The following is a 71,658-nucleotide window of genomic DNA, read 5'->3' as shown; positions in this document are numbered from 1 at the left end:
TTCGAGAACAATGTAGACATGACCGAGACACGGCTCCGGTCAATAACCAATAGCGGAACCTGGATGCTCATATTGGCTCCTACATATTCTACGAAGATCTTTATCGGTCAAACCGCATAACAACATACGTTGTTCCCTTTGTCATCGGTATGTTACTTGCCCGAGGTTCGATCGTCGGTATCTCAATACCTAGTTCAATCTCGTTACCGGCAAGTCTCTTTACTCGTTCCGTAATACATCATCCTGCAACTAACTCATTACTTACAATGCTTGCAAGGCTTATAGTGATGTGTATTACCGAGTGGGCCCAGAGATACCTCTCCGACAATCGGAGTGACAAATCCTAATCCCGAAATACGCCAACTCAACAAGTACCTTCGGAGACACCTGTAGAGCACCTTTATAATCACCCAGTTACGTTGTGACATTTGGTAGCACACAAAGTGTTCCTCCGGTAAACAGGAGTTGCATAATCTCATAGTCATAGGAACATGTATAAGTCATGAAGAAAGCAATAGCAACATACTAAACGATCAAGTGCTAAGCTAACGGAATGGGTCAAGTCAATCACATCATTCTCCTAATGATGTGATCCCGTTAATCAAATGACAACTCATGTCTATGGCTAGGAAACATAACCATCTTTGATCAACGAGCTAGTCAAGTAGAGGCATACTAGTGACACTGTTTGTCTATGTATTCACACATGCATCATGTTTCCGGTTAATACAATTCTAGCATGAATAATAAACATTTATCATGATATAAGGAAATAAATAATAGCTTTATTATTGCCTCTAGGGCATATTTCCTTCAGTTTTATTCCTATGCATGTCAGTTATTGTACACAATGGAACTGAACATGTAGAGCAAACGAGACAAGTCTTGCGTGGCAATAAAATTTCATGCAGACGTCGCTCCATGGTGGGCGCAAATGTAGCCCCCTCCACCCATTTCGGATTGTAATCAAGAGGAAGATAACTGTTCTGAGGGGGATTCAGAAGGAGAAGACCACTCTTATTTACCCCCTGAGGTCTTCGCTCTAACTTGGCATGCTAATGTTGGTAATATCATGCATATGGTGCCTTGCATTGCTTACTTTATACATCAAATATGTCATGTGCTTAGTTTAGACATGCTTTGTGTGAATGCCATCTGTTTAGTTTCTTTATCGTATATGTGCATCATGCAATGCCATCTTGTTTAGCCAGGCATCATATATGTGAATTTTGCAATGCCACCCTGGTTAGCCAGTCATCTTATATGTGAATTATATCATGCCATCATTTTTTATTACGTATTAAATTTGTCAACAATTTTAGTACATTCAATTACTCTTCCTGTGCATCAGCCATTCGGCACGGTCATGGAAAAATCTGGAGTGGAAACAAGGTCTTCACAGCATACAATGCTATCTGACGAAGCGCGTGTCTTGCTGGTTATGGATAGCTCCTCAGAGGAGGATTCAGAGACAGATGACCAGTCCTATTCCCCCCCCCCCGAGGTGCATGCTCTAACTTGACAGGGTTATGTTACTCATATCGTGCGTATGGTATCTTGCATTGCTATGTCATTTGCTTAGTTTAGACATGCTTTGTGTGAATGCCACATGTTTAGTGTCTAATTACCATATATGTGAATTATGCAATGCCATCTTGTTGCAAGACATTATATATGTGAATTATGCAATGCTATCTTGTTGCAAGGTATTATATATGTGGATTATGCAATGCCATGTTGTTTAGCCAAGCGTCATATATGTGAATTATATCATGCCGTCCTTTTTTTGTATTTCTCATTGCATTTGTCGACAATGCTTGTATATTCCACTGCTCTTCCTGTGCATCGGCCATTTGAATTGGTGATGGAGAAATCTAGAGTGAAAGCAAGGTCTTCAAATCAGACAATGCTACCTGCTGAAGCAGATATCTTGCTGGTTACAGATAGCTCTTCAGAGGAGGATTCAGAGGCAGATGGCTAGTCCTATCTGTTGGGGAACGTAGCAGAAATTCAAAATTTTCTACGCATCACCAAGATCAATCTATGGAGTGATCTAGCAACGAGGGGAAGGGGAGTGCATCTACATACCCTTGTAGATCGCGATGCGGAAGCGTTGCAAGAACGCGGATGAGGGAGTCGTACTCGAAGCGATTCAGATCGCGGTTGATTCCGATCTAAGCGCCGAACCACGGCGCCTCCGCGTTCAACACACGTGCAGCCCGGTGACGTCTCCCACGCCTTGATCCAGCAAGGTGAGAGGGAGAGGTTGGGGAAGACTCCATCCAGCAGCAGCACGACGGCGTGGTGGTAATGGAGGAGCATGGTAATCCCGCAGGACTTCGCCAAGCATCGCGGGAGAGGAGGAGGAGGGAGAGGGGTAGGGCTGCGCCAAAAGAGAGACTTTCTCGTGTGTCTTGGGCAGCCCAAACCTCAACTATATATAGGGGGGAGGGGGCTGCGCCCCCCTTAGGGTTTCCACCCCCAAGAGGAGGCGGCCAGCCCTAGATCCCATCAAGGGGGGGCGGCCAAGGGGAGGAGAGGGGGGGCGCCCCACTAGATGGGCCCTAAGGCCCATCTGGACCTAGGGTTTGCCCCCTCCCACTCTCCCATGCGCCTTGGGCCTTGGTGGGGGGGCGCACCAGCCCACCTGGGGCTGGTACCCTCCCACACTTGGCCCACGCAGCCTTCTGGGTCTGGTGGCCCCACTTGGTGGACCCCCGGGACCCTCCCGGTGGTCCCGGTACATTGCCGATATCACCCGAAACTTTTCCGGTGACCAAAACAGGACTTCCCATATATAAATCTTTACCTCCGGACCATTCTGGAACTCCTCGTGACGTCCGGGATCTCATCCGGGACTCCGAACAACATTCGGTAACCACGTACATACTTTCCTTATAACCCTAGCGTCATCGAACCTTAAGCGTGTAGACCCTACGGGTTCGGGAACCATGTAGACATGACCGAGACGTTCTCCGGTCAATAACCAACAGCGGGATCTGGATACCCATGTTGGCTCCCACATGTTCCACGATGATCTCATCGGATGAACCACGATGTCGGGGATTCAATCAATCCCGTATGCAATTCCCTTTGTCTAACGCTATGTTACTTGCCCGAGATTCGATCGTCGGTATCCCTATACCTTGTTCAATCTCGTTACCGGCAAGTCTCTTTACTCGTTCCGTAACTCACATCATCCCGTGATCAACTCCTTGGTCACATTGTGCACATTATGATGATGTCCTACCGAGTGGGCCCAGAGATACCTCTCCGTTTACACGGAGTGACAAATCCCAGTCTCGATTCGTGCCAACCCAACAGACACTTTCGGAGATACCCGTAGTGCACCTTTATAGCCACCCAGTTACGTTGTGACGTTTGGCACACCCAAAGCATTCCTACGGTATCCGGGAGTTGCACAATCTCATGGTCTAAGGAAATGATACTTGACATTAGAAAAGCTCTGAGCAAACGAACTACACGATCTTGTGCTAGGCTTAGGATTGGGTCTTGTCCATCACATCATTCTCCTAATGATGTGATCCCGTTATCAACGACATCCAATGTCCATGGTCAGGAAACCGTAACCATCTATTGATCAACGAGCTAGTCAACTAGAGGCTTACTAGGGACATGGTGTTGTCTATGTATCCACACATGTATCTGAGTTTCCTATCAATACAATTCTAGCATGGATAATAAACGATTATCATGAACAAGGAAATATAATAATAACCAATTTATTATTGCCTCTAGGGCATATTTCTAACAGTCTCCCACTTGCACTAGAGTCAATAATCTAGTCCACATCACCATGTGATTAACAGTCATAGGTCACATCACCATGTGACCAACATCCAAAGAGTTCACTAGAGTCAACAATCTAGTTCACATCACTATGTGATTAACACTCAATGAGTTCTGGTTTGATCATGTTATGCTTGTGAGAGAGGTTATTAGTCAACTGGTCTGAACCTTTCAGATCCGTGTGTGCTTTACGAATATCTATGTCATCTTTGTGGATGCTACCACGCGCTACTTGGAGCCATTTCAAGTAATTGCTCTACTATACGAATCCGGTTTACTACTCAGAGTCATCCGGATTAGTGTCAAAGTTCGCATCGACGTAACCCTTTACGACGAACTCCTTTTCACCTCCATAATCGAGAAAATTCCTTAGTCCACTAGGTACTAAGGATAAGTTCGACCGCTGTCATGTGATCCATTCCCGGATCACTATTGTACCCCTTGACCAACTCATGGCAAGGCACACTTCATGTGCGGTACACAGCATAGCATACTGTAGAGCCTATGTCTAAAGCATAGGGGACGACCTTCGTCCTTTCTCTCTCTTCTGCTGTGGTCAGGTCTTGAGTCTTACTCAATACTCACACCTTGTAACACAACCAAGAACTCCTTCTTTGCTGATCTATTTTGAACTCTTTCAAAATCATGTCAAGGTGTGTGTTTTTTTTGAAAGTATCATCAGGCGTCTTGATCTATCTCTATAGATCTTGATGCCCAATATGTAAGCAGCTTTATCCAGGTCTTCCTTTGAAAAACTCCTTTCAAACAACCCTTTATGCTTTCCAGAAATTTTACATCATTTCGGATCAACAATATGTCATTCACATATACTTATCAGAAATGTTGTAGCGCTCCCACTCACTTTATTGTAAATACAAGTTTCCAACAAACCTTGTATAAACCCAAAAACTTTGATCACTCCATCAAAGCGTATATTCTGACTCCGAGATGCTTGCTCTAGTCCATGGAAGGATCGCTGGAGCTAGCATACCTTTTAGCATCCTTAGGATCGACAAAACCTTTCTGATTGTATCACATACAACCTTTCCTTACGAAAACTGGTAAGGAAACTTGTTTTGACATCCATCTGCCAGATTTCATAAATGCAGCTAATGCTAACATGATTCCGACGGACTTAAGCATCGCTACGGATGAGAAAATCTCATCGTAGTCAACTCCTTGAACTTGTGGAAATACTCTTTGCCACAAGTCGAGCTTCATAGACGGTAACATTACCGTCCACGTCCGTCTTCTTCTCAAAGACCCATTTATCTCGGATTTCATGGCTCTTAACCATTTGTCGGAATATGGGCCCACCATCACTTCCCCATAGCTCGTAGGTTCATTGTTGTCTAGCAACATGACTTCCAAGACAGGATCACGTACCACTCTGAAGTAGTACGCATCCTCGTCGTCCTACGAGGTTTGGTAGCGACTTGATCCGAAGTTTCATGATCACTATCATGAGCTTCCACTTCAATTGGTGTAGGTGCCACAGGAACAACTTCCTGTGCCCTGCCACACACTAGTTGAAGTGACGGTTCAATAACCTTATCAAGTCTCCACCATCCTCCCACTCAATTCTTTCGAGAGAAACATTCCTCGAGAAAGGACTCGTTTCTAGAAGCAATTACTTTTGCTTCCAGATCTGAAATAGGAGGTATACTCAACTGTTTTGGGTTTTCTATGAAGATGTATTTATCCGCTTTGGGTTCGAGCTTATTAGCTTGAAACTTTTTCACATAAGCTGCGCAGCCCCAAACTTTTAAGAAACGACAACTTAGGTTTCTCTAAACGGTGTCGTCTCAACGGAATTGCGTGGTGCCCCTTTTAAAGTGAATGCGGTTGTCTCTAATGCCTAACCCATAAACGATAGTGGTAATTCGATAAGAGACATCATGTTATGCACCATATCCAATAGGGTGCAGTTATGATGTTCGGACACACCATCACACTATGGTGTTCCAGGCGGTATTAATTGTGAAACACTTTCCACAATGTCTTAATTGTGTGCCAAACTCGTAACTCAGATACTCATCTCTATGATCATATCACAGACATTTTATCCTCTTGTCACGACGATCTTCAACTTCACTCTGAAATTACTTGAACCTTTCAATAATTCAGACTTGTGTTCCATCAATTAAATATACTCAGCATCTACTCAAATCATCTGTGAAGTTAGAACTTAACGACATCCACTGCATGCCTCAGCACTCATTGGACTGCACACATCAAAATGTATTACATCCAACAAGTTGCTCTCTTGTTCCATCTTACTGAAAACGAGGCTTTTCAGTCATCTTGCCCATGTGGTATGATTTGCATGTCTCAAGTGATTCAAAATCAAGTGATTCCAAATGATCCATCTGCATGGAGTTTCTTCATGCATATATACCAATAGACATGGTTCGCATGTCTCAATCTTTTCAAAAACGAGCGAGTCCAAAGATCCATCTACATGGAGCTTCTTCATGCGTTTTATACCAATATGACTCAAGTGGCAGTGCCACAAGTATGTGGTACTATCATTACTATCTTATATCTTTTGGCATGAACATGTGTATCACTACGATCGAGATTCATTTTAGGTGCAAGACCATTGAAGGTATTATTCAAATAAACAGAGTAACCATTATTCTCCTTAAATGAATAACCGTATTGCGATAAACATAATCCAATCATGCTCAACGCAAACACCAAATCTCGATGGTAGAGGGAGCATGCGATGCTTGATCACATCAACCTTGGAAACACTTCCAACACATATCGTCATCTCACCTTTAGCTAGTCTCCGTTTATTCCGCAGCTTTTATTTCGAGTTACTAACACTTAGCAACCGAACTGGTATCTAATACCCTGGTGCTGCTAGGAGTACAAGTAAAGTACACATTCATATAATGTATATCCAATATACTTCTGTCGACCTTGCCTGCCTTCTCATCTACCAAGTATCTAGGGTAGTTCTGCTTCAGTGACCGTTCCCTCATTACAGAAGCACTTAGTCTCGGGTTTGGGTTCAACCTTGGGATTCTTCACTAGAGCAGCAAATGATTTGCTGTTTCATGAAGTATCCCTTCTTGCCCTTGCCCTTCTAGAAACTAGTGGTTTTACTAACCATCAACAATTGATGCTCCTTCTTGATTTCTACTTTCGCGGTGTCAAACATCGCGAATAGCTCAAGGATCATCATAACTATCCCCGATATGTTATAGTTCATCACGAAGCTCTACTAGCTTGGTGGCAGTGACTATGGAGAACCATCACTGTCTCATCTGGGAGATTAACTCCCACTCGATTCAAGCGATTGTGGTATTCAGACAATCTGAGCACATGCTCAACGATTGAGCTTTTCTCCCTTAGTTTGCAGGCTTAAGAAACTTGTCAGAGGTCTCATACCTCTTGACGTGGGCACTAGTATGAAATCCCAATTTCAGTCTTCGGAACATCTCACATGTTCTGTGACATTTCAAAAACGTCTTTGGTGCCACAATTCTAAACCGCACTGAACTATCACGTAGTCATCAAAACGTGTATGTCAGATGTTTCGTAACATCTACAGACGACGTTGAGGTTCAGCACACTGAGCGGTGCATTAAGGACATAAGCCATCTGTGCAGCAATGAGGACAATCCTCAGTTTACGGACCCAGTCCGCATAATTGCTACTACCAACTTTCAACTAAATTTTCTCTAGGAACATATCTCAACCAGTAGAACTAAAGCGTATGACATAATTTGCAAAGATCTTTTGACTATGTTCATGATAATTAAGTTCATCTGATTAATGAACTCCCACTCAGATAGACATCCCTCTAGTCATCTAAGTGATACATGATCCGAGTCAAACTAGGCCGTGTCCGATCATCACGTGAGACGGACTAGTCATCATCGGTGAACATCTCCATGTTGATCGTATCTCCTATACGACTCATGTTCGACCTTTCGGTCTCTTGTGTTCCGAGGCCATGTCTGTACATGCTAGGCTCGTCAAGTCAACCTAAGTGTTTTGCATGTGTTCCGAGGCCATGTCTGTACATGCTAGGCTCGTCAACACCCGTTGTATTCGAACGTTAGAATCTATCACACCCGATCATCACGTGGTGCTTCGAAACAACGAACCTTCGCAACGGTGCACAGTTAGGGGGAACACGTCTCTTGAAATTTTAGTGAGGGATCATCTTAGTTACTACCGTCGTTCTAAGCAAATAAGATGCATAACATGATAAACATCACATGCAATCAAATAGTGACATGATATGGCCAATATCATTTTGCTCCTTTGATCTCCATCTTCGGGGCACCATGATCATCTTTGTCACCGGCATGACACCATGATCTCCATCATCATGATCTCCATCATTGTGTCTTCATGAAGTTGTCACGCCAACGATTACTTCTACTTCTATGGCTAACGCGCTTAGCAATAAAGTAAAGTAATTTACATGGCGTTATTCAATGACACGCAGGTCATACAAAAATAAGACAACTCCTATGGCTCCTGCCGGTTGTCATACTCATCGACATGCAAGTCGTGATTCCTATTACAAGAATATGATCAATCTCATACATCACATATATCATTCATCACATCCTTCTGGCCATATCACATCACATAGCATACCCTGCAAAAACAAGTTAGACGTCCTCTAATTGTTGTTGCATGTTTTACGTGGCTGCTATGGGTTTCTAGCAAGAACGTTTCTTACCTACGCAAAACCACAACGTGATATGCCAATTTCTATTTACCCTTCATAAGGACCCTTTTCATCGAATCCGTTCCGACTAAAGTGGGAGAGACAGACACCCGCTAGCCACCTTATGCAACTAGTGCATGTCAGTCGGTGGAACCTGTCTCACATAAGTGTACGTGTAAGGTCGGTCCGGGCCGCTTCATCCCACAATGCCGCCGAAACAAGATAAGACTAGTAGCGGCAAGAAGAATTGGCAACATCTACGCCCACAACTACTTTGTGTTCTACTCGTGCATAGAAACTACGCATAGACCTAGCTCATGATCCACTGTTGGGGAACGTAGCAGAAATTCAAAATTTTCTACGCATCACCAAGATCAATCTATGGAGTGATCTAGCAACGAGGGGAAGGGGAGTGCATCTACATACCCTTGTAGATCGCGATGCGGAAGCGTTGCAAGAACGCGGATGAGGGAGTCGTACTCGTAGCGATTCAGATCGCGGTTGATTCCGATCTAAGCACCGAAGAACGGTGCCTCCGCGTTCAACACACGTGCAGCCCGGTGACGTCTCCCACGCCTTGATCCAGCAAGGTGAGAGGGAGAGGTTGGGGAAGACTCCATCCAGCAGCAGCACAACAGCGTGGTGGTGATGGAGGAGCGTGGCAATCCCGCAGGACTTCGCCAAGCACCGCGGGAGAGGAGGAGGAGGGAGAGGGGTAGGGCTGCGCCAAAAGAGAGACTTTCTCATGTGTCTTGGGCAGCCCAAACCTCAACTATATATAGGGGGAGGGGGCTGCGCCCCCCTTAGGGTTTCCACCCCCAAGAGGAGGCAGCCAGCCCTAGATCCCATCAAGGGGGGGGGGCAAGGGGAGGAGAGGGGGGCGCCCCACTAGATGGGCCCTAAGGCCCATCTGGACCTAGGGTTTGCCCCCTCCCACTCTCCCATGCGCCTTGGGCCTTGGTGGGGGGGCGCACCAGCCCACCTGGGGCTGGTCCCCTCCCACACTTGTCCCACGCAGCCTTCTGGGGCTGGTGGCCCCACTTGGTGGACCCCTGGGACCCTCCCGGTGGTCCCGGTACATTACCGATTTCACCCGAAACTTTTCCGGTGACCAAAACAGGACTTCCCATATATAAATCTTTACCTCCGGACCATTCCGGAACTCCTCCTGACGTCCGGGATCTCATCCGGGACTCCGAACAACATTCGGTAACCACGTACATACTTTCCCTATAACCCTAGCGTCATCGAACCTTAAGCGTGTAGACCCTACGGGTTCGGGAACCATGCAGACATGACCGAGACGTTCTCCGGTCAATCACCAACAGCGGGATCTGGATACCCATGTTGGCTCCCACATGTTCCACGATGATCTCATCGGACGAACCACGATGTCGGGGATTCAATCAATCCCGTATGCAATTCCCTTTGTCTAACGGTATGTTACTTGCCCGAGATTCGATCGTCGGTATCCCTATACCTTGTTCAATCTCGTTACCGGCAAGTCTCTTTACTCGTTCCGTAACTCACATCATCCCATGATCAACTCCTTGGTCACATTGTGCACATTATGATGATGTCCTACCGAGTGGGCCCAGAGATACCTCTCCGTTTACACGGAGTGACAAATCCCAGTCTCGATTCGTGCCAACCCAACAGACACTTTCGGAGATACCCGTAGTGCACCTTTATAGCCACCCAGTTACGTTGTGACGTTTGGCACACCCAAAGCATTCCTACGGTATCCGGGAGTTGCACAATCTCATGGTCTAAGGAAATGATACTTGACATTAGAAAAGCTCTGAGCAAACGAACTACACGATCTTGTGCTAGGCTTAGGATTGGGTCTTGTCCACATCATTCTCCTAATGATGTGATCCCATTATCAACGACATCCAATGTCCATGGTTAGGAAACCGTAACCATCTATTGATCAACGAGCTAGTCAACTAGAGGCTTACTAGGGACATGGTGTTGTCTATGTATCCACACATGTATCTGAGTTTCCTATCAATACAATTCTAGCATGGATAATAAACGATTATCATGAACAAGGAAATATAATAATAACCAATTTATTATTGCCTCTAGGGCATATTTCTAACACTATTATCCTCCTAAGGTGTATGCTCAAACTTGGCAGGGTTATATTACTCATATCATGCATATATTGTATTGCAATGCTTAGTTTTTACATGATATACACAATATTGGATGCCATCTCCTTAGTTGACACATCATATATGTGATTTCTCTCTGCTCACTGGCTTAGTATATAAATCATATATTTGAATTATATCATGCCATGATGTTTACATAGACAGCATGTATCTGAATTATGGCATGCTAACCCATTTTCTAAAGACATAATATAGTTATATCATCTCATCCTGTTTACATAGTCATCATATTTTGAATTATGTCATTCTATCCGTGAATTATATCATGCCATCATGTTTCCATCGACGGCATGTTTGTGATTTATGGCATGCCAACCACTTTAATAGACACATCATATAGTTATATCATGTCATCCTGTTTACATAATCATCATATTTTGAAGTATGTCATTCTATCCTATTTAGTTAGCCATCATACATGTGAAATTGTGTCATGTTATCCTGTTTAATTAGCCATCATATATGTGGAATTATGTCATGTTATTCTGTTTGGTTAGACAACATAAATGTGAATTATTTCATGCCCTGTTTTCTTCCCTACTATCCATTGCAACTGTCTATCTTACAATGTCTGTATATTCAATTACTTTTCTTGTTTATCAGCCATTTCAATTGGAGGGGGTGATGGCAGTATCTGTGGGAGTAAAAACACGGTCTTCAGAAAAGATCGTGCTACCTGTCGATGTAGATAGAGCCACAGTTGTACTTGCCCAAGAACCAGCCCCACCACACATAACCCAGACTCACGCAGATTGTACCCCTACCCAGTTGGACAGAGAACCAGCTACACCCCTTCTAACCCCAACCCCAATAGATAGTAACCCAGTTCCAGTTGACACAGCACCGTCTCCACCACAGAGCACCCAAACACGAGCAGTTAGTAAGGCAACTGCAGTGCCCAAAGCACGAGGACCACCACTCCGAACCCCAAGTCAACGCTTAAAGCAGAAGAAGAATTGTTCTTAGGTCAGGTTCCGTAGCTATGGTTCATACTACTTTGCTATTGCATCACTGTATTCACTCATACCAACTAATTTCAAACTTGAAGGATGCAACTGAAACTCCAATGGCGCAACAGGTATGTTTTAAACCTGTTTCTTTAACGTGTTAGCTATTGTAACTTGCTCTATGTTGATTCCAGTTTCAATTGAATAAACAGTTATGTTCTCATGCCATCCACATTACAAGTTTTGTTATTGTTGTGTAGTTTCCCACACTTATATTCTTTCTATGCTGCTTTGTCTTAAATAGATATGATTTGAACTGTCTTTATCTTGATTTGGCAACATAAACTAGAATGATATAGACCATACAGTGACCATACTACATAGATATATGTTTGTTTCATGTTGTTATCCTGTCCACCTTACTACTGAACTGGTTTACCAAAATGAGTTTCATATACAACATGGTAAACCTGTGATGTGTTTGTTTGTTTGTTTCTCTTTTAGAACGCGGATAAAATATTGGAGAAGAGTACCCCGTTATGCAATGGTAAAGGAAGTAATGCAGATAAGGTTCAAGATAGTGAGACATCCTTGTTGGTCTCCAAGAAAGATGATAAAAATTATATTGAAGACACTGAGACAACCCCAAAGTCTTGTCTTGATGTAGTCTTCGAGTTACTGGATACTACTGCTGGCACCAGCTCTTCGAACTCACTGCCTGAATCAATTCGGCTTCTTGAGTCTCAACTTCAAGTTGAAAGACATCGATCAGATGTTATGCGACAGGAAGCCGAAGGACTGAGGAAGTCCCTGCAGAATTCAGATGCATACTTTCTGGTGCAACAGCAAGTGCTGGAGGATTTAAGCGCCAAACAAGAGAAAGTTAATAAGCTTGCTAAGCATCTTGCCAGCATTATGGGTACCCAGGATATTGTTTCTTGAGCTCAGTTCTGGACTTGTTTTGCTGCGGCGTTTAGTTGCACTGGTCGCCAACTTTGACAACCAGTGTATATGATATGCTGCTTTGTTCCCTATATTTGCACTGGTGGCGAACTTTGATGCCCAGTGGATGTAATATGTGTAATAGCCGTGATAGCCTAGCGTAAGTTGCTTGCTTATTTATTTCCTTGTTGTCTTGTTTATTTGTTTGCTTGTAGTCAGTGCAGTTCTTTTTCCGCGGTTTGCTAGTGGTTGCAATAACCTAATTTTTAAAACTAGGCCACAATAACCATGGGCTACATATTTACTGTAGTTACCATGGGCCTCCTACGGGCCGTAGAAACAATGGGCCTTCTAAGGGTCGTAGGAACAATGGGCCTTCTATGAGCCGTACCATCAATGGGCCTTCTACGGGCCGTATGATCGATCGGCCAAACATGGGCCAATAACAGACCGCATTATGGGCCATAAACGGGCTAGATTTGGAATCGTCCGTTCATGGGCCGACCATAATGTGTCGTCGTTAATCGGCCATATTTGATGACGCTATGGAAACGGCCCAACGGTTTAACAGGCCGATTGTAACCACGAGCTAAATTTGGCCCACAAGCAGAAAAGGCCAGTAACGGGCCGTAAGTAACCGAATGATGAAAATGAGGCCAAGAATAAATGGGCCCTGAGAAGGCCGAAAGATAACACGGGGTGGAAACGGTCCAATGGAATAATGGGCCGTTAATGGGTATAAAACGGTACACTATTCATTGCTGGCCAGATTCACCACGGGTCGTTAATGGGCCAAGAGTTACAAATGGCCTTGTATGGGCCGAAAGACATCATGGGCCATACATGGGCCGGAAGTTACAACGGGCTGGAATCATATTGGACGGCCCAGATGAAGCTACTGGGCTTAATTCCGATAGGCCGTAACGGGTCGTGAGTTAGCGGGCCGTAAATGGGCTATATACGAACAGGTTGTTCTTTCCGTGGGTCGGTCCGTTACCTTTTGACCAAGTCAAACGGGTCGGCCTTTTCACTGGAATGGGCCTCTGTTGGGCCGTGCCACGTGTCGACGTATCATAGGTGCCTCATGTCCAATTAATGGATGACATCTGTCCCAACGGTGAGCCAACACGTGTTTCCTCCGGCCAATGAGAATTTTACACGTGGATAATCCTCATTGATCCGGGCTGTTAACGGGTTATCCGATCCAAAACCGGACCCGATAGCTTAACGGTGACCCGTTACGATGGATGCCACGTGTCGGTTACCCTTGACGAAAACACTTCCATGACGCGCCATTTATCCTCATGGAAGTGGACACTTCCGTGATGATAATTTTGGTAATGTCATGGAACACTTCTACGACAGCACAGGTATGACTATCTTGATTCTGTCATAAAATCATCATGGATGTACATGCATGACAGAAAACATGACCTACTGTGACAAACACGTATCATTACGGAAGTGTATTTTTTGTAGTGTGGGCGGGCGGGGGGCGGCAACAGTGCGGCTGGAGGTGGGAGGAAGAAGAAGTGGGTGCGGGGATGAAAAGAAGAGCGTTTGGCGGTTGGCGCGCGGCCGCCAGTTTTACATCACCTGAAGGTGGAGGTGTTGTATGTTACATCTTTTGGAGGAGGTAATGTAAAAAAATTGTATCTACATCATCTGTTAGGGATGGTTTTTTTTTTGCCTCACAGATGCAAAAGTTAGTTATTTTGCATCTACATCATCTATTGGAGATGCTCTTACCCCCCGAAATAGGTAAGACTCCCTTCGCCCTCCCTTGCCTCAGCGGCGTGGTAGGTGGGCTCACATGTGTGTGATGGGGTTGGTTTTTTTTACGGGTTCTAGCAGGTGAGGAGCAGTTGTTGACGTCGCTGCCTTGGCGACTCCATGTCTTCCCTTCTCGTGATTCTCTTGGTGTCTTAGTGGTGTGGTTGCTGGGCTGACACGTGTGTGCTATTTTTTTAATTTCTCGCTAAGTGAGGAATATATGTTGTTGTTGTTCGAGGCGCTCGTGGGACTCATCCCATTCAAGTTGTTGGATGAGGGGGAACTCAACAAAGTTGAGGTATTTGCTCTACAAACTCGAGGTGTTCAGAACCATGGATTCCTTTGTTCTGGAACTTTTGATCCACATATTTCCACTTTGACATGTTTTTTGTTTGCATCAGTACTTTCAAGCATAACATTTCATCGGCACTTCTGAGTCGTCTCAGTTTGCTTTCCTGCTGGTTACAATATAAGCTTTGCCTCTTTTTTAGAACTTTCAGTTTTATGACTTACCTCTACTCTACAGATTCTCAATCTAGCAACTGCTTTGATTTGTACAGTGCTATAGAGAAATTAGTTTTACGGGTACTTTTGACTCGTTTTATCCTCGCCAAAAAGGTGCCACCTTTTGTGCTAAAACCCCCACTCATTCTTTCATCGGTACTTCTGAGTACTATATTTCTCCTTATTTCTGAACACTGTCCTGGCCATTCGAATTTATTTGAACTAGTTCCATAGTTTTGCTAGTTTACAAGCAACCGGTGCTTCCGAGTCTTAGTTACAATTTTTTAGTAATGGCTAGATTTTGATATCCCTCTATATATATTCTCTACCATACCCTTTTTGTGGTTCCAATCATCCATTCCCTCACAACCAGTCCACCACACTTTCATTGCTAGCTAGCCACCCACATCACATTCCACCCCACTCAAATCCACCTACCATATAGAGATAGGAGAGAATTCCTTATTTGGCCCTTTCTTAAAATTTGCTTCCCTATTTGACCCAAAATAAAAATTTCTACCCTATTTGACACCTAAAGTAAATTTTGTTCCTTATATGACACTTCTGCCCATTTTAGGCACTAAAGGTGTTAAGTATGAGGTGAAAAGACCATTTTGCCCCTAGTGCATTTTGTAACTATTCTGGATGTAATAAAAAAGCAATCAGTTCATCCATGTATTTGTACAAGCATATCTATGATCAATACAGTACCATATTTCGATTAGTGTTTGATGAATTTTTTACGCACTAAACCCAATTATTTATGTAAGCCGTGATGGACCAGCAAACAAATAAATACGAGTGTATATATGTGAAAAAAATGTAACTTTGATCTAGCAAAGTACTACTGTATGATGTGTAGGTACCACGTGTTGTTAGAAAATTTATGAGTGAGAGAATATATTCAATATTGAACTTTATTTGTAGAGTTCATCATGTAAAATAGAGTGCTCCAAAAAGATTGAAGTTTTACACTTTGATCTAAGAGAAATAATTGCTAAAAGAGATACATACGTGCATGCAAAACTATACAAGTTTATAATTGGCCTGCATGCATGCACCAATGTATACTCCGTATTTGCACCCAACGGTGACTCAACAAGCCAAGGCCCAAGTTACCTATCAGCGATCGATAAAGCCTCCCGTCCCGTGCAGCTGTGAGGGAAGACACGCAGGCAGACCGCCAAGCTCGGCTCGGAGGAGATGCACGCACACGCGCCGCCAGCCTCCACGCCGCAGCTCTTATCCACGCACGCCGAGGCTCCCCTCAACCCGCACGTCATGGCGCCATGTGCGTGGACGCCCAAGGCCGAGACCGCCTCAGCGCCGTGGGCTAATCGGCCGGCGAGACTAACCAAAATATGGTATATTGCACTGTACTTTTCTGCGAGTGTATATGGTACTGTACTTATTCGTAAAAAAAATATTGTACTGATATATATGCTAGTAAAACTTCTACGGATATTTTATATGCTTTTACACGCACAGACTTACCTAATGAACAAAATATTAGAGCATACACATATATGCGCAGCATCCATTAAACATCCCTAAAATATGGGTGAGCTGGTTGCTTTTTTTACTATATCCATGATAGTTACACAATGTACTAGGGGCAAAATGGTCTTTTCACTTCACACTTAAACCCCTTAGTGTCTAAAATGGACGAAAGTGTCAAATAAGGAACAAAATTTACTTTAGGTGTCAGATAGGGAACTTTTTTTATTTTGGGCCAAATAGGGAAGCAAATTTTAAGAAAGGACCAAATAAGGAATTCTCTCTAGAGATAGATAGCTCCATGGCAAGAAAAGAAGAAAAGTGTTGGGTGACTCTATGTTCACTTATTGATTCTTTAATAGCCAAGACCCCCCCCCCCCCTCTATTGAATCCCTAAACCTCCAGTTCATCTCTTTGACCACAAATCCTATCCTTGCGAGATAGTTTTTCTATGGATTCTTAAGAGAAGCTTTGATTGCAGATCTTTCAAGGAGTTCTTATATTAAGTAACATTGTTTTGCTTATTACTCTCGGATGGTGAGAGCATCCTAGATGGTTAGGAGTCTCTTGTGATCCTATCAAGTTCTACGTGTGAAGGACACAAGAGTTTGTACGGGCCAAGAGATCACCCGGTCACTCATTTGGTGAAAGATTTTATCCTAGCGGGGCTTCTAACTGCAAGCATGACGGAATAGGTCAGTCGTGCTTCGTAGGACACTTGGGCATCACAAATGGAATTATTGAATCTTAGAATCATTTGGCTCGAAGCCTCCATCAACGTGGATGTAAGATAGTGCCAACGATCTGAACCACAAACATCCCTGTGTCAACAAATGTTTGCATTCTCTACTCTACTCCCTTACTTCCATGCAAGTTACTCTATTTTCACTTCTCTACTCACTGTGATTACTTGATTTTTCAACTAGCCTCTTGTGCTTAAAACTACCCAATTCGAAAACTTGCATCAAATTTTATATTATGTCTATTGAACACCCCCTTGTAGACCATAGACCAAATCTCATGCATTGAGATTTCTATGAAATTAGCCTAGATATGGATTCAGGAATCGTGTCTCCCATTCGCCTGGTCTTCAATATATGTTGATTGCCATTTGGAGTATACCTTTTGGTTTGAACATGGATGAGAGTTAGGCCTTGTACAATGCTAGGTGCTTAGGGAGGTGCTTAGAAAAATAAACCGGTTTTTCTGAAGCACCGGTGCCTATTTCTAAAAGCAGAGACGCCTAATTAAGCGTCTACCCCATACAAATAAGCACTTGTGCTTAAGGAAAGCCTGGTTTATTTCTCTAAGCACCTCCCCTAAGCACCTTGCATTGTATAAGGCCTTATACTTTTACCCTTTCTCTCAAAAGTGGATATTTATTTTGGTGCTATCGTGTTTTGTTTACAAGATAGGTTTTCCATAAGAGAAAAGATAGCTATAAACCTATGACACTAATTCAAACAAGTTATGTGTCTTCTATACAAAACTATAAATTAATGGTTCTGATTCCTGGAAAATTATGTAAAAATAATTTGAGTGAATTCCCTAGATATTTTGTGCCTTTATCATTTTAAGTGAAAAAAGAGAGAAGTTCATGGTAATTGCTCTTGGAATTTCATGATACTAACCTCACGAAACGTACCCTTCCAAGAAAACCCACAATTTCATGATTTAATTCTAGGAGCCTAATGTCACAAAAGGTGCACTTAATCATTACAGTCAGAACGGGTTTTTCCTAGTACACATGCTGGTAGATATTAGTTCTCGCTTGCATTCACGCAGTCTAGCAATGATATATGTTTACGAGATATTAATTCCGATATGTATTCACTTGGTCTTGATATTACTGGCATGTATTCACTTTGCCTAACACGGGACCACACATTTCTAATATGTACCATTTAAGCCGAATTAACCGAGGATCAATGTATATAGTCATGTATTTAATATGTATAAGCTGGAACTGCCGGGGTTTGGACAACCTCAGACAGTTCAAGAGTTGGTGTGCTTGGTGAATACTCATTGTTGTCTTCTTGTGTGAAACAAGGCAATGCGAGGAGATGGTAATGTGAATAAAATGGAGGCTTGGACTCAAACACTAATTGACCCATAATGGCAAGTGAAGAAGGAACAAAGACTCAATTAAAATAAACTCTTGTCGTATGATTCCTCCCATGGTTCTCGAGTTAGATCTAGTTGTTATTGGTGGGCTCCTACCTTTCTTCAGCCATGTCCATCTAGAGTCAGGGGACTCGCTGCCGATTTTGCTACCCTGCTTCTCCTCTCGGTCATTCTTGACTCGGGCAACCCTCCCACCGTCTGACCTCCTACCTCTCGTCGATTCTATGAGTCGGGTGATGAGCGTTGAGTTGTGGTCAAGATATGGTTTGATGTTGGTCGCTTTATGGTCGTTGGTCCTTGGTGGCTGGGTTTTGTGTGAGTGACTTTGTTTTCATGGCAGTTCGCCCTCGCCTTCTTTAGTCGGGTTGCCTTAGAGAGCGTTGCACATCTCTTCCTCGCTCATTTGCCATGCTTGACCATTGGTTGTGACTGAAGTCATCTTCCTTGCTCGTGCGCGTTACATACTCCCCTCTATCCGCATCCGCGCCCCATTGGCATTCCTACTATGGCCTGGGTGACGGTCGTTCTAGTTTCGTTGGGCTTTGGCCTCGTTGCGCGCAGTGATGGCGTCCTTCATTGTGGAAGTGGAGTTGTCTTTGGTCGTCCTGGCGGCGGCACTCATATGCTCGTGCAAGTTGGATCTTTTCGAGCTGGTGGTAATGGCCATTTCGAAGGAGGTGTGCTTTTGTTGTCATGGTTGTTACTCTCCGATGATGCTAGCTCCTTCGGCGTCTGGTCATTGCTTTCATGCTTCTTTGTGGTCCTTACTTGTACTTGTTTGACCTCTAGTGTTATGTCTAGGTCGTTTGTTGCCGACGCTTGTGCCCGATCCTTAGTTTCTCAATGTTGTCTAGGTTGTGGTTTTTGTTGTTTGGGTCGTGTCATCTTTGACGTTGTACGGTGCCTTCTTGACGTTGCACTCTTCTTTCTATCAAATGAAACACATGCGGCTCTCCTGCATGGTTCTAAAAAATTCCGTAATCAACTAGTCCGATACAAAGGCACTTTGATCATGTGCATAATTTATGAAGAATTTGTTTTAAGCGAATTGCAAGTATCTTTGAAACCAACTTGCACACTACGGAGTACATTACAAAGACTGATTCGCCCTAAAAAAAGGCTGATTGGTCTAAGATCCTTACCTATGCTCGTTCATTCACTCGAAAAAAAAAACTATGCCCGTTCACGTGCTCGACGCTGTACGTTTTTTTAGGGTTGACCAATTCCAGGTCTTGAGGTGATGGGCCACGTCATTGTGAGACTCTTATTCCAGGCCCAGCAAGGACGGCCCACAGCAGAGCAGCCCGCTACGGCCCACGGAACGCGCGAGGTGGGCCCTGCTAAACCTCTCCACGCCGCTCCGCCGATATAAGCCGAGCCCTAAAACCCTGGCTGCCTTCCTCCTTCTCCTCACCCCGCGCGGCGCCTCTTTTCCTCTCCTCCCCTCTCCCCTCGCCGCCGCCGCCAGCGCCTCCTCCACCACAGCTCGTCCTCCTATACACAGGTAAGGTACAAGAATCCCTAGCGCCGCCGCCTCGGCGGCTCCGCGGCCTCCCTTCTCCCCGCTCTCGCGGTGTCCCGTCGGCGTGGTTGGTGTGCTGACGCGTTCGTGCTATGGTTGGGGGTTTTGCCGGCAGGTGCGGAGGAGGAGATGTTGGTGCTCTTCGAGACGCCCGCGGGGTTCGCCCTCTTCAAGGTGCTGGACGAGGGGAAGCTCAGCAGCGTCGAGGTATTGGCTCCGTTCCCTCCGTCTCCCTACCCGTGTACGGCCGTGCTCGCGTATGGTCAAAGGCGTTTGTTTTGTTTAGTCGACTCATCCTTGCCGTGCTTTTGGTTCGCAGGATCTGTGGAAGGACTTTGCCTCGTCGGACAAAGCAAGAAAGGTGGGATGATTCATGGCTCTGTCTTTTGAGTTACTCATGGGTGTTGTGGTTTGCTCTGACTTATCACGGTTCCACTGCCTTGTTATTGAGTATTGTACTGTGGTTGTTTTGGAATCAGGCATAGCATCTGTTAATGCAGAAACATGTGTATGTAGTATTATTGTGGTGGCTGCTTTGATAAAGTTTCAATCTTTACTGGGTCCCCAGATGTTACCAGTGAAAATTACAGTTTTTCCAAGCCAGTTATTACATAAGATTAGTTTAGTATGCTGTTGTACTAGATATGTGAGAGGCTTAGTCTGTGGGTCCTTTGTGATGTATTTTTTGCATGTTTCCTGTTGAACGATCAATGGTGCTTGTTGTTTTGTTAAGATTCTTCAGCATTGTCTTATAGGGCTCTCTTTGTTGGTTCATGTTAAGGGTGCTTACCTGGATTAGTATTACTGACTTGCCGTAATGGATTTTATATCAGGTGGTTGAGCTGAAGGCTTTCAACAAGTTTGAAAACACTTCTGATGCTCTTTCAGCCGCAACTCTGCTAATTGATAGCAAGCCCAGCAAGGGTCTGCGCAAGTTCCTGCAGAAGCACTGTGATGGTGAAACATTGGCTGTTGCTGATTCTAAACTTGGGAATGCCATCAAAGAAAAGCTGGTTGGTTTGGAGACTCGGCTGTTCCATTCACATGCGTTGATCAGTATTATTGTATAATATTGTGATTTTGCAGCAAATTGATTGCCTTCACAACTCTGCTGTTATGGAACTGATGAGAGGGCTGAGGAACCAGCTCACTGAACTTATGTCTGGACTAGCTGAGCATGATCTAGGTCCAATGAGCCTAGGATTGTCCCACAGCTTGTCTAGGTATAAACTCAAGTTCAGCCCTGAAAAGGTGAGCTTTCTACTGCTGCAAAGCACCCAGGATTGTGATGCTTACTCTGAAATTATTTTCATGCTTCGTGCTCGCTGTTACAAACTATGCTCTATATTTTCTAGCATGCCTTCTGGTTATGCTCTTCTTTTGGCTGTGTGTTCTTCATTTTTTACCTATGCACAAGTAAAGCTACACTAATTCATGATTGTGCCCATTTACGTAGGTTGACACTATGATCATTCAGGCCATTGGCTTGTTGGACGATCTTGACAAGGAGCTTAACACTTACGCTATGAGGGTCCGTGAATGGTACGGTTGGCACTTTCCGGAGCTCACGAAAATTGTTGCAGATAACATCCATTACGCGAAAGCTGTGAAGATGATGGGCAATCGTGTTAATGCAGTTAACCTTGACTTCTCTGAGGTAAACTGTGTCCACATGTCCAAACTTGTGTTGTGCATGTGCCTGAAACCTGGCATTAAGTGATTGCTTCTGCTTCTTTTAGATACTGCCAGAAGAGGTGGAAGCAGAGCTGAAGGAGGCAGCTGTAATTTCCATGGGAACAGAAGTCAATGATCTTGACCTCTCAAACATCAGGGAACTGTGTGATCAAGTCCTGGCTCTTTCTGAGTACAGAGGCCAGCTCTATGACTATCTAAAAAGTAGGATGAACACCATTGCTCCCAACTTGACTGCACTTGTTGGTGAACTTGTTGGTGCTCGCCTTATTTCCCATGGTGGTAGTTTGATGAATCTGGCGAAGCAGCCTGGCAGCACGATTCAGATTCTGGGGGCAGAGAAGGTTTGTTGAATTACATACAGTGTATTTCTGTGAATTTTTAAATTCCTCTTTCTTTGACTAGTTGAACTTGATGTTCTGGTAGTTGACCACTGTCATGCTTCTGTGGTTGAAGTTACCACTTTCTTTTGCTGCAACTGAATTTGAGCTCCAGCCCCAGGGACTTAAACTGGTTATTTTTTCTGCAGGCCTTATTCAGAGCTCTGAAGACAAAGCATGCCACACCAAAGTATGGTCTCATCTATCATGCATCATTAATTGGACAGGCGGCTCCGAAGCACAAGGGAAAGATCTCTCGCTCGCTTGCTGCTAAGAGTGCACTTGCCATAAGATATGATGCCCTTGCTGACGGTGACGATAACTCCATGGGTCTTGAAAGCAGGATCAAGGTACCTGTTACCGTGGTGTAGAGGCAATTTTTTGACACCATAGATAAGATATTGTTCTCATATTTGAATCTTTGAACAGCTTGAAACACGGCTTCGAGTTCTTGAGGGTAAGGAACTTGGGAGGTCTGCTGGTTCCACGAAAGGAAAGCCCAAGATAGAAGCGTATGAAAAGGACCGGAAGGGTGGTGGTGCTCTGATCACTCCCGCTAAAGTAAGTTGTTTTTCGCTTGCTCTATGTTTCAAAGTGTAGGCCAGTTGTTAAACCTTGTCATTTGTCAAAAACAGGAGAATTCTCATTTAACTGGAGGATGATTTTCAAAGTGTAGGCCAGTTGTTAAACCTTGTCATTTGTCAAAAACAGTAGAATTCTAATTTAACTGGAGGATGATTTTTAATTGAAAGATAATTATCAGGATGTTACGACTTTGTTCTTATTGGTCAAGATCCGGGCAGATCTAACAATTGCAAAAACGAAACTTGCTGTTAATTAAGAGTGTCCAAGTGAGCACGCTGCATATTCTGTCACAGAGCATGTGTTTAGCCAACAGCTTTTGGATTTCCCAGTAATGATCATCTATACATACTGTTGTTGAACAAATAGAGTTTGAAATTTGCCTGACCTTACTTTGTTTGTCATTGTCAGACTTACAACTCAGCAGCAGATCTAGTGCTTGGACAAACCACTGAAGAAACGCCAAAGAAGTCAGAAGTTGCTTCAAAGAAGAGGAAGCACCAAGAGGAAGAACCTACTGCGGAGGCAGCTGAACAGGACGGCGAGCAGGAGAAAGAGAAGTCCAAGAAGAAGAAGAAGAAATCCAAGGACATCGAGGAGACTCCAGCAGCCGTCACCGACGCTAGCGAGAAGAAGAAGAAAAAGAAGAGCAAGGAGGCCGAGGACACCCCTGCAGCCAACACCGACGGTGAGAAGAAGAAAAAGAAGAAGAAATCAGACGCTGAGGACGCCCCCATGGAGGTTGACGTGTCTGCCAAGAAGGAGAAGAAGAAAAAGAAGAAGCACGCTGACGAGTGAGCGGCATGGAGATACGCCGGAAATTTGTGGTGTAATGCTGTACTATCATCGTTGTCTGAAAGTTTTGGGACTTGCCGTTCATGTAGAATGGAATGCCACATTAGGATTAGCAGCGACGAACCCTACAATTCGAAACTTGCAAGTGGTGAGCAGTCACTTTAAGAGGCCCAATGCTGTGCTCTCATCTATAACATCTGCCAGTATGTTCATTCTGTCGAGTAGTAATATATTTATCTGTTGTTAATTGCCAATTTTATCCCTTATCTAGTCAGCAGATTACACTTACTGCGCAGGGATGGGAACAACACTCTTAACTAGATTTTTGACTTTGATTCTTGTTGTTGCATGCATGACATTGCTGGCAGGATCGAACCAAATTAAAACATTCTCCAAATCTTTCTCGGCTGTTCTTCGTTTGCTTCTTCTTGCCTTCCAATGTAGAAGACCTGTTTGGATTGTGAGGGGGTATTGATGCATAATCCAACACTTGATCCGAGGGGTGGCTTGAGCTGTCAGTATGATGTCATCTTTGCAACTGAATCCATTAGAAAACATATCATATGATGAAACCTTGAAACATCCTGTGGATGAGAAGGCATTTATATTCTGATGATATGCCTTGTTTTCTTCTGACATTTTTTAGTAATGCGATTGTTTTGAAATAGTAGTCATTTACATTATAAAGGTATATGTACCGCAATTGAAGCCAATGATGATTAGCTTTATGTTGGAATTACCGTCATATAGCGATATTTTTGCGGCTTTCTGAGGTTTATGATCAATAGCTTAATGTCTTATATATTTGTTTATATTGTTCATTTCTCTATCTTTAATTATGCCAGTGAGGATTCTCAGACCATAGGAGCGGCTCTAGTTTTGTTTCTTTGTTTCACCGGCCTTGCTGACCCTATATTTTGTTTCCCTATATTTTAAGATCAACATTACTAATTAGCCAGAGGTTGACCTAAACCATTAAAAAGGAAAAAACAGTATATGGTTCAGGTAGGTAACCTCTCCCTCTGTCTCAAATCCATGATGCAAACATGCAACTAACCTGCTACTAATAGCAAATGCTGCGTCGGTGGGGTGCATGTAACTGAGAGCGAGCGCCCTGGCGAATCATTTCACTACGTTGCACAATTTGACAGCTCTGGGCGTTCTTGTCTGTCATTCTCCTAGGCTTATGAAGCACTTTGACCACACATGCTCTTCTGATTACAGTACACACAAGCCGGCCAAGCCAAGTACTAGTCTTCACAAATTTGCACTTCGGAGTCGGCACCGCCGCCCGCAACCTCCACCGGCGCCGCAGCAGCCGTCGCCGACGGTGGACACCAACCTCCTGCGAGCTGGCGGGTACCCTACTACAGCTTCGGCCATGACTTCCCTTCTCCGCCTTGCCGTCGAGAAGGCAGCGTGCACGTCCGTCCTGGCCTTTGCACCTGAGCTGTTCGATGAAATGCCATGCACGCTGGTGATGTCCAAAAACGTTGTCACCTGGTGTACAGAGCTTCTCTTCCCAGGCTCAGGTTATCAGGTACATTACCCCTGCTGACAAACTCCATCCCTCTCATTCTTCATCGACCGAGGTTGCTCAATACAAATGTATCCATAATATGTTACCGATGTACATGTATAGATCGTGTAGGTTTCAGCATCCTTTGCAACGCCCTGTTGTTTTGTTTCAGGTTCACGGTCAGAATGTCATGATCACATAGAATCATTATCTACAGCAAGGTACTACTGATGCCATATACAGTATATATCATAACTCAAGCATCCCACCAATAAGAACTTCACAAAACTACTCCTAAATTACACAAACGTAATTCATGCCCATTTTACTCACATGTACAGTACCATGCGAAGAGTAGATCACACTTTCTAAATTAAAGAAATATAAATCACTTAGATATCTACTCCCTCCGTCCCAAAATCATTTGAGACGGAGGACTCACTTATTTTGGGACGGAGGGAGTACAAAATAACTAGGACTGGTTAGCTTTTGCGTGCCTTCACAAGTCGTCTATCTCTCCTAAGCATCACAAGCCGTTCCGTCACCTCAGTCATATCAGGTCGCTCTTCTATATCTACATTCAGGCACTCAATGGCCAGCTTGCCTATCTCTTCAAGGATGTAGATGTCTTCTTCTGCTGCAATCTTCTTGTCGAACATTGCTCTCCCACTCTTTTCTGTCTCATAACATTTGCGATACTCAACGATGAGGCTACACTTATAGGCAGTCTTCCTGGTAATGAGTTCCAGGAGAACCACCCCGAAGCTGTAGACATCACTCTTTGGCGTTAACATGCCAGTTTTCATGAACACTGGGTCTATGTAAACCACCCGTCAAATGAGATCCTTGGTGGAATATTCATCCACTTTTGGAATATTCATCGACTGCGATAGCTGAAAGCACGAGACTTTTGGGGTTAACTTTTCATCGAGAAGTATGTTGTATGGTTTAACATTACCGTGCTGTATGTCTACAGAGTACATGTGCCTTAACCCTTCTGCAGACCCAATCGCAATGTCCAAACGCAAGTCTAAGGGGAGCGTTCGATTTTTGTTGCCATGGAGAATGCCCATGAGGCTCCCATTAGCAGCATACTCATTAACCGATATCGGAACATCAGCTTCCAGGCAGTAACCGATGAGCTTCACAATGTTATTGTGGAACAATTGTGTCCGGACCTCCACTCCCTTAACAAATTCCTCCATTTGATCTTCATCTACACCCATAAGCAATATCTTAACTGCCACTGTTGTATTGTCAGGAAGAGTTCCTCTGTAGACTCTTGAGTAACCGCCTCTACCAAGAAACTCTGCATAATTTCTTGTGATCTTTTTTATTTCCTTCTTTGTGAAAATCTTCAGGCCCGTTACATTCTTTAGTATCTGGCCTCCATTTATCACGAAATTCCTTTGTGCGTCACTTCGGAAGACGTTCAGAATGTTCAACTTGTCCAGCAAACTAGAGTTAGAACTGGAAATGCTTGTTCCTTTGCGATCAACTTGCTCTTCCCGCAATGACCAATGATCTGCGTTTTCTTCACCTTCATTTCCAAGACGTTCTGCAACATCATCAGTTTCAGGGTGCTCGTTGACATCCTCCTGCAGTTTCGATTGTTCGCTAAATGAACTTATCTGCAGCCCAACTAATGAACTACTGGTGTCAATTTTGTCAGTACTTTCCGTTTTATCAAGCATGTCAATTATACGCCGTGCATCTGGTCTTTTCTCTGGGTTAAGTTCCATGCACTCCATTAAGTGGCTAGTTTGCAGACATATGAGACTGAAAATGCAGATGACACGTAGTGCTGATGATCTACCGCGCGGTAAAATAAAAGGTTCAATGGAGCAGTAAGGATGGCTAAGTCAGACATGGGCTCTCTCTTGGGCTGCATTACTTGTTACAGTAAAGGACTCAAGTGGTGAATGCTCTGTTTTATTCTCCGAAGCTGAACTCTGTATTGTTGTCTTAAGTAGAAAATAATCCCTTGTCCTATATTTCCTGTGTTTATTGGTTAAACTGAATCAAGTACGGTTGATTTTATCCACCGAGGTCAACTCCTTGTAATCGAGAGACTGACGCGTATCGCCATCACGTGGTGTCTCGGCAGCCTGGTTGATGTTGGTGCTGTTCGGGACACCCGCGAGGTTCGTCCTCTTCAAGGTGCTGGACGAGCGGAAGATCAGCGAAGTCGAGGTGAGTGGCTCTGATATGTCTATCTATCTACCTGTGGTTTTGGCTTGTGCGACTTGTGGAAGGGTTTTGGCTCGTCAGAAAAAGCAGAAAGGTTTTGAGCGATTCGAGCCTGTGTCTTGATTTTCTCGTGGATCTCATTAGTTATTGTACAGTTTTGGTTTTTATAATTAAACCAGGGACTGCATACGCCAAGTTAATTACTACCGTGTGTCTTGGTCCAGAGGACACCGCTATTCTTTTGCCTTCAAATGTTAGCAGTGTAAGTTCACGTTTTGCCACATCGATTGTTGCACAAATTTAATTTAGTACTATAATTTGATTGGCTGGATGGATCCACTATCGGATGATTACTAACTAGATACGGAGCAAAATGAGTGAATGTACACTCTAAAATGCATATATATACATCCGTATGTGGTTCATAGTGGAATCTCTACAAACAGTGGCGGAGCTATGTGTTAGCTGCGGTCGGCTTTAGCTGTGGGGTTGGCTGACCCCACAGCTTTTCAACAAAAAGCCGACCCCACAGCTTTTCAACAAAATAGCCTAAAAATACTGTACAATTACTATTCATTGTGAAGGAAAAAATTCGGAAAATTAACTATGACCCCACAGATTTATGAGGCTGGCTTCGCCGCTGTCTACAAAGACTTACATTTACGAACAGAGGGAGTAGGTCCTTATTCCATAATTTGGCATGTGGCTCGCTGTTTGCTGAGATGTTGCGCATTGGTTGTACGGTTCTCTGTATTTTTTTTTTTTGCGAGGACTGTATCTTTGTTTGTTCATACTAAGGATGCTATCTGTGGACTGTATCATTGATCCAGAACTTGCTTGATTGTATAACTGGTGGTTGCGCTGAAGGCTTTCAACAAGTTTGACGATCCGCCGAAGAAACGCCAAAGATGTCGGAAGTGACTTCAAAGAAGAGGAAACACCAAGAGGAAGAACCTACCAAGGAGGGAACTGAAGAGGATGGCGAGTAGAAGAAATCCAAGGATAGCGAGGAGCCTCCAGCGGTTGATGCCGACGCTCTCCAGAAGAAAGAGGAAGAAAAAGCATGCTGAAGAGCGCGTCGCACGGAAATACAGCAGAAATTTGACGGTGTAATGCTGTGCTATCTTCTGAAAGTTTTAGCATCGACGAACTCTGCATTTCGAAACCTGCAAGTGCTCAGCACTCGCTGAATCTTATGTTGGTCTCGTCTATAACAATCTGCAATGTTCATTCTCCCGAGTAGTAATATATCTATCTGTTGTTAATGGCCATTCTTGTTCATTATCCAGTCAGCAGATTCGATCAACACTTGCTGTGCATCACCTCTAGTGTCGCATTATTTTTTGTTGGAAACTCGACTCAACTGGAAATTATTTTTTGTTGCATGCTCCATCACCTCTAATGTCGCATTATTTGGATCACGAACCATTGGCTGGATGGATCCACCATCAGGTGATTACTAACTGGGCAGCTTAATGTGAGAGGCTGGTCCTTATATTCCATAATTTGGCATGTGGCTCGCTGTTTGCTGAGATCTTGCGCACTGGCTGTAGGGGTTCTCTTCGTTTGTTCATATTAAGGATGCTATCTGTAGAATTTATCATTGATCATAACTTGCTTGTTTTTATAACTGGTGGCTGAGCTGAAGGCTTTCAACAAGTTTGACAATCCACCGAAGAAACCCAAAGAAGTCAGAAGTGGCTTCAAAGAAGAGGAAACACCAAGAGGAGGAACCTACCCACCAGGAGGGCAGCTCGAGAGTATGGCGAGCAGGAGAAAGAGAAAGTCAAAGAAGAAGAAGAAATCCAATTACGGTGAGGAGCCTCCAGCGGTGCATTCTGCTATAACAATCTGCTATGTTCGTTCTGTCGAGTACAGTAACTAATACTGGTATATCTATCTGTGGTTAATTGCCATTTTTGTTCATTATATCCACTATCTAGAGCAGATTCGATCAGCACTTGCTGTGCAGGGTTGCAGACTAGACTTAACTGGACAATCTTTTTTGTTTCATGCATGCATCACCCGTAGTGTCGCATTGTTTGGATCACAAACCATACGTGATTAAAATACTTTCTGGGCTTGATAACTACTCCTTCCATAAACTAATATAAGAACATTTAGATCACTAAAATAATGATCTAAACGCTCTTATATTAGTTTACAAAGGGAGTACGAAATAGTCAGTCAGATGTAACGGTGACCTGCTGCCGCCAGCCAATTCTATTTTGTTGCATGCGCCACCTCTAATTTTATATTTTAAGATAAGATCAACACACCCAATCAGCGAGAGATTGACCAAAACCGGTGATAAGAAAAACACTTTTGGGGCTTGTTAACAGTCAGTCAAATGTATCTGTAACCTGCCGCCCTATATTTTAAGATCAACGTCTCAAATCAGCCAGCCAGAGATTGACCTAGACCAGTGATAATTAAGAAAGAACACCGGATCCCCGGAAAGTCAAAAGCAGCATCACTGCGTGGTTCAGGCAGATAATCTACCTGAGGTCCCTCTCAAATCTAACCAGTTGCGGCAACCGCCTCGTCTCCGATGGCCTTAGGGCCATGGCAGCATAGGATCTTGGTCATTGCCGGCGGAAGGACTCTATTTTTAGACGTTCCTTCGAGTTTTGTTAGGGTTTGTATTCTGCTCAGCAAGACGGCACGGTGGCGGATCCCTCAAGATGGAATAAGGTTCTCCCCGCCAAGCCCCCGTCCCGATGGTGTGTCTAGCATTGTCGGTGGGCGTGTGGAGGTATGTCTCCGACGGATCTGTCCTTGATGGACTTGCTTGGATGTGGCCGTAGTTCGTCTACGTTCGTGTGTCTTCTGGTTGGATCCTTCCGATCTACGCTACTCTTCATCCGTGGCTGATGTTGTTCTGCTGCGCTCGTCCTACGGGGGCCTTAGCGCGACGACTTCCCGACTGTATACTACAAGTTTTGTCCGGCTCCAGCTAGGGAGAGGCGATGACGGCGACGCGTCTTCGGCTCGCTTCAGTGCTTTTAATTGTCGGTAGATTGTATACGGATCTGGATGTAATTTTTATTATTTCTGGTGTTTGTTGTATTGGCATGATCGAAGATGAATAATGAAAGTTTTCTTGCGCCTGTTTCGTCATTCTCATTTTCGTTCCCATTATCCAATCAGCAGGTTCATTCAACTTGACATTTCTCTTTCTGTGTCGCATGCACCACGTCCAATGTCTCATTCTTTGGTTAACAGCCCATAGGTGATTATAATATAATACTTCATGGCTTCCAAGTCAGATGTAAGTGTAACCTGCTGCCCTTGTATTTTTAAAGATAAGATCAACATCTCTAATCAGCCAGAGACCAGTGATAAATCCAAACAGGCCCTAAATATATCCATCTGTTCCTCCTTGCCATTTATACTCATTATCCAATCAGCAGATTCAGTCAGCACTTGCTGTGCAGGGATGAAAACTACACTCAACTGGGCATAATTCTTTGTTGTTGCATGCATGCATCACCTCTAAAATGCCGCATTATTTGGTTCACAGACCATATGCGATTAAAATACTTGCAGGGCTTGCTAATTAATAGTCACTCGGATGTAACAGTAACCTGCAGCCCCTATGTTTTAAAAGATCAACACTCCCAATCAGCCAGGGATTGACCTAAACCGGTGATGAGAAAAACACTTTTGGGGCTTGCTAACAGTCAGTCAAATGTATCTGTAACCGCCCCTATATTTTAAGATGAGATCAACGTCTCTAATCAGCCAGCCAGAGATTGACCTAAACCTTAAGAAAAAGCACCGATCCCCGAAAGTCAAAAGCAGCATCACTGCGTGGTTCAGTTCAGGCAGATAATCTACCTGAGCTCCCTCTCAAACCTGACAAATCTAACCAGTTGCATCAACCAATCCATGATGCAAGCGTACAACTAACCATAGCTAGCACCTAGTCCTAGTTCTACATGCTACTGCTGCGTCAGTGGAGCGTGTAACTGAAACTGAAACTGAATCTGTCGACGCACCAGATGCCAAGAGGAACGAGTGCCCTGGAGAATCGTTCACTCACTGCGCTGCAGCAGTTGGGGACGGGGACTGGATCCTTTTCTGTTCGAACCTGATGAATAGTCAGTCAGTCAACTACAGGCAGAGAAGATCAAATCAAACATAAAGAGAGGGAGCGATGAGTCTGTGTGGGCCCACTGCGTCAGTCACTGTGCGGTTCCTCTCTCACTCACTCCTTGGATCCCCCTCCTCAGCCTTGCCACTTGCCAGTGTGAGGTGGCCATCATCATTCAAGGTGCCACAGGATATACCCCAGTGGAGAGAGTGAGAGGGAGAGAGGACCATGTTCATTCATTCACTCATTCATAGTACTTGTCAGCAAAAAAAAAAAAAACTAGCACGGCTCATGATAGGACTACTGAATCATCATTCATACGCGTCAGTATTCTTTTTTTATTTATTTTCCTTTTGCATGACAACCCCTCCGTTACATGATGTAGTGCATGTAGATTATCTGTAAAGTCAAACTTCACAAATTTTGACTAATTTTATAGGTAAAACTATTTATATATGATACGAAATACTATATATAATATGAAAACACATTGTATGATGTAGTAGTACGCCATCCGTCTTAACATAAGTGTCTCAACTTTGTACTAGTATATAACAAGATATTTCTCTATGAACCAATATAAGACGTTTTCGATCACTGAGTACATGTTTTTCTCTATAAACTTAGTCAAAGCATATAAAATTTGACTTCTCAAAAAATATATAAGCACTACATCATATGGAACGGATAGAGTACTTTTTTCTTAACTCGGCACAAGGGCAAGTATAGTATTCTCCGCCTTCTATTTTCTCCTTTTTCTTTTGAAGAATAAGTACTCCTACTCCTTGGATTCAGGAATTCCTTCTTGCTGGTAGTACAGTGCCGGTTACTATTACTAGTAGTACAAACGAACACTGTAGGGCTGAGCAGAAGAGAAGAGGCAAATTTGATAATTTTGACCTGTGGATGAAATCATTTAACAAAATGAACTGTCCCTGAAATTTTTTCACTCAGTTGATCATTTTGAGTGGTGCCCGACACGAAGGCGTCATACTACACTGTGCAACATCTGACTGACAGTCGCTACACGCTTGCCCAGCATCGCACCTCGGACTGCCTAAAAATTACTAAGTCAATGTGCAGCGCCTAAGAGCTAGGCGCCACACTATACAGTGTAGCGCCTAGCCTCTAGGCGTTGCACTAGATGTATAGAGGCTAGAGGCTAGAGGCTAACCACTAGTGCAATGCCTAGAGGCTAGGCGCTACACTGTATAGTGTGGCTTTCAGGCGCTCCACACTGACTTAGTAATTTTCAGATCACCCGGGTGCGACGCTGGCTAGGCGTGCAACGCCTGTCAGTCAGGCGCTGCACAGTGTAGTGTGGCGCCTTCGCGTCGGGCGCCACTCAAAAAGTAAGCTGAGTGAATTTTTTTAATAAACAGTCTATTTTGTGAAATGATTTTATCCACGGATCAAAATTGTCAAATTTGCCAAGAGAAGAGGATCCAAGCCGATTTCCGGCGGAAGGGGCGTCGCTGTCCCCCCGTCGTCAAGGGTGGCTCCGTACTCCAACCAGTGGTGTCCAGTGCAGACAGCTTCCTCTCTTCCAAGGCAACTCTTCCTTCCTTCCTTCATTTCTGGATGGGCTTCTTTGGGATCCACACGCACACATAGTTTCAGAGAAAGAGATGAACAATATTTTGAGAGGAGAGAGCATGCTGCTGCCTGTCGCCGTCTCGTTAACTCCGAGCCCGTCCTACAAATGGAAACGGGTGCTACAATCCAAGCCACCGGCAAGAATTTTGCTGTCAGGTCAATTCGGCATCTGCTGCTGCTAGTGTACTACTACTAGAGACTACTACTTTCTAGGGCATCTCTAAGGCAGACCGTAAATCTCCCACAACCATTTGGACTGCGCTGTCCGGACCGTGGAAGCCATCCAATGCCAACATTATCAGTCCATGGAGCGGACGCGATTTCTCCCGTGATTCAGAACAAAAGTGAGGAGGTTTGCGGAAGTCCGGATCGCTCCCAAGCCCGCTTCTGACCGCCCTGGCCCATAAAAAAACCCCACCCCGGCTCCGCATTGAAGACGGCTCAGGGCGGACGCGGCCTCTCACTGCCCCGTCTGCTGCATGCCCGGCTGAACACGCCTCCTCACCGTATTCATACACCTCCATTAGCCCCGCGTGGAAACCGAGAGAGTGAGAGGGAGAGAGGTCCATCATTCATTTCATTCACTCATTCATACATGTCAGCCAAAAAAGAAAAGAAAAAACAACATGGCTCATGATAGTACTGAATCATCATCCATTTAAAAAAAAATTGCATGGCAATCCATGGATTATGGAGCATGCTTCTTTTCTTGACACGGCTCAGGGGCAAGTATTTTTCACTTTTCAGACGGAGGCTTCTATTTTTTTTCCTTTTGTTCTGAAAATGAGCACTGCTAGTAATAGAAAGACTCTCCTTGGATTCAGGCATTGCTGATTCTTGCTGGCAGTAGTAACAGTTACTAGCAGTAGTACAAACAAACAGTGCACGGCTGAGCAGAAGAGGAGAGGATCCAAGCCGATTTCCGGCCAAAGGGGCGTCGCTATCCCCGTCGTTAAGAGCATCTCTAACAAATCTCTTAAAAGGCGGACATGTTCACAGAATGCGTTGGATATGGGTCGAAAACAGAGTTGGCAGAACATAAACGTCAGATCAACCTGTAAATTTTAAATCTGAACTTCGTGGGAGAAATCGAACTACTTCAGTAGAACTACCAGTGTTCATAGTACTTGGTCATCATACATATATCATACATAGCATTTTTATACAAAGTAGATCGGAGGAGCGGCGGCCACCGTAGACCCTACTGCCAAAATTTGGCTCACCGGAGCCATTCGGGTGCGGCGGCGACGTTGCAGCGGCGGAGGAGTTCATTCGTCGTCGGAGGAGGAGACGAGGTCGACGTAGATGTCGTCCTGCACCTTGGCTTTGCGGCGCCATCCCTCGAGGTTGGCGTCGAAGTTCTGTGCCTTGGTGAGCCCCTGCTCGAGGAGGACGTCGTCGAGCTCGCCTACAGTTCGACGGCGCTGCTCCATCTCCTCCTCCTCCCGCGCACTGTGCGCGACAATGGCCCGCTCGAAGATGTCCGCCTCGGCCCGGGGGTGGAAATCCTCTGGTCCGATGACACCACTGCCCGGCCACACCGGCTCCTTCGGCTTCCTCTTCACCGCGCGGAGCGGCGGGAGCTCCTCCGACTCCCTTTTCATCGGCATGAGGAGCGGCATACGGGAGCTCGACCCCCCGGCGGAGCTGCCCGCGCCGGAGGACAGACACACTTGCCTGCGGTCATACTCCTTCGTCTCGCGGCGGAGGAGCGACGGCGGCGGCTCTAGGCCGAGGTTCTTGTACTTCTTCGTGGCTCGCTTTCTCGCGCCATTCGCTCTGACACACCGCTACCGCCGGAGCGGCGGCCCTAGCTCTACATCCCGCGCCACATGGTGGGGAGCGGCGGCGGATTTTGCTCATCGGCGGTGAGAAATGGGAGAGGGGATTAGGGAATCGAGGTGGCGGGGGGATAGAGTTTCGCCTCGTATAGTCGCTGCAAACTCGTAGATATACCGCGTGAGGGGGGGGGCGGTTTGCGGGCCACCATAAAATCTTTTATGAGTCGGGTGACTATACGGGCTATGTTTTGGCCCAAAAAGGGGGCCAAATCCATATAGTCGCCGGGATTTTATGGTTTCCACGATTTTAAAGAGTCTGCTGGAGATGCTCTAAGGGTTGGCTCGGTACTCCAACTCAAAGCCCCAACTCAACTCAAGGAAGCTAGTAGTACTACCATTGGTGTCCAGTGCATACATCGTCCTCCCTTCCAAGGCAACTCTTCCTTCCTTCATTTCTGGAAGACTTCACTTCTTTGGGATCCACACACGGAAAGTTTCAGAGATGAACAATAGTACTACTTGGTCTCCTTGGTATTTTGTGCCAAATTTTGACTATGGATTTAATTAATAAAATTTCAATGCATGTCACAATAAATAGTATCATTGTAAACTATGTTCAAATGGAAATCCAAGGATATAATTTTTTATGACATGCATGATTGTCAGTTAAATCTATGGTCAAATTTTCACAAATACAAAGAGAACCAATAAGCCAGGACGGAGGTAGTAGTAATGTAATTTGAGAGAGAGAGAGAGAGAGAGCATTCTGCTGCGTGTCGCCGTCGTCGTTCACTCCGAGCCCGTCCTACAAATGGCTAATAGTACTACTTTCTCCATTCCATAATGTAGTGCGCACGCTTTGGACGCGCTGCCCACTTACACCATGGCGGCTATGGAGCTGGCGCTGTCGGTGCTGCGCGCCCTGGACGCGCTACGACGCTCCTTCCTTTGGGCGGCGGCGGAAACTGCCTCGGGTGCCCAGTGCCTTGTCGCTTGGGAAAAGGTGGTCCGACCGAAATGTGAGGGAGGTCTTGGGGTGCGAGTTCCCCCAGTCCAGAACCGCTCTCTTTTGCTGAAACTGGTGCATCGCCTCCACTCGTAGCAGAACTCCCCCTGGGCCGCTTGGGTCTGGTCGGAGCTCGGGCGCTCCCTCCTCACCCCGATGGCTGCGTCAACCCTCCCTGGGCCACACTGGGCCTCCCTAGCTGAGCACATGCCGGTATACAGGGCGATCTCTGCCGTCCGGGTGGGGGACGGGCGCACCACCGCCTTCTGGTTGGATGCTTGGCTCCCAGGAGGCGCCCTCGTTTGGCGGCTGCCTTCGCTCTTCTCCCACACCACCATGCCGGAGGCCTCTGTGGCCCAGGTCTTCCGTCGCGGCATCGACGAGCTGCTTGTCCCCCACTTGAACCATGCCGGGGTTCGCGATCGTGCCGTGCTTCTTCGGATCCTTGAGGGCGTGGTCCTCTCGGAGTCGCCCGACGAGCGGTCTCTTCGTCCTGGCTGCGCGAAGAGCATGCTCCTCTCATCGACCGGCGTGTACCAGCTATGCCACTTTGCTGGGCTGCGAGTGCCGTTCGAGGCTTTTGTCTGGCGAAACTTTGCCCCGAGCCGGGCCCGTTTCTTCGCCTGGCTTCTGGTTCAGGCTCGGGTCCATACGCGGGATGTCCTCCTCCGCAAGCACATCGTCGAAACTGCTAGCGCTGGATGCCCCCTCTGTTCCTCGCCCCTGGAGACGGCCGATCATCTCATCTTCGGGTGCGCGTTCACCCGCCGATTCTGGAGTGTGGTAGGGAAGAGCTCCCTTGAGACCACCTCCGTTCGCGTGCTTCACCTACTCACCCCTCCGCCCTGGGTGCCCGCAGGGCCAGGGCCCACCTTTCTGTTGCTCTGCTGCTGGCAACTCTGGAAGCACCACAATGCGGTGGTCTTCCAGGGGATGCCTTCTGTTGGGAATCGTAGCATAATTTTTAAAATTTTCCTACGCTCACCAAGATGCATCTATGGAGTATACCAGCAACGAGGGGAAAGGAGTGCATCTACATACCCTTGTAGATCGCGAGCGGAAGCGTTCCAATGAACGTGGATGACGGAGTCGTACTCGCCGTGATCCAAATCACCGATGACCGAGTGCCGAACGGACGGCACCTCCGCGTTCAACACACGTACGGTGCAGCGACGTCTCCTCCTTCTTGATCCAGCAAGGGGGAAGGAGAGGTTGATGGAGATCCAGCAGCACGACGGCGTGGTGGTGGATGTAGCGGGTCTCCGCAGGGCTCCGCAAGCTTGTGCGAGAGAGAGAGAGAGGTGTTGCAGGGGAGGAGGGAGGCGCCCAAGGCTGTTGTGTGCTGCCCTCCCTCCCCCCTTTATATAGGCCCCCTGGGGGGCGCCGGCCCCAAGAGATGGGATCTCAAGGGGGGCGGCGGCCACAAGGGGGGGAAGGGGTGCCTTGCCCCCCAAGGCAAGGGGGAACTCCCCCCCTAGGGTTCCCAACCCTAGGCGCATGGGGGGAGGCCCAAGGGGGGCGCCCCAGCCCACTAAGGGCTGGTTCCCTTCCACTTTCAGCCCACGGGGCCCTCCGGGATAGGTGGCCCCACCCGGTGGACCCCCGGGACCCTTCCGGTGGTCCCGATACAATACCGGTAACCCCCGAAACTTTCCCGGTGGCCGAAACTGGACTTCCTATATATAATTCTTCACCTCCGGACCATTCCGGAACCTCTCGTGACGTCCGGGATCTCATCCGGGACTCGGAACAACTTTCGGGTTTCCGCATACATATATCTCTACAACCCTAGCGTCACCGGACCTTAAGTGTGTAGACCCTACGGGTTCGGGAGACATGCAGACATGACCGAGACGCCTTAGTCACATTGAGCTCATTATGATGATGCATCCCAATACCTTGTTCAATCTCGTTACCGGCAAGTCTCTTTACTCGTACCGCAATGCATGATCCCGTGACTAACGCCTTAGTCACATTGAGCTCATTATGATGATGCATCACCGAGTGGGCCCAGAGATACCTCTCCGTCACACGGAGTGACAAATCCCAGTCTCGATCCGTGCCAACCCAACAGACACTTTCGGAGATACCCGTAGTGCACCTTTATAGTCACCCAGTTACGTTGTGACGTTTGGCACACCCAAAGCACTCCTACGGTATCCGGGAGTTGCACGATCTCATGGTCTAAGGAAAAGATACTTGACATTGGAAAAGCTCTAGCAAATGAAACTACACGATCTTTTATGCTATGCTTAGGATTGGGTCTTGTCCATCACATCATTCTCCTAATGATGTGATCCCGTTATCAATGACATCCAATGTCCATAGTCAGGAAACCATGACTATCTGTTGATTAACGAGCTAGTCAACTAGAGGCTTACTAGGGACACGTTGTGGTCTATGTATTCACACATGTATTACGATTTCCGGACAATACAATTATAGCATGAACAATAGACGATTATCATGAACAAAGAAATATAATAATAACCTTTTATTATTGCCTCTAGGGCATATTTCCAACAGTCTCCCACTTGCACTAGATTCAATAATCTAGTTACATTGTGATGAATCGAACACCCATTGCGTCCTGGTGTTGATCATGTTTTGCCCTAGGGAGAGGTTTAGTCAATGGATCTGCTACATTCAGGTCCGTATGTACTTTACAAATATCTATGTCTCCATTTTGAACACTTTCACGAATGGAGTTGAAGCGACGCTTGATATGCCTGGTCTTCCTGTGAAACCTGGGCTCCTTTGCAAGGGAAATAGCTCCAGTGTTGTCACAGAAGAGAGTCATCGGGCCCGACGCATTGGGAATCACCCCTAGGTCGGTAATGAACTCCTTCATCCAGACTGCTTCCTGTGCTGCCTCCGAGGCTGCCATGTACTCCGCTTCACATGTAGATCCCGCCACGACGCTTTGCTTGCAACTGCACCAGCTTACTGCTCCTCCATTCAAAATATACACGTATCCGGTTTGTGACTTCGAGTCATCCAGATCTGTGTCGAAGCTAGCGTCGACGTAACCCTTTACGACGAGCTCTTCGTCACCTCCATAAACGAGAAACATATCCTTAGTCCTCTTCAGGTACTTCAGAATATTCTTGACCGCTGTCCAGTGTTCCTTGCCGGGATTACTTTGGTACCTTCCTACCAAACTTACGGCAAGGTTTACATCAGGTCTGGTACACAGCATGGCATACATAATAGACCCTATGGCCGAGGCATAGCGGATGACACTCATCTCTTCTATATCTTCTGCCGTGGTCGGGCATTGAGCCGTGCTCAACTGCACACCTTGCAATACAGGCAAGAACCCCTTCTTGGACTGATCCATATTGAACTTCTTCAATATCTTGTCAAGGTATGTACTCTGTGAAAGACCAATGAGGCGTCTTGATCTATCTCTATAGATCTTGATGCCTAATATGTAAGCAGCTTCTCCAAGGTCCTTCGTTGAAAAACACTTATTCAAATAGGCCTTAATACTTTCCAAGAATTCTATATCATTTCCCATCAATAGTATGTCATCCACATATAATATGAGAAATGCTACGGAGCTCCCACTCACTTTCTTGTAAACACAGGCTTCTCCATAAGTCTGTGTAAACCCAAACGCTTTGATCATCTCATCAAAGCGAATGTTCCAACTCCGAGATGCTTGCACCAGCCCATAGATTGAGCGCTGGAGCTTGCACACTTTGTTAGCATTCTTAGGATCGACAAAACCTTCCGGCTGCATCATATACAACTCTTCCTTAAGGAAGCCATTAAGGAATGCCGTTTTGACGTCCATCTGCCATATCTCATAATCATAGTATGCGGCAATTGCTAACATGATTCGGACGGACTTCAGCTTCGCTACGGGTGAGAAAGTCTCATCGTAGTCAACCCCTTGAACTTGTCGATAACCCTTAGCGACAAGTCGAGCTTTGTGGATGGTCACATTACCATCCGCGTCCGTCTTCTTCTTAAAGATCCATTTATTTTCTATGGCTCGCCGATCATCGGGCAAGTCAGTCAAAGTCCATACTTTGTTTTCATACATGGATTCTATCTCGGATTTCGTGGCTTCTAGCCATTTGTCGGAATCCGGGCCCGCCATCGCTTCTTCATAGTTCGAAGGTTCACCGTTGTCTAACAACATGATTTTCAGGACAGGGTTGCCGTACCACTCTGGTGCGGAACGTGTCCTTGTGGACCTACGAAGTTCAGTAACTTGATCCGAAGTTTCATGATCATCATCATTAACTTCCTCCCCAGTCGGTGTAGGCACCACAGGAACATTTTCCCGCGCTGCGCTACTTTCCGGTTCGGAAGGGGTGACTATCACCTCATCAAGTTCCACTTTCCTCCCACTCAATTCTTTCGAGAGAAACTCCTTCTCTAGAAAGGACCCGTTCTTGGCAACGAAGATCTTGCCTTCGGATCTGAGGTAGAAGGTATACCCAATAGTTTCCTTAGGGTATCCTATGAAGACGCATTTTTCCGACTTGGGTTCGAGCTTTTCAGGTTGAAGTTTCTTGACATAAGCATCGCATCCCCAAACTTTTAGAAACGACAGCTTAGGTTTCTTCCCAAACCATAATTCATACGGTGTCGTCTCAACGGATTTTGACGGAGCCCTATTTAAAGTGAATGCGGCAGTCTCTAAAGCATAGCCCCAAAATGAGAGCGGTAAATCGGTAAGAGACATCATAGATCGCACCATATCCAATAGAGTGCGATTACGACGTTCGGACACACCATTTCTCTGAGGTGTTCCAGGCGGCGTGAGTTGTGAAACTATTCCACATTTTCTTAAGTGTGTACCAAATTCGTGACTTAAATATTCTCCTCCACGATCTGATCGTAAGAATTTTATTTTTCTGTCACGTTGATTCTCAACCTCACTCTGAAATTCCTTGAACTTTTCAAAGGTTTCAGACTTGTGTTTCATTAGGTAGACATACCCATATCTACTTAAGTCATCAGTGAGAGTGAGAACATAACGATATCCTCCGCGAGCCTCAACACTCATTGGACCACACACATCGGTATGTATGATTTCCAATAAGTTGGTTGCTCGCTCCATTGTTCCGGAGAACGGAGTCTTGGTCATCTTACCCATGAGGCATGGTTCGCACGTGTCAAATGATTCGTAATCAAGAGACTCCAAAAGTCCATCTGCATGGAGCTTCTTCATGCGCTTGACACCAATGTGACCAAGGCGGCAGTGCCACAAGTATGTGGGACTATCGTTATCAACTTTACATCTTTTGGTATTCACACTATGAACATGTGTAACATCACGTTCGAGATTCATCAAAAATAAACCATTGACCAGCGGGGCATGACCATAAAACATATCTCTCAAATAAATAGAACAACCATTATTCTCAGATTTGAATGAGTAGCCATCTCGAATTAAACGAGATCCAGATACAATGTTCATGCTCAAAGCTGGCACTAAATAACAATTATTGAGGTTTAAAACTAATCCCGTGGGTAGATGCAGAGGCAGCGTGCCGACGGCGATCACATCGACCTTGGAACCATTCCCGACGCGCATCGTCACCTCATCCTTTGCCAGTCTCCGTTTATTCCGTAGTTCCTGTTTTGAGTTACAAATATGAGCAACCGCACCGGTATCAAATTCCCAGGAGCTACTACGAGTACTGGTAAGGTACACATCAATTACTTGTATATCACATATACCTTGGGTGTTGCCGGCCTTCTTCTTGTCCGCTAAGTATTTGGGGCAGTTCCGCTTCCAGTGACCACTTTCCTTGCAATAAAAGCACTCAGTCTCGGGCTTGGGTCCATTCTTTGACTTCTTCCCAGTAACTGGTTTACCGGGCGCGGCAACTCCCTTGCCGTCCTTCTTGAAGTTCTTCTTACCCTTGCCCTTCTTGAACTTAGTGGTTTTATTCACCATCAACACTTGATGTTCTTTTCTGATCTCCCCTTCCGCTGATTTCAGCATTGAATATACCTCGGGAATGGTCTTTCCCATCCCCTGCATATTGTAGTTCATCACAAAGCTCTTGTAGCTTGGTGGAAGCGACTGGAGGATTCTGTCAATGACCGCGTCATCCGGGAGATTAACTCCCAACTGAGACAAGCGGTTGTGCAACCCAGACATTCTGAGTATGTGCTCACTAACAGAACTGTTCTCCTCCATTTTACAGCTGAAGAACTTGTCGGAGACTTCATATCTCTCGACCCGGGCATGAGCTTGAAAAACCAGTTTCAGCTCCTCGAACATCTCATATGCTCCATGTTTCTCAAAACGCTTTTGGAGACCCGGTTCTAAGCTGTAAAGCATGCCGCACTGAACAAGGGAGTAATCATCAGCACGCTGCTGCCAAGCGTTCATAACGTCTTGGTTCTCAGGGATTGGTGCTTCACCTAGCGGTGCTTCTAAGACATAATCTTTCTTGGCTACTATGAGGATGAGCCTCAGGTTCCGGACCCAGTCCGTATAGTTGCTGTCATCATCTTTCAGCTTGGTTTTCTCTAGGAACGCGTTGAAATTGAGGACAACGTTGGCCATTTGATCTACAATACATAGTGTAAAGATTTTAGACTAAGTTCATGATAATCAAGTTCATATAATCAAATTATTTAATGAACTCCCACTCAGATAGACATCCCTCTAGTCATCTAAGTGAAACATGATCCGAATTCAACTAGGCCGTGTCCGATCATCACGTGAGACGGACTAGTCAAGATCGGTGAACATCTCCATGTTGATCGTATCTTCTATATGACTCATGCTCGACCTTTCGGTCCTCCGTGTTCCGAGGCCATGTCTGTACATGCTAGGCTCGTCAAGTCAACCTAAGTGTGTTGCGTGTGTTCCGAGGCCATGTCTGTACATGCTAGGCTCGTCAACACCCGTTGTATTCGAACGTTAGAATCTATCACACCCGATCATCACGTGGTGCTTCGAAACAACGAACCTTCGCAACGGTGCACAGTTAGGGTGAACACTTTCTTGAAATTATTATAAGGGATCATCTTACTTACTACCGTCGTTCTAAGCAAATAGGATGCAAAAACATGATAAACATCACATGCAATCAAATAGTGACATGATATGGCCAATATCATCATGCTCCTTTGATCTCCATCTTCGGGGCACCATGATCATCTTCGTCACCGGCATGACACCATGATCTCCATCATCATGATCTCCATCATTGTGTCTTCATGAAGTCGTCACGCCAACGATTACTTCTACTTGTATGGCTAACGCGTTTAGCAACAAAGTAAAGTAAATTACATGGCGTTATTCAATGACACGCAGGTCATGCAAAATAATAAAGACAACTCCTATGGCTCCTGCCGGTTGTCATACTCATCAACATGCAAGTCGTGATTCCTATTACAAGAATATGATCAATCTCATATATCACATATATCATTCATCACATCTTCTGGCCATATCACATCACATAGCACTTGCTGCAAAACAAGTTAGACATCCTCTAATTGTTGTTGCAAGTTTTTACGTGGTTTGTAGGTTTCTAGCAAGAACGTTTTCTTACCTACGTATGACCACAACGTGATTTGCCAATTTCTATTTACCCTTCATAAGGACCCTTTTCATCGAATCCGTTCCGACTAAAGTAGGAGAGACAGACACCCGCTAGCCACCTTATGCAACTAGTGCATGTCAGTCGGTGGAACCTGTCTCACGTAAGCGTACGTGTAAGGTCGGTCCGGGCCGCTTCATCCTACAATGCCGCCGAAACAAGAAACGACTAGTAGCGGCAAGAAGAATTGGCAACATCAACGCCCACAACTTCTTTGTGTTCTACTCGTGCATAGTAACTACGCATAACCTGGCTCTGAAACCACTGTGGGAATCGTAGCATAATTTTTAAAATTTTCCTACGCTCACCAAGATGCATCTATGGAGTATACCAACAACGAGGGGAAAGGAGTGCATCTACATACCCTTGTAGATCGCGAGCGGAAGCGTTTCAATGAACGTGGATGACGGAGTCGTACTCGCCGTGATCCAAATCACCGATGACCGAGTGCCGAACGGACGGCACCTCCGCGTTCAACACACGTACGGTGCAGCGACGTCTCCTCCTTCTTGATCCAGCAAGGGGGAAGGAGAGGTTGATGGAGATCCAGCAGCACGACGGCGTGGTGGTGGATGTAGCGGGTCTCCGCAGGGCTTCGCAAGCTTGTGCGAGAGAGAGAGAGGTGTTGCAGGGGAGGAGGGAGGTGCCCAAGGCTGTTGTGTGCTGCCCTCCCTCCCCCCTTTAGATAGGCCCCCTGAGGGGGGCGCCGGCCCCAAGAGATGGGATCTCAAGGGGGGCGGCGGCCACAAGGGGGGGAAGGGGTGCCTTGCCCCCCAAGGCAAGGGGGAACTCCCCCCTAGGGTTCCCAACCCTAGGCGCATGGGGGGAGGCCCAAGGGGGGCGCCCCAGCCCACTAAGGGCTGGTTCCCTTCCACTTTCAGCCCACGGGGCCCTCCGGGATAGGTGGCCCCACCCGGTGGACCCCCGGGACCCTTCCGGTGGTCCCAGTACAATACCGGTAACCCCCGAAACTTTCCCGGTGGCCGAAACTGGACTTCCTATATATAATTCTTCACCTCCGGACCATTCCGGAACCTCTCTTGACGTCCGGGATCTCATCCGGGACTCGGAACAACTTTCGGGTTTCCGCATACATATATCTCTACAACCCTAGCGTCACCGGACCTTAAGTGTGTAGACCCTACGGGTTCGGGAGACATGCAGACATGACCGAGACGCCTCTCCGGTCAATAACCAACAGCGGGATCTGGATACCCATGTTGGCTCCCACATGTTCCACGATGATCTCATCGGATGAACCACGGTGTCGAGGATTCAATCAATCCGTATGCAATTCCCTTTGTCAAACGGTATGTTACTTGCCCGAGATTCGATCGTCGGTATCCCAATACCTTGTTCAATCTCGTTACCGGCAAGTCTCTTTACTCGTACCGCAATGCATGATCCCGTGACTAACGCCTTAGTCACATTGAGCTCATTATGATGATGCATCACCGAGTGGGCCCAGAGATACCTCTCCGTCACACGGAGTGACAAATCCCAGTCTCGATCCGTGCCAACCCAACAGACACTTTCGGAGATACCCGTAGTGCACCTTTATAGTCACCCAGTTACGTTGTGACGTTTGGCACACCCAAAGCACTCCTACGGTATCCGGGAGTTGCACGATCTCATGGTCTAAGGAAAAGATACTTGACATTGGAAAAGCTCTAGCAAATGAAACTACACGATCTTTTATGCTATGCTTAGGATTGGGTCTTGTCCATCACATCATTCTCCTAATGATGTGATCCCGTTATCAATGACATCCAATGTCCATAGTCAGGAAACCATGACTATCTGTTGATTAACGAGCTAGTCAACTAGAGGCTTACTAGGGACACGTTGTGGTCTATGTATTCACACATGTATTACGATTTCCGGACAATACAATTATAGCATGAACAATAGACGATTATCATGAACAAAGAAATATAATAATAACCTTTTATTATTGCCTCTAGGGCATATTTCCAACACCTTCGTCGCTCCCCAGGCTCCTCAGACTTTGCAGAGAGGACGCGGTGCTCTGGCGTGTGCGGCTACCTCGCTCCGTGAAGCACGCAGTGGATGTTTGGCTGGCTTGCTTTGCCAGCCCCGGCCGAGCCCTTGTCTCTGGGCTTCGCTCCCCCAACCCCTCTCCCCCCCTCGACTTGTACTTGTGAATGCTGTATCATCTGGACTCTGGGTCCACATATCTATATAAATTCAGGTGGGGAACCCCCCCCCCCTCCCCCCGATTAAAATTCAAAAAAAAAGAAAGATAATGTAATGCGCTCACACATTTCAAGATTTAACTTTGACCAAAAGTTTAAACATCATGGACGACTGCGGCGGGAGCATGGCAAATACCTTTGAATTCATATTTAAAAGAAGTTTTCAAAGGTATAATATTTAAGTAAAATGATTTATGTATTATTAATCTTATTATCAAAGTTGAATCTCGAAAAATCTGGGCGCACTATACTACATTGTGGAATAGAGAAAGCACAATCCAAGCCACTGCCAGGGATTTTGCTGTCAGGTCAATTCGGCATCTACTGCTACTTTCCAGTTTTCTATTGGAAAGAAAACAGTATATGTATCTGTCAAGTACTCCGTTACGTGCCAAGTTGGATTAGGATAGTACATACGTGGTTCTTGTCCATTTCCCGTTGTTCATGTTGACAATGTGCAGAAAAGCGTATGAAATGCCGGGCGAGAACGACGTGTGCAGTCAAGCTCCTGCTAAGCAGAAGTGGATGTTTTTACTTGTTTATTATGTAGTATAAGGCTGTTAAAGGCTTAAAGCATTTTTGGCTTTCGGCTACACCTAAAAGCCCCGAATGCATCACCCTAATCCTAATGCCTTATTGCCTCCTGCCCTAGCGGGATCTCCGCAACCTAATATAAATTGCAAGCAATAGGCCTTTATGCTCTCTCTTTTTATTTCATTATTATTCAGTCTTTGGCTTATTATTGGCTGGACAAGTCTCCCTAGAAAAGAGGAAAAGAATTGCACAAGATCCTCAAAAGGGGAAGCAAAAATCCAAAAAGGGGCAAGCAATCATGCACAATAGAACACTTTTTTTGAGGGGAATGCACAATAGAAAACTGTATATGGTCTAACAAGGACGGTTGGTTTCCATTCAAGAATTCGCGCAGGGATCTGATTTAATTAAGCGGATTTGATGAAAAACTTTACACAAGAAAATTTCTTGACCTTTCCATGGAAAATTGTCTCCACCGCAAACATAAATTTACAAATGTGTCGTTCTCTCTACCTGTCACGGAGTCATCCGTAAAATATTTGTGCTGTCATCTCTGGTCCATGCACACAACCCTATAACGACCAAGTCTCAACGTGCAATCACTTTCGATGAGAACCCTCTCACAGTCAAGAGTACGGGTGCATTTATTGTGTATGTTGACGCCTAGCATGCACATACACATCGAATACCATTTTATCTATGTTTTTTTATCTTATATATTGCATCTGATCCGAAAACTAAGACCTTCGCAATTTCTCACTGTTAGAGCCTTCTTTACCGGCTTTCGCTCAAAAAAGTCCTTCGCTGTTATATATTATGTAGACGTTCCCAAGTTTGACCATCCGTAATCGAATTAATCACATCCAAACTATTAAATTCATGCGAGACAATACGCTCACTCAGCGAATTACTCGCCAACATACCTTTTCGAAGAGTATGTCATTGTCACAAAAAACTTATACTTTGGATCCGATGTAGTACGACATGAAATAACTGCACAGGAGAAAACACAAAATAATAATCAATATTGCTATATTTAATTTCATTCTTATTACAATTGTCATCTTCCTTAACCATCATACATGAGCTGTGGTGGTTCTGTAAGACAGGAATGTGACACGTGCACAAATAACATCCACGATGCAGGAGCAGACTCGTCGCGTCGAAGTCAAAATTAGTTGGGTTCCACTCCTCCACCCCACCATATTTGCTCCGTCCCCTTCCCCTGACTCGTAGGTTGCCAGGCACAACATACATCTACCCCTATCACATCCCCCTCCCCTCACCCCCGCCGCCTTGGAATCGCCCTCCCTCTGTTCCGGCGATACCGCCCTAATTGTGCTGCCACATGCACCTTAAAAGGAGAAGCAAAAATCCAAAAAAGGAGCAAGTAATCATCCCATGAAGATATTTAACATGGCTATGATTTCATTAAGTGGGTCTGGAGGGAATTTTACATGAGAAAAAAAATCCTGACCTTTCAAAGAGAAGATGTCTTCTCCCAAAACATAAATTTACAACGTGCCATCATCTCTATTGTACCACCGTCATACAGTTTACTCATAAAAAATATTGCGGTTCCATGCACACAACCCTATAACGACCACGTCTGAACTTGCCATCGCTTTCGATAAGAACCCTCTTACAGTCAAAGGGGACGTGTGCATTTATCTTGTACGTTGACGTCTATGACCGCAGATGTACATACACCTCGCGTACAGTAGACCGCAGATGTACATACACCTCGCGTACTATGAATATCATTTTACCGTCGCCTTAAAAATATCACCGCGCGCGATCCATCACGCAAGCCCTTTTGAAATTCGTATTAGGCAAAAGATTCTAAGTTCAACAAACTATAAACGAAAGAAACAACAAGACATATCATGAGCATACTTGCATAACATATACCCGCTCTTTAAACAAATATAACCGTCCGCACATCGATTACGGGTCGACATACCCTTTTGGAGGATACGTCAACATCACGAAAACGCCATGTGGATCCAAGGCGGTAAAAAACAAAATCGAAGAGAAGAGAGAAAAAAACGCAAACCAATAATCAAATACCGCTACATTTTGTTTATCAACTTATTTTTATCATGATGCATTTTCCTCTTCCTCATACTCCACTCCGCTGTGGCGGTTCTGTTGTAGGACAGGAACGTGACACGGGCGCAAGGAAACATCCATCCAGAGAGACACAGGTGCAGGAGCAGGAGCACACCCGTCCGAGTCAAAACCAGAACCAAAACCAGAGCCGGTTGGGTTCCACTCCTCCATCCCCACCGCCACCAGCTCCGTTCCGTTCCGTTCCCGTTCCCCTCACTCGCAGGCACGCAGGCAGCCAGGCGCCCCCGACTTTACTACTCCCCACCCCCACCACCACCCCCCACCCCCTCGACCCCGGCACCCCCTCCCCCCGGATCGCGCGCGGCCTCCCGGCGACACCGCCCGCCCGCCCGCATGCGCCGTCGCCGGTGAGGACCCGTCCGTCCGTCAGTCCGTCCCCATGGGCTGCGTGCACGGCCGCCCCTCCGCCGCCTCCACCCCCAGCCCCGACGCCGCCCGCCGCCGGAACCCCCAGCCGAAGCAGGAGGGGGCCGCCCCTGATGCCGCCGCTGCTGCGGCGGGGGAGGGGCGGCAGGCCGGCGAGAAGGCCGCCGTCGCCGTCGCGGCGCCGGTGAAGCGGGAGCGGCGGTCGCGGTCGTCGCGGCACGGGCCGGAGGTGCGCCTCGGCGGCAGCTTCGCCAACAAGGCGCGCGGGGAGCAGGTCGCCGCCGGCTGGCCCGCCTGGCTCTCCGCCGTCGCCGGCGAGGCCATCAACGGCTGGACCCCGCGCCGCGCCGACACCTTCGAGAAGATCGACAAGGTGCTTTTCCCGTCCCCCCCCCCCCCCCCCCCCCCCCCCCCCCCCCCCCCCCCCCCCCCCCCCACCCCACTCCCCCATGATCCGTGCCGCGGCAGCAGCGCCCGCCGGAGGAATTTCGTGTTTTTTTTTTTCGTTTTGGGTCTGACGAGCGAGTTATTTGGTGTTTCAGATCGGGCAAGGCACGTACAGCAACGTGTACAAGGCGCGGGACTCGCTGAGCGGCAAGATCGTGGCGCTCAAGAAGGTGCGCTTCGACAACCTGGAGCCCGAGAGCGTGCGGTTCATGGCCCGGGAGATCCTCATCCTCCGCCGCCTCGACCACCCCAACGTCATGAAGCTCTACGGCCTCGTCACCTCCCGCATGTCCTGCAGCCTCTACCTCGTCTTCGACTACATGGTCCATGACCTCGCCGGCCTCGCCGCCAGCCCCGACATCAAGTTCACTCTGCCACAGGTCAAGATCCCATTTAGCTGCCACAGCCACATAGTGACAAATTATATTACTTCGAGTGTGTTGTGGTGTAGCTGGTCGAGTCTGATCGAGGTGTTTATGCCCTGCAGGTCAAGTGCTATGTGCATCAGCTGCTGTCAGGGTTGGAGCACTGCCACAACCAGGGAGTGCTGCACCGTGACATCAAGGGGTCGAATCTGCTCTTGGATGACGACGGTGTGCTGAAGATTGGAGACTTCGGTCTGGCGTCGTTCTTCGACCCGAACCATAAGCAACCGATGACCAGTCGCGTCGTGACACTCTGGTACCGGCCACCAGAGTTACTGTTGGGTGCTACGGATTATGGAGTAGGTGTCGACTTGTGGAGTGCCGGATGTATCCTTGCCGAGTTGCTGGCTGGGAAGCCTATTATGCCGGGACGGACCGAGGTTAGCTATGGAACACTTGCTCTTTTAACGCAAATGTTACTAAAGTTGATTCTGTTCAAGTGTGATTTTGCTGAAGTACTGTTCATAGCTTGTGAACCATTCCATGCAAATCACGTTAACATTTTAAAGCAGGTCTCGTGCAAGACGGCCTTGCTGATGAAAATGATATACAATTTAGAGCATGTTCAGATAGAATAAGCATTACTTCCAAATGTTGTTCTTTATCAGGGGCCGACCCAGAGAGAAATTGACCCGGTGTCTCAGTGTAAAACCACACATATTTTGTTGTTCTTTATCAGAGGCGGACCCAGAGAGAAATTGACCCGGTGTCTCAGTGCAAAACCACACATATTTCCCATCCAGAAATGTGGTGTCACACACTATACTATACTCAAAAAGTACCAAGAAAACAATCTTGCACCTGTTGTCCTGGGCACCCGGGTAGCTGAACCTGGGTACGCCCCTGTTCTTTATTGGTCATCGGGCATAACAGTTTTCCTCGAAATGTACCATTTTGGCAACATAAAACATGGTGGAAGGACAATCTTTATGTTATCACTGCTATAAAAACCAGTGGAGTAGATGATAAAGATCATTCTAGCTCTTAGTATTTTGTTATAACCTTTACTCTTTTATATCATATACTATGCCCTTTGGTCCTATAAAAGCTGTCATTTTGGACAAGAATGGAGTCGAAATTTTGGCTACCAGTATCTTTGCGAATATTTAGACTGGATACTTGAAAATCATACATGTGAATTTGTCTCAAAAAGTTTAATGGAAATGCTGAAGCAAACCGAATCAGTGCCTAATACTTTATTGCATGTTTGCAGTTCATACCTGTCATGAATACTTCAATTCTATTTGTGTTACTCCCTCTGTCCCGAAATAAGTGTCTCAACTTCAGTACTAAAGTACAAAATTGTACTAAAATTGAGACACTTATTTTGGGACGGAGGGAGTACATTTTGAAGTGATATAGTAATACTTTAGTCTCACATTATTTTAATTGTATATTTACAATGTTTTTTTAATCATGTCTTCTTTTTCAGGTAGAACAGTTGCATAAAATATTTAAGCTATGCGGATCCCCTGCTGAAGAATATTGGAAAAAATCAAAGCTGCCTCATGCAACCATATTTAAGCCCCAACAGCCGTACAAAAGGCGAATAGCAGAGACATTCAAAGATTTCCCGCAATCAGCACTTCGGCTGATTGAAACACTCCTATCAATTGATCCTGCTGATCGTTTAACAGCTACTGCTGCATTAAATAGTGATGTAAGTTTTCTGAGTATTTACCATTCTTTTCCTATTTGATGTAAATTGATAACAAGAATGTGATTCTCAAATCGTTGGATAAATTGGCATAAGGATGACAAATAAATTAGTTATGCAATAGATGGAACTTATATGTGTTACGTCAATAAATTAGATTATTGCGTCTTCTTTGCTCGTTTAAACTTGTAATATTGATATTTGATTAGTTATATGCCCTCTTGATGTTAGAGTTAAATCCAATTCATTGGAATCACATTGAGATCACAGTATCTTGTTCTTCCTCTGTACAGAGTTTCAACTTTTAGGTTCATATAGGTCCATGAAATTATGCTCGAAATTTGTCTAGAGTTTATCATGTGATTTGATATTTAACATGGTATTTGTAAGACTGAACCCGAATTCTAATTTTGATATAATGTCAGTTTTTTGCAAACACTTTGGTAGAGGGCTAGTTATTTAATTAATTTTTTTTATGAAGTATCTACATTGCTGCTCCTTGTTATTGCACCGTACTTACAACTGACACCTTTTTGTACTACCAACACAGTTCTTTAAAACGGAACCTCTTGCTTGCGATCCATCAAGTCTGCCCCAATACCCACCAAGCAAAGAGATGGATGCAAAACGAAGAGATGAAGAAGCTAGACGGTTTGTCATCCTAACACTCCTTCCTTCCCTTAGAAAGTTGTGTTGATTTTCTGCATTTGCGTTTGCCTTATCTTTGTGGATGCTCTAAAATGTCATTTAAGCTCTTCACAACCTAGAAATGTAAACACGCAGTGGTTTTAGAAAGCATGCACAGTCAAAGTCATATGGCATAGATGGGCCGTTGAAACAAACTAGCATAACGCCCGTGTGTTGCTATGGAACCACAAAAATAATTGCACTCGCAACAATGTGGAGAAAAAAAAATTCGATCAAGCAGGCAACACTGCACTTGCGTAACCACAGTGACCATGGGAGCACCATGACAAGATTTGCAGTGGCATGGAGGAACAGCAGTCGAAGCATGGGGATTGGGGAGGAGTCGCTGCAGGGAGAAAATCCTCTGGTGGATTGACTGGCTGGTTCATGCTGCGGAAAAGAATAATGTAATGTCATGTACTTATAAAATACTTTACTATGCAAAACATGAGTGACAGGGTGGCTTGTTGGACAGAAGGGATCTGGTAGGCCCTGGATGGATGAGGGGGATTGGGATGGAGTTGGGAGGTGAACTCGTCGCCACCACCACCACCAACTCCAATTATAAGATAGTAGAGAAACTCCAATTTATATGAGATAGTAGAGAGAAAAGTGCTGAAGAAATTGCTGGAAGTTATAGAGTAGAGTTAGGAATACAGTTACAGGATTATACTAAAATCTAGTTTGCCGTAGGAGCCTACTTCTGCAGAATGCATGCTTCGATGAACTTGATAACAGGAAAGCATAACTTGACGACACTGTACAGCACAGCAGGATATAAGGAAGAAAAATAACATTTCTTTGATTCAAAAGGTAACGTCAGTGGGTGCTAGCCGTATACTTATTTGTAGTACTAAAAAGTAAGTCTCGACTATCGTGCCAACTGCCAAGATTCCTGTATTCCTGGGAGCTTGTTGGGAATAATTGCTTAGACATCATCATGAGTCATGCTGTCATGCAACAATTTGTCTCACCTTTCTGGTGTATATTTAATGCTTCTTTCCGAAAATATTTGTAAATATCTTCTATTTCTCCACCTCTTAACCTTGTTTATATAAGCTTGAGCTTTTGCACTGTATAAATTGCTTATTGGCCTATTCATTGGATGAAAAACAGTTTAAGAGCTGCTGGTAGTAGACCTAATGGTGATGGAGCTAGGAAGACAAGGACGCGGGATCGACCAAGGGCTGTTCCAGCACCAGAGGCAAATGCCGAACTTCAAGCAAATATCGACGTATGTCAAGTTATCTTGGTTCCCTACCAGTTACAGTTTCTCATTTCTGCATGAGCCTTTTTTCCCGCTTGCCATGTCAGCTGTTGCAAACGCTAATCTGGACTCAACTTTACCCTTTACAGAAAAGAAGGCTAATAACGCATGCAAATGCGAAGAGCAAGAGCGAAAAGTTCCCTCCACCACATCAAGATGGCGCACTCGGCTATCCGTTGGGTTGTTCGAATCACATGGAACCTACATTTGAGCCCCCCGACCCGTCTTCGTTCAGTACCGTATTTCCTTACGACAAGACCGCCGTGCCTACGTGGTCTGGACCCCTGGTCGACCCTCCTGGGGGCAACCAGAAACGGAAACACAAGTCGGGACGCTCTTCGAAACAACCATCAACTGCCCGTGCTCGGTGATACATTATGTGATATTTGGTGCATAAGAAATTCTTCAATACGGACAAATTACTTGGCAACAGTTCCTGGAAGCTGGGGAGATCTGATTATATGAAGCAGCGATGAATTTTTTCAAGACCCATGAATTCATTCCATGTACGGATTCTTTTCAAACCGCAGTGTATAGATGGGAGAGGGAGCTCAGTTAGTCGAATTCTGTACATTAGGTTGTCCTTTTTCATTTCTTATAAGCAGCTATATGTCATGTTAGATTCGTTTGAGTGAGTAATGGAACTTTTTAGGTCTACTTGGCATGCAACTGTGACTTACTGTTAACTCTTACTGCAGTTATATTTCATGTTAGATTGGATATTTCTTAAGTTATGTTTCATGTTAGATTGGATTTTTCTTAAATCTGATGTTTGGTCCAGCTTTATGTTTTTCCTTTATGACTTCACAAGTTGTAGATTCAGACAATTTGGACATTAGTTTATAAATTTTTTTTGTTGCATTGCCCTTCAGTTCTTCAGCAAAATGCTGACATTTAAACAGTTCCAACTTCTGGCAATATTTCTGCATATATATGTTCCACTTCCGTGCCCGTCACCGTGGCATAATGCGTGCCCGAAGGTTGTATCTCCTCATGGCGAGCGATGCCGAGAGTGAATTTTCGCCGATTTCTTCCCGGAAACCGTGGTCCTCCCTGCAGATGTCATCTTCCCGGAGAACGAAGTCTGGGTCGATTTCGCTGTCGACGTCGTCCTGCAGCTCGTCGAAGACCCACGAGTAGTCGCTGAGGCTACTTTCATCATCACTGCCTGTGCCCCATGGACACATCTTGTCTCCTGGACCAGAGGAGGATGATAAGTACTAGTAGTTCAGATTCGGTACCAGCATTACGGTTCAAAATTCAAACACCAGTTGGCGGGCAAGGGACGGCGGATGAAAGCTCACCGGCGGCGTTGTCTTCGATTGCCCGGACTTTCTCCACCAGCGTCTGGAGCAGCTCGTGGTTCAGCACGTCGTAATCCCTGCAGCATAAAAATGGGAAACCAGATGAGACCAACGTACTGTGACGTTTTAGCGATTCAGGATCGTGATTCGACGGGATGCCGTACTTGAAGGCGAAGATGGCGTGCAGGATCTGGGCGGCGGCGGCGGCGAGGAAGGCCGACCGGAGCAGCAGCACGTTGGACACGACCCAGAACGGCTTGGTGAGGTCGTCGTCGGCGGCCCCCAGCCTGATGAGCGCGACCTCCACGACGAGCATGACGCACAGACCTGGTTTGATGATCAAAGCCAAGTAAAGCAATGGAGTGAAGGAAACGGTGATCGGATGAGTGTGAAGATGCGTTACCGAAGTAGAGCTGGCCTCTGATGGCGAAGGTCTGCTTGGCGCTGGTGAGGAGGTAGAGGAGGAAGACGACGCAGCAGTAGAAGAAGAAGGCCTTGACGAAGCGGGACTCCACCAGGATGGCGTTGTGCAGCACGTAGAGCTTGTCCAGCGCCGCGAAGATGCTGGCCTGCTTCGCGCTGAACTCCTCCTGCGCCCGGAGGATCGACTCCGAGTTGTGCATGAGGTGGTCGTGGGCGCGCCGGAGCTGCTCCTGCCGGGACAGCAGCTCCTCCTGCTGCTGCCGCCCGAACCGCGCCAGCCTCTGCATCGCCTCCCTGCTCTCCTCGAGCGCCCGGGCCAGGAACCCGTGGAGCTCCCCGAGCGCCCGCGTCGCGTTCGCCTGACCTTCCAGCAGCGCCCTCTGGTTCTCGAGCGACTTGCCGGCGGCGGTCCCGATCTCCTCCGCGGTGCGCTGCAGGCCCTCCATCCGCGCCGCCATGGCGTCGCCCACGGCCCTGACCTCCCGCTCGATCCCCGCCGCCTCCTCCTTCAGCCTCGCCATCTCCTCGCCCAGCCGCGCGTACTCCTCCTCCACCCGCGCCATGCCGGCGTCGACCCGGGCACGCATCTCCTCCTGCCCTTCCCTCAGCCCCGCCTGCGCCGCCGCGATCTGCCTCGACTGCTCCGCGATGGCCGCCGACTGCGCCAGCACGTCGCCGATCCGGGATTTGAGATTGTCGGACGCGGCGGCCAGTTGCTCCGTCTGCGACACGATCGACGACATGGAGCCGTGGAGCTTGCTCGACTCCTGCATGATCTGGTCCGACCTCTCCTCGATCGCCGTCAGCTTCTCGCTCGCCGCCGCCGCCGCCCGGGTCAGGTCGTTCACCAGCCGCTCCGTGCTCTGCTTGAACGCCTCCGCCCTGCAGATCAATCAAGAAAATTCATCCTTCATCGGAGGAGGAAGACGAAGACGATCATGGCGGATGGGGTTTGATCGCGTACTGGAGCTGGTGGCAGAGGGTGTTGGTCTCGAGGAAGAACTCGAGGAAGACCTTCTCCTCGTGCTCGGAGAGGCGCTTGCGGCAGTGCACCATGCGCGAGCGGTCGTCGCAGGGCGGCAGCGGCGGGCGGCCGGAGTCCTGCTGGTAGCAGGCGCTGAGGCGCCACGCGAGCCTGGACTGGCGCTCCTTGTCGGACATGATGTGGGCGCAGCTGGCGAAGAGGCCGCGGTACGCCTCGCCCCAGCAGGAGGCCGGGCCGGCGATCCTGCGCCGCGCGCCATCCAGCAGCTCCACGCCCCTCGGGCCGCCGCCGCCGCCTTCCATCGAGAAATCGGCCACCGTCCTGCCGCCGCCGTCGCCGTCGTCTGGCAGCGTCGGCGCGGCGACGGTCTGGCTGGTGGGTTTAGAGGAGGAGAAGATGCCCCATGCAGTGGCTGCGGGGCACAGCGACGGCGATAGGATCACTAACGCCACGGCAAGAAGAAGAAGATGGCCTCCGCTCCTCATCTTGAAATCGTATTGCCAGTCTGTTGGATTGGATGGAACTCTGATTGATTGATTTTGGGAGTGTGATGTTGAGGCCTGCATGTGCACTGCGAATGTTGGTGAAGATTGTTGTTTCGATGGATGCAAGCAAAAACAGACGCGTTGTAATTAAACGGAGCTGCATTTGCATAGACCAAAGCAGGCAAGTTTTCAAGCCTGATCATTATTATGACCCCGTTCCATCCAAGCTGTGAACCAGTATGTTAGCAGTGGCATGGACTACAATGTAGCCACAACTTACAATCTGGCACTAGCAGCAGGAATTGATTTAATCGAAAGATGTAAATCATCCTGGATCAAAGCAAACCCTGGATAATACATCATGCACCGGGAGTTAAACAGATTCTTTTTTTGGTTAGGTTATTAATTAGCGGTGGAATTTCGTTTTGACCGATTGCAAATCCGCGAATCTGCTGCCGTGCCCTGATCCCTTCTCCCAGGCCCAGTCTTCTTCTTCTTCTTCTTCTTCTCCGGCGGTCCTTCTCTCCGTCCGTCCGATCAGTTGCGGCGGTGACCAGCCATGATTCCGCTCCTGTGCATTACGATCATGCAAGGAAGCAAGAAACAGAGCAGTAACGTAGTACGGAACAGAAACCAGTTACAGCATCCGGCACGTACGTAGGCACGAACGAGCTGCCGCGGCCTCGAGCTCGAACCCGACCGTCTCCTGCCGGCGATCCCTCGAGTCTGCCCGGAGACGAGAGTGGACGGCGGATCGGAACGGAGCAGGGAGAAGAAAGGCGATGGGGAAGACGAATGAGCCGTCAGCCCCGGGCCGTATTTATAGATGCCCTGGCCGATGGCGGTTCCGCGTCCTCGATCGTTTCGTTCGCGCCAAGACAGGAAGAAGGCGAGTCGGTTCGAGCGATTTTTGTTCTTTTTTCTTTTTGATTGACTTTAAATTTTCACACATGTAACCCGCGTCCCTTCCCATCGAGCGAGCACACTGAATCTGGATTACCAACGTCAGCAAAAAGATTCTTTCTAGTCTAAATATTCAAAATCCTTTTATTTTAACACAACACGATAGAAGTCACTCACATACACTCACGCCTATAAACGCATGCATGCACACCTAACCCCTATGAACACCTCAAAGAGACTGAGCCAGCATAGCATCTTAAGATTTTTCGGAGTTACCACATGCGCCTCGTAGTCGACAAAAACGTCTCCTCCCACTGAATGAACATCGCCGGAAGACTGAAATAAATCAAGGAATAATGCGAGCACCAATGTCAAGTCCCACTATCCTCCTAAGGGAATCTCCAGCAGCAACCCGCAAAAATCCTCCTGCATCCGTCCATGGATAGGGGGGACCAGTCCGCGGACACGGATGCGGGAGGCAGCCATCCAACGCTAGCCGCATACATCCGACCTTCCGGTTTTTTCCCCAGTCCGCACGATCAAATAGCCGCACGCAAATGGCACATCAATTTAAATAGCCGCATTCAACACTAGTTTAAATTTAAAAAATTCAAATATTTTACACAGAACATTGTTGTCCCCTTTCACCGTCCACTGATGCTCAATCAGATACTCCTTGAGCTGCTCGTGAGTTGGTCGATGCCAATTTGTTGATGCATTTGAATAAACTCCTCAAATGTGACCGGATTCTGGTCCGAAAGTTGGATAGGATCACCCATGTTCTCAAATTCCAGAGCTGCGGCAACATCGTCACCCTCATCCTCGATGATCATGTTGTGCATGATCACACAACATGTCATCACCTCCCACAAGGGTTCGGATCCCGTTGTTTTGCAGGTCCACGAACAACTGCAAAACGGACCTGAAGAACTCCAAATGCCCTCTCGACATCCTTTCTAGCTGCTTCTTGTCTTTGGGCAAAGTGAGTCTTTTTCTAGACAATTGGGTTTGAGATTGTGCTGACAAAGCTAGCCCATGCATGATAGATACCGTCAATCAGATAGTAGCCCATGTTGTACTCATATCCATTGACAGTATAGTGGCAAGGAGGAGCTTTTTCTTTAGTCAGCCTCACAAACAACAACGATCGTTGCAGCACATTGATATCATTGTGAGACCTGGGCATGCCAAATAAAACGTGCCAAATCCAAAAAAGATTCTGTGATGCAACTGCTTAAAGAATGATGATGGGCTTCTTAAGATGACCCTGATATTGCCCTTGTAAAGCCTTCGGGCAGTTCTTCCATTTCCAATGCATGCAGTCAAGAGATCCAAGCAAACCTGGCCACCCTCTTGCTTCTGAGTTGCCAGAAGCCTCTCGGTGTCTGCCACAGTTGGTTCTCTCAGGTACTGAGGTCCGAACACCTCGACCACGGCAGTTGCAAACCTGACCATGGCATCTCCGCATGTGCTCTCAGACATCCGTAGGTAATCGTCCCATGAATCAGTGGCTGTGCCATATGCAAGCATCCGGAGTGCCGCCGTGCACTTCTGGTAACCAGAGAAGCCAATCGTTCCCACGACGTCCTTCTTCAGGATGAAGTAGTCATCGTAGGACCGGACGCCATGGTACAAATGACCGAAGACGACCCTTGCGCATCCGAAAACACCGGCGAAAATGGTTAGCGAAGAGTGCATCGGGGGCAAAGTAGTCGGCCATCAGTGTCAAATGCCCGCGCGTCCTGTTGCGGTTGAGCACGCGATGACCCTTGATCGAGCCCTTGACATTGAGAACATGCTCCTCCGCATGCTCCGCGTCTTCAAGGACTACCTGCATCATCGCTGTCTGATCGGAGTACTCCTCGTCCACGAGCCGTCAGAGGACTCAACATACTACTCGTATATGTACTCCAAATCAGAATCCATTGCTACAAACAAGAAGGGACAACTGTTTCAGCTCTGGTGATTCATCGAGCAGTTGCCGGGCATGGTAGAGGATGGTACCTGGCGGGGCGGTCGGAGGACAGGGGGTTGAATGGAGATGGAGGAGAAGCGGCGGGGAGCCCTGCTAGATCACCGGAGGTGTCGGAGACGCATATTTTCCGGCAGGGGTGTGGCGTGGTGGCCGGAGTGGTGGAGCGGCGGCGACGGCAAGAGAGAAAGAAGGAAGAAGAGAAAATGAGGAGGATGGAGTCGCGGGGTCCGGGAAGGGTTTTGGGTGGGCATGGGGTGTCGGATTCATATGTTTCGCGTGTCAGGACTCTCGCAAACCTCCCCCACTTTTGTCTCCATTTTGCGGGAGAAATCGCATCCGGACCGCCTCGCGGACCGATACAGGGCCGTGTTGGATGACTTCCGCGGTCCGGACAGTTGCGGGAGGTTTACGGGTCCACCTTGGAGATGCCCTAACCATCTAATCACATGTTGGTTCGCAATACTCAAAATGTTTTATGTCTCAAACAGAAAATTCGATTAAAAGTTTGTTTTCACCGTTAAATCTATCACAATGAGATCTTTGAAATTAGATCATTGTTGATATTTTTGACAATTCTTTTTTTTTCCAGTCCAAAGTCTAGAGTTAAAAAAAATAATGCCATCCTATATTATCCTCATTTTGAAAATTCAAAAATGTTTTGTAGTCCAAACCGTCGGCCAGATTTAAAATCCAGTTTCACCACAAATCCGTCACGACGAGATCTTCAAAACTAGATCTCATGTCGGTATGTTTTGATGGCTTTTTGGTTAAAAGTTATTAGGCTGAGGGTATCTAAGTTACCAGATCTGTGATACGTAAGTTAGCACGCTTTTTATGCAGAAGTTGCCGGAGGCATGTTGTAACAACCTTTTTCGTCGGGTTAAGTTAGCACGACGTTTATATGTAATTTATCTTGTATGTGCTGCGTAAATCATCTCGCTATTTACAAAAAATTATTGGAGGTATATTTTCAACAATTTTTCCCTGGTCAAAAGTTACCATAATGTTTGTACACAAGTTAGCAGGTCTGCGTTGTGTAAGCTATCTGCTATTTACAAAGAAGTTATTGATATGTTTTCAACAAATTTCCTTCGGGTCAAAGTTAGCATGATGTTTGTACATAAATTATCAGGTTCATGGAGTATTTACAAGAAATTACCAGGATATGTTTTTAACAAAAAAAATCCCTAGTTCAAAAATTATCATGGTGTTTGTAAGGAAATTATCATGATTGAGGTGCATAATTTACCATGTTATTTACGTAAAAGTTACCGTGGTATGTTTCGACAGCTTTTTTTATTTTTTGGATCAAAGTTACCGGGATAGGTTACCATTGGAGTGTTCGCAGGTTACATCAATCCCTGTCCGTGGCGTCACGCCAGGAGGCTCGAACGGAATGCGTCGGCTCGTTGGGGCCGATGTGCAACAGTTCACACACTTTTCTTGAATCTAAAATGTTTATCACTGGCGTGGGCGAACACTCATTGGCGTGCCCGGGCTCGCCTGCCCACGGTATCACTGGGCGTCCATCAGCGTGGGATATGGAGTGTTAGGGAACGCAGTAATTTCAAAAAAATTCCTACGATCATGCAAGATCTATCTAGGTGATGCATATCAACGAACGGGGAGAGTGTGTCCACGTACCCTCGTAGACCGAAAGCGGAAGTGTTTAGTAACACGGTTGATGTAGTCGAACGTCTTCGCGATTCAACCGATCCAAGTACCGTACGCACGGGTGATGACCCACAAGTGTAGGGGATCTATCGTAGTCCTTTCGATAAGTAAGAGTGTCGAACCCAACGAGGAGCAGAAGAAAATGACAAGCGGTTTTCGATAAGATATTCTCTGCAAGGACTGAAATTATCGGTAACACATAGTTTTGTGATAAGGTAATTTGTAATGAGTAATAAGTAATGAGAGTAAATAAAGTGCAGCAAGATGGCCCAATCCTTTTTGTAGCAAAGGACAAGCCTGGACAAACTCTTATATAAAGGAAAACGCTCCCGAGGACACATGGGAATTATCGTCAAGCTAGTTTTCATCACGCTCATATGATTCACGTTCGTTACTTTGATAATTTGATATGTGGGTGGACCGGTGCTTGGGTACTGCGCTTCCTTGCACAAGCATCCCACTTATGATTAACCTCTATTGCAAGCATCTGCAACTACAAAAGAAGTATTAAGGTAAACCTAACCATAGCATGAAACATGTGGATCCAAATCAGCCCCTTACGAAGCAACCCATCATCTACTTATTACTTCCCAATGTCTTCCTCTAGGCCCAAACAATGGTGAAGTGTCATGTAGTCGACGTTCACATAACACCACTAGAGGAAAGAAAACGTACATCTCATCAAAATATCGAACGAATACCAAATTCACATGACTACTTATAGCAAGACTTCTCCCATGTCCTCAGGAACAAACGTAACTACTCACAAATCATATTCATGTTCATAATCAGAGGGATATTAATATGCATAAAGGATCTGATCATATGATCTTCCACCAAATAAACCAACTAGCATCAACTACAAGGAGTAATCAACACTACTAGCAACCCACAGGTACCAATCTGAGGTTTTGGGACAAAGATTGGATACAAGAGGGTTTTAGAGGAGATGGTGCTGGTGAAGATGTTGATGGAGATTGACCCCCTCCCGCTGAGAGGATCGATGGTGATGACGATGGCGATGATTTCCCCCTCCCGGAGGGATGTTTCCCCGGCAGAACAGCTCCGCCGGAGCCCTAGATTGGTTCCGCCAAGGTTCCGCCTCGTGGCGGCGGTGTTTCGTCCCGAAAGCTTGCTTCTGATTTTTTCTAGGGTAAAAGACTTCATATAGCAGAAGATGGGCACTAGAGGCCTGCCAGGGGGCTCACGAGACAGGGGGGGGGCGCCCAGGGGGTAGGGCGCGCCCCCCACCCTCGTGGATGGTGGGTGGCCCCCCTCTGGTTGATTCTTTCGCCAGTATTTTTTATTAATTCCAGAAACTGCCTCCGTGAAGTTCCAGAACTTTTGGAGCTGTGCAGAATAGGTCTCTAATATTTTCTCCTTTTCCAGCCCAGAATTCCAGCTGCCGGCATTCTCCCTCTTCATGTAAACCTTGTAAAATTAGAGAGAATAGGCATAAGTATTGTGACATAACGTATAATAACAGCCCATAATGCAATAAATATCGATATAAAAGCATGATGCAAAATGGACGTATCAACTCCCCCAAGCTTAGACCTCGTTTGTCCTCAAGCGGAAGCCGATAATGAAAAATATGTCCACATGTTTAGAGATAGAGGTGTCGATAAAATAAAATACGAACATGAGGGCATCATGATCATTCTTATAACAACAACATACATATATATATATATATATATATATATATATATTGTCATATGATTTCTTATGCTAAAGTAGCAATCTATTCACAATGTCAAGTATGAATCAGAAACTTCATTGAAAGCTAACAAACTATGATCTCGGTCATTGAAGCAATTGCAATTTATCATAACATCGGAAAGAGTCAATATAAGAGCTTTTCAGCAAGTCCACATACTCAACTATCATTTAGTCTTTCACAATTGCTAACACTCACGCAATACTTATGGGTATGGAGTTTTAATCGGACACAGAGAAAGATAGGGGCTTATAGTGTTGCCTCCCAACCTTTTACCTCAAGGGTAATGTCAACAATAATAGTTCATGATAACTTACATCCAATTGGGTATATATATCAGGATCTTTCCAACACAATGTGCTTGCCAAAGGATAAAATGTAAAAAGGAAAGGTGAAGATCACCAAGACTCTTATATAAGGTATAAGACAAGAATAAAAGATAGTCCCTTCGCAGAGGGAAGCAGAGGTTGTCATGTGCTTTTATGGTTGGATGCACGAAATCTTAATGCGAAAGAACGTCACTTTATATTGCCACTTGTGATATGGACCTTTATTATGCAGTCCGTCGCTTTTATTTCTTCCACATCACAAGATCGTATAAAGCTTATTTTCTCCGCACTAATAATTCATACATATTTAGAGAGCAATTTTTATTGCATGCAACAATGACAACTTACTTGAAGGATCTTACTCAATCCATAGGTAGATATGGTGGACTCTCATGGCAAGACTGGTTTTAAGGATATTCGGAAGCACAAGTAGTATCTCTACTTGGTGCAAAGAATTTGGCTAGCATGAGGGGGAAAGGCAAGCTCAACATGTTGGATGATCCATGACAATATACTTTATTTCAGATATAAGAAAACATAACCCATTACGTTGTCTTCCTTGTCCAACATCAACTCTTTAGCATGTCATATTTAATGAGTGCTCACAATCATAAAAGATGTCCAAGATAGTATATTTATATGTGAAAACCTCTCTTTCTTTATTACTTCCTATTAATTGCAACGATGACCAAAACTATGTCTGTCAACTCTCAACAACTTTTATTCATCATACTATTTATATGTGAAGTCATTACTCTCCATAAGATCAATATGATCTCTTTATTTCTTTTTGTTCTTTCTTTTTCTTTAATTCCCTCAAGATCATAGCAAGATAATCAAGCCCTCGACTCAACACTAATCTTTATTATATATAGCTCACGGACTCGATTACATAGAGGGATCATAAAGGAAAACTCAAAACTGGATCATACTAAAACTTTATTCTACTAGATCAAGATATTACTAAAAGGATCGAACTAAGAAAATGGTAAAGATAGGAGTGTGATGGTGATACGATACCGGGGAACCTCCCCCAAGCTTGGCAGTTGCCAAGGGGAGTGCCCATACCCATGTGTTTATATCTCTTTCTTCGGAGGTGGTGATGTGATATTCTTGGCGATGATGCCCCTCAGGATACGATTCTCTTCCTCGAGCTTATTGACTTGTTGCTTGAGGTCCATTATTTCCTTACGGAGCTTACCCGTGACGGCTAAGGCTCCTTTCACCCATGGATGTTGCATAGCTGCGGGAGAACAAGTAACACTCTTTTTCATATTTTCATAAGAGAGAAATTTAACATTGGAGGGGATGACCGAGTTTGGAATAGCTGAGCTCTGTAGTTCCCCCATCGTGAATCCGGCTCGGAAACAGGAAGTAACTTCTTGATCCTCCTCCATGGCATCTATCCTTTTCAAGTCGGCCTCCATCTTTTCCTCCGTTGATGGCCCAAAGTGGTCAGCATCACTGTTTGCTCTTGGCCCCGGTGTCGGATTAGTCACCCGGCTCTCCCCGACTGACTCTTGAGAAGACATCTTGCTCTAATCTGCGGCAGAAACAGCTCGAAACAAAAATAGAGGATATTTGCGTGGTACGGTGATCAAAACCTTCGGGAGATTATATAATGAATTTTTACCGACCAAAAGAAGTATCGTGCAAGAAAACGGAGTCCGGAGGGCACACGAGGTGCCCACGAGGCAGGGGGCGCGCCCAGCCCTACCCTCTCGTGGATGCCTCGTGTCCTTCCCGGACTACTTCTTATTCTCCTAATTTTTTAAATATTCCAAAACGGAGAAAAATTGCTATTAGAACTGTTTTGGAGTCGGTTTACTTACCGTACCACATACCTATTCCTTTTCGGAGTGTGAAACATTCTGGAAAGTGTCCCTTATGTATTCCTCCGGGGTTACGGTTTCAATAACATTGGTTTCAACATTTATAGGTGTTAGAAGGGAGAGAGAGAGAGATTGGTGGAATTGCTCGTTGTATTGCTTGAGCCTCGTGGGCATATATATAGGAGTACAATGATCTACTTGGAGTACAAGACAAGCCAGAATACTTTCTAGTTTATCCTATGTTTCCTAATACAATCCGTTACTCAACATCCCCCCGCAGTCAACGGTAGCGACGCAGACGGTGGGACTGGAGAAGAATCCGAAGGCAAGCCGACAGACACCCCCCACAGTCGTAACGGTCGACGCATCGCGAAGTCGTGGCTGGAGTGGAAACCAACGAGGTTGCTCAAGCGAGGCGGTAGCCCTTTGTGCCGTTTGTCGTGGTAGCCGAGAGCGTAGGTGGTGGAGCCGTGGTCGAGGTAACCGTGCGAAGAATGCCGTGGTCGATGTCGAGTCAGGGTAGCCGTTGTCGAGGGAGTCGCCGTGGAGCCGCGGGCGCAAGGGGGCGCCGAGTTAGCATGGGCGCAGTGGTGTGGAAGTAGTGGTGCGCCGGTAAGAAGATGCTGTTGACGACGCGTCGCGGAGGGTTTGCCAAGCCCGGGGACACATCGTGGACGAAGGCACGCACCGATGTTGCCAGCACCGGGCATGCGTAGACGGACAAAGACGAAGTTGACGAAGCGCCGACCAGGCTTGCCAGGCCCGGGGACACGTCGTAGATGAAGGCACGCATCTGTGTTGCCAGCACCGCGCATGCGTAGACGAGGGACCTACACGAGCTGTACGCCATGTCAAAGAAGTCGGAGAGGCCAGCAGAGAAGGACTCGACGACGGTTGCGGCGCCAATCGGCGCGGGGCCAATGTCGTCCGCGGTTGTCGGAGTAGATGAAGCAGTCGGGGTAGATGACGGCGACACCGGCGACGGGCTGGTGCTGGACGAAGACGAAGGGGGTGGACGGGCGGCAGCGGCGGCTACGGAGGTAGCGGCGGCAGCGGCCAAAGAAGAGCGACGGCGGCGGCCTGACGACGGCGGTGGCGTCTAGGTTAGTAGTGCGGCGGCGGTGCTCGAAGTAGGCAAAGAACCCTGACAGCGTGACGAAGACCGGCACGGATGGTGGCATTCCCGCGCCAAGGGAGACGGCGCGACGCATATCACGGGAGTCGACGCGCGGTGACGGCGGAGTGGACCGCGGGCCGCGGCGCTACGACCCGAAGAGGCGACGCAGCGGCAGCGGGCAGGTCGGGGCGACGGCAGGAAGACCTCGGGGCGGCGGCGGGGACCGCGAGCTGCGACGCTACGGCCTGAAGGGGTGGTGCAGTGGCGGAGCGCGGGTCGGTGCAACCGCGGGGTCGGCCTCGGGGCGGCGGCTGGGACCGCATATCGCGACACTACGACCCGTAGGGGCGACGAAGCGGCGACGCACGAGTCGATGCAGCCGCGAGGAGAACCACGGGGTGGCGGCAATGCGGCCCGACAGGGCGACACAACGGCAACCCGATGCTCGATCGGCGAAGAGGCGCGCGGTACTCGGGACGATCTTCACGGGACCTGCGGAGGCGCGCGTCACCAACAGGCCAGGTCGGTCGCGCGGCGGCGAGCGGGTGATCAAGCCGATCGCGCGCGAGGCCGGGGACACCGCTCGGTGGAGGAGTGGTGTCAGCGGAGTCCGGGATGAGGCCAGCGATGACGGAGGGCGTGGGACGTCGTGCGGACGAGCTTGTCAGCACCGGTACCCGGGCTGCCAAAGCAGCGCCGGCGCCCGGGCAGCGAGGCCCGAGCGACCAACGTAGCAGCGGGGCCCGAGCTGAGGTAGCCGACGAGTCTGACGCAGTTAGCCCGACGCAGTCGAGGACGAGGCCGGTGAGGTAGATCACCGGGCCGCCATGAAGACATGACGGAGGCGGGTGACGTGGATCGATGGGCGGGCCGGCGCGCGAGCGACGGCTATGATTGGCCGTCGCATGGCGCGAGGCCGCCGGGTCGGGGCGATGCAGGTGTCCCGGTCGGAGCAGGGCGGTGACGGCCGGCGCAGGGCGACGGGCGGACCGACGCGCGGACGGCGGCTGGCCTGGAGGGGCCGCCTCGGCGCGCGTGGCCGCTAGGTCGGAGGAGAGGCCGGCTGGTCACGCCGGGGTCGGAGTAGAGGTGCACGGGGGTCGACGGCGGCGGCGGGCGATGCAAACCGATCAAGAGTAGATCGGAAAACCAAAAAGAAAAACGCTGATCAAAACGACCGGCGAGAGAGCGAAAAAAACTCGGAGCAAGGGCTCGGGAAAAAGACTCTCTAGGGCAGCCGGCTAACACGGCGGGCGGACGAACCCTAGGTACGGGTGGCGCGGCCCCCGGCGGCGGTCATGGAGGCCGACCGCCCCGGGGGCGGCGCGCGGGTGCGGAAGCAGCGGTGGCTAGGGTTTGGATCGTGATTAGGCTGATACCATGTTAGAAGGGAGAGAGAGATTGGTGGAATTGTTCGTTGTATTGCTTGAGCCTCGTGGGCATATATATAGGACTACAATGATCTACTTGGAGTACACGACAAGCCAGAAGACTTTCTAGTTTATCCTATGTTTCCTAATACAATCGAAGTTGTTGATTTTTATGGCACCGGAACGATAGACCTCCTCGATAACGTAAGGACCTTCCCATTTAGAGAGAAGTTTTCCTGCAAAAAATCTTAAACGAGAGTTGAATAGCAACACATAATCACCTACATTAAACTCACGCTTTTGTATCCTTTTGTCATGCCATATTTTAACTTTTTCTTTAAACAGTTTGGCATTCTCATAGGCCTGGGTTCTCCATTCATCAAGTGAGCTAATGTCAAATAGCCTCTTCTCACCGGCATGTTTGAAATCATAATTGAGCTCTTTAATGGCCCAATATGCCTTATGTTCTAGTTCGAGAGGTAAGTGACATGCTTTCCCATAAACCATTTTATACGGAGACATACCCATAGGATTTTTATATGCAGTTCTATAGGCCCATAATGCATCATCAAGTTTCTTGGACCAATTCTTTCTAGATCTATTAACAGTCTTTTGCAAAATTAATTTGAGCTCTCTATTACTAAGTTCTACTTGACCACTAGACTGCGGGTGATATGGAGATGCAATTCTATGATTAACATCATACTTAGCAAGCATTTTACGAAAGGCACCATGAATAAAATGTGAACCACCATCAGTCATTAAATATCTAGGGACTCCAAACCTCGGAAAAATAACTTCCTTAAGCATCTTAATAGAGGTGTTATGATCAACACTACTAGTTGGAATAGCTTCTACCCACTTAGTAACGTAATCAACATCAACTAAAATATGTGTATACCCATTAGAGGAAGGAAACGGTCCCATATAATCAAAACCCCAAACATCAAATGGTTCAATAACAAGTGAATAGTTCATAGGCATTTCTTGAAGTCTACTAATATTACCAATTCTTTGACATTCATCACAAGACAAGAAAAACTTACGGGCATCTTTGAAGAGAGTAGGCGAATAAAAACCGGATTGCAATACCTTATGCGCAGTTCTATCTCCAGCATGGTGTCCTCCATAGGCCTCGAAATGACACTTGCGTAGGATCTGTTCCTGTTCATGCTCAGGTACACAACGTCTAATAACACCATCTACTCCTTCTTTATAAAGGTGTGGGTCATCCCAGAAGTAATGTCTTAAATCACAGGAAAACTTTTTCTTTTGCTGGTATGCGAAACTAGGTGGTATAAATTTAGCAACAATGTAATTAGCATAATCAGCATACCATGGAGCAGTATGAGAAGCATTTATGACAGCTAATTGTTCATCAGGAAAGCTATCATCAATAGGTAGTGGGTCATCAAGAACATTCTCTAACCTAGATGAGTTGTCTGCAACGGGGTTCTCAGCTCCCTTTCTATCAATAATATGCAAATCATATTCTTGCAGTAAGAGAACCCATCTAATAAGTCTAGGTTTAGCATCTTTCTTTTCCATAAGATATTTAATAACAACGTGATCGGTGTGAACAGTTACTTTAGAATCAACAATATAAGGTCTGAACTTATCACAGGCAAATACAACTGCTAAAAATTCTTTTTCAGTAGTAGCATAATTTCTGTGGGCACTGTCTAGAGTTTTACTAGCATATTGGATAACATTTAATTTCTTATCAACTCTTTGCCCTAGAACAGCACCTACAGCATAATCACTAGCATCACACATAATTTCAAAGGGTAAATTCCAATCAGGTGGCTGAACAATAGGTGCAAAAATCAAGGCTTTCTTAAGTATTTCAAATGCTTCTACACAATCATCATCAAAGACAAAAGGAACATCTTTTTGTAAGAGGTTAGTCAGAGGCCTAGAAATTTTTGAGAAGTCCTTAATGAACCTCCTATAAAAGCCGGCATGACCAAGGAAACTTCTTATACCTTTGATGTCCTTAGGGCACGACATCTTTTCAATAGCATCAACTTTAGCTTTATCAACTTCAATACCTCTTTCAGAAATTTTATGCCCCAAGACAATACCTTCATTGACCATAAAGTGGCACTTCTCCCAATTCAAGACAAGATTAGTTTCTTCACATCTCTGCAAAACTCGATCAAGGTTGCTTAAGCAATCATCAAAAGAAGTTCCATATACGGAGAAATCATCCATGAAAACCTCAACAATCTTTTTACAAAAATCAAAGAATATAGCCATCATGCATCTTTGAAAGGTAGCAGGTGCATTACATAAACCAAAAGGCATACGTCTATAAGCAAAGGTACCGAAAGGGCAAGTAAAAGTGGTCTTTTCTTAATCCTCTTTTGACACATGTATTTGAGAGAAACCAGAATAACCATCTAGAAAGCAAAGATGTGTATGTTTGGATAATCTTTCTAGCCTTTGATCAATGAAAGGTAAAGGGTAATGATCTTTTTTAGTAGCTTTATTTAGTTTGCGGAAATCAATTACCATTCTATAACCTATAACAATTCTTTGTGGGATCAATTCATCTTTATCATTAGGAACAACAGTAATACCTCCCTTCTTAGGGACACAATGGACATGACTTACCCACTGACTATCAGCAACGGGATAAATTATACCTGCCTCCAGAAGCTTTAGTATTTCTTTTCTTACCACTTCTTTCATCTTAGGATTTAACCGTCGTTGGTGATCAACAACCGGTTTAGCGTCTTTCTCCAATTTTATTTTGTGCTGGCATAAAGTGGGACTAATGCCCTTAAGATCATCAAGAGTATATCCAATAGCAGCACGGTGCTTCTTCAGAGTTTTCAATAATTTATTTTCTTCATGCTCTGAAAGGTTAGCACTAATAATAACATGATATATCTTTTTCTCATCAAGATAAGCATATTTAAGAGTATCAGGTAATGGTTTAAGCTCAAACACGGGATCACCTTTGGGTGGAGGAGGATCCCCTAGGATTTCAACAGGCAAGTTGTGTTTCAAAATAGGCCCCTGTTTAAAGAATACTTCATCTATTTCCCTTCTTTCATTCATAAACATATCATTTTCATGGTCGAGTAAATATTGTTCTAAAGGATCATTAGGAGGCACAGCAATAGAAGCAAGACCAATAATTTCATCTTTACTAGGAAATTCTTTATCATGGGGTTGTCTACGAAATTTAGCAAAATTAAACTCATGAGAAATATCCCCCAAACCAATAGTAACAACATCCTTTTTTCAATCTATCCTAGCATTAACAGTATTCAAGAAGGGTCTACCAAATATGATGGGACAAAAGTTATCTTGTGGGGAACCAAGAACAAGAAAATCAGTAGGATATTTAACTTTCCCACACAAGACTTCAACATCTCTAACAATCCCAACCGGTGAAACAGTGTCTCTATTGGCAAGCTTAATTGTAACATCAATTTCCTCTATCTCAGCAGGTGCAATATCATGCATAATTTCTTTGTATAAGGAATGAGGTATTGCACTTTCACTAGCACCCATATCACATAAGCCATGATAACAATGATCTCCTATTTTAACAGAAATAACGGGCATGCCTACAACAGGTCTATGTTTATTTTTAGTATCAGGTCTAGCAATTCTAGCGGCTTCATCACAGAAGTAAATAACATGCCCATCAATATTATCAGCCAAGAGATCTTTAACCATAGCAATACTAGGTTCAACTTTAATTTCCTCAGGGGGTGTAGGTGTTCTAGTATTACTCTAAGGAACCATAGTTGAAGCTTTAGCATGATCCTTTATTCTAACAGGAAAAGGTGGTTTCTCAATATAAGCAGTAGGAACAATAGGATCAACATTATAAGTGATAGTCTTTTCTTCAACTTTAATAGGTGCAACTACTTTTACTTCAATGGGAGGATTATATTTAAACCACTTCTCCTTAGGGAGATCAACAAGAGTAGCAAAGGATTCACAGAAAGAAGCTACTATCTCAGAGTCAAGTCCATACTTAGTGCTAAATTGACGGAAAACATCGGTGTCCATAAAAGATTTAACACAATCAAACTTAGGTGTTATACCTGACTCCTTACCTTCGTCGAGATCCCAATCTTCAGAGTTGCGTTTAATTCTTTCCAATAAATCCCATTTGAATTCAATAGTCTTCATCATAAAAGAGCCGGTACAAGAAGTATCGAGCATGGAGCGATTGTTGAGAGAAAGCCGAGCATAAAAAATTTGAATAATAATTTCTCTTGAGAGCTCATGATTGGGGCATGAATATAACATTGACTTAAGCCTCCCCCAAGCTTGAGCAATGCTTTCTCCTTCGCAAGGCCAAAAATTATATATATATATATATATAATTGCGATCACGACGAACAAGATGCATAGGATAAAACTTGTCATGAAATTCCAATTTCAATCGGTTATAGTTCCATGATCCCATATCATCACATAGCCTAAACCATGTCAATGCCTTTACCTTCAAAGATAAAGGGAAAACCTTCTTCTTAATAACATCCTCGGGCATACCTGCAAGCTTAAATAATCCACAAACTTCATCCACATAGATTAGGTGCAAATCGGGATGTAATGTTCCATCTCC

General features: G+C 46.1%; 3 protein-coding genes, 1 non-coding gene and 2 pseudogenes across 5 annotated transcripts; 5 read left to right on the top strand and 1 right to left on the bottom strand.

The window, feature by feature from the left end:
* The first annotated feature begins 19,877 nt into the window (after positions 1-19,877).
* LOC123051654 (probable nucleolar protein 5-2) lies at positions 19,878-23,698 on the top strand. 2 transcript variants are annotated; one of them, XM_044474609.1, is made up of 10 exons: positions 19,878-19,977; positions 20,111-20,202; positions 20,315-20,356; positions 20,829-21,008; positions 21,082-21,246; positions 21,452-21,652; positions 21,735-22,031; positions 22,217-22,417; positions 22,497-22,628; positions 23,061-23,698. In XM_044474609.1, exons 2-10 carry the CDS (start codon positions 20,125-20,127, stop codon positions 23,445-23,447), a joined length of 1,683 nt encoding a protein of 560 aa, XP_044330544.1. In that variant the 5' UTR covers positions 19,878-19,977; positions 20,111-20,124; the 3' UTR covers positions 23,448-23,698. The 2 variants fall into 2 exon arrangements, with proteins under 2 accessions (XP_044330544.1, XP_044330546.1); XM_044474611.1 differs by having other exon boundaries at positions 19,958-19,982.
* Positions 23,699-23,898: 200 nt separating this feature from the next.
* Positions 23,899-23,992, top strand: LOC123056376 (small nucleolar RNA snoR31). The gene has a single exon (XR_006426758.1). It is a non-coding gene; the product is annotated as a small nucleolar RNA snoR31 (small nucleolar RNA).
* A 158-nt stretch (positions 23,993-24,150) lies between these two features.
* Positions 24,151-24,224, top strand: LOC123056358 (uncharacterized; annotated as a pseudogene).
* Positions 24,225-35,518: 11,294 nt separating this feature from the next.
* Positions 35,519-45,380, top strand: LOC123055662 (uncharacterized; annotated as a pseudogene).
* Positions 45,381-48,301: 2,921 nt separating this feature from the next.
* LOC123051653 (probable serine/threonine-protein kinase At1g54610) lies at positions 48,302-53,693 on the top strand. Its single transcript, XM_044474608.1, has 7 exons — positions 48,302-48,837; positions 49,007-49,291; positions 49,399-49,716; positions 50,769-50,996; positions 51,544-51,644; positions 52,797-52,914; positions 53,037-53,693. The coding sequence occupies exons 1-7, from the start codon at positions 48,478-48,480 to the stop codon at positions 53,316-53,318; spliced, it is 1,692 nt and encodes a 563-aa protein (XP_044330543.1). The 5' UTR covers positions 48,302-48,477; the 3' UTR covers positions 53,319-53,693.
* A 163-nt stretch (positions 53,694-53,856) lies between these two features.
* Positions 53,857-56,926, bottom strand: LOC123051652 (protein GAMETE EXPRESSED 1). Its single transcript, XM_044474607.1, has 6 exons — positions 56,802-56,926; positions 55,639-56,715; positions 54,655-55,556; positions 54,416-54,578; positions 54,252-54,328; positions 53,857-54,142 (listed from the first exon to the last, which is right to left on the bottom strand). The coding sequence occupies exons 2-6, from the start codon at positions 56,223-56,225 to the stop codon at positions 53,901-53,903; spliced, it is 1,971 nt and encodes a 656-aa protein (XP_044330542.1). The 5' UTR covers positions 56,226-56,715; positions 56,802-56,926; the 3' UTR covers positions 53,857-53,900.
* Between the last annotated feature and the right edge of the window lie 14,732 nt (positions 56,927-71,658).

This window comes from Triticum aestivum, chromosome 2D (assembly GCF_018294505.1).
Source record: "Triticum aestivum cultivar Chinese Spring chromosome 2D, IWGSC CS RefSeq v2.1, whole genome shotgun sequence".
Taxonomy (NCBI): Eukaryota; Viridiplantae; Streptophyta; class Magnoliopsida; order Poales; family Poaceae; genus Triticum; species Triticum aestivum.
The sequence above is the reverse complement of the archived record's forward strand: the minus strand, read 5'-3'. Positions and strand labels throughout refer to the sequence as shown.

Coding starts and splice junctions, on each gene's coding strand:
- LOC123051654 (XM_044474609.1), top strand. CDS start 20,125: ATGTTGGTGCTCTTCGAGACGCCCGCGGGGTTCGCCCTCTTCAAGGTG. Junction 21,247..21,451: donor TCAAGTTCAGCCCTGAAAAG/GTGAGCTTTCTA, acceptor CCATTTACGTAG/GTTGACACTATGATCATTCA. Junction 22,418..22,496: donor GTCTTGAAAGCAGGATCAAG/GTACCTGTTACC, acceptor ATCTTTGAACAG/CTTGAAACACGGCTTCGAGT.
- LOC123051653 (XM_044474608.1), top strand. CDS start 48,478: ATGGGCTGCGTGCACGGCCGCCCCTCCGCCGCCTCCACCCCCAGCCCC. Junction 48,838..49,006: donor CCTTCGAGAAGATCGACAAG/GTGCTTTTCCCG, acceptor TTGGTGTTTCAG/ATCGGGCAAGGCACGTACAG. Junction 50,997..51,543: donor CTGCTGCATTAAATAGTGAT/GTAAGTTTTCTG, acceptor CTACCAACACAG/TTCTTTAAAACGGAACCTCT.
- LOC123051652 (XM_044474607.1), bottom strand. CDS start 56,225: ATGCAGGCCTCAACATCACACTCCCAAAATCAATCAATCAGAGTTCCA. Junction 55,557..55,638: donor ACCCTCTGCCACCAGCTCCA/GTACGCGATCAA, acceptor ATTGATCTGCAG/GGCGGAGGCGTTCAAGCAGA. Junction 54,579..54,654: donor CAGAGGCCAGCTCTACTTCG/GTAACGCATCTT, acceptor TCATCAAACCAG/GTCTGTGCGTCATGCTCGTC.